The 60948-nt window shown below is 40.2% G+C and overlaps 1 protein-coding gene across 9 annotated transcripts; it reads left to right on the top strand.

The window, feature by feature from the left end:
* Nucleotides 1-208: 208 nt before the first annotated feature.
* On the top strand, nucleotides 209-50270 carry TMEM71 (transmembrane protein 71). 9 transcript variants are annotated; one of them, XM_055287293.1, is made up of 11 exons: nucleotides 235-315; nucleotides 1879-1954; nucleotides 3487-3547; nucleotides 8538-8750; nucleotides 13717-13889; nucleotides 27853-27915; nucleotides 28176-28364; nucleotides 34062-34137; nucleotides 41562-41623; nucleotides 41725-41782; nucleotides 45115-46156. In XM_055287293.1, exons 2-11 carry the CDS (start codon nucleotides 1915-1917, stop codon nucleotides 45128-45130), a joined length of 951 nt encoding a protein of 316 aa, XP_055143268.1. In that variant the 5' UTR covers nucleotides 235-315; nucleotides 1879-1914; the 3' UTR covers nucleotides 45131-46156. The 9 variants fall into 9 exon arrangements, with proteins under 9 accessions (XP_055143267.1, XP_055143275.1, XP_055143274.1 ...); XM_055287292.1 differs by lacking the exons at nucleotides 27853-27915; nucleotides 45115-46156 and adding an exon at nucleotides 49939-50270 and having other exon boundaries at nucleotides 209-315; nucleotides 28179-28364; XM_055287300.1 differs by lacking the exon at nucleotides 27853-27915 and having other exon boundaries at nucleotides 209-315; nucleotides 13774-13889.
* Nucleotides 50271-60948: the final 10678 nt, after the last annotated feature.

Here is a 60948-nt window from a genome sequence, read left to right as displayed (position 1 = left end):
CCAGCTGGCCTGACACACGGGCTGCACATTCCCTGCTGCTGGCCCAGGAAACTCTTTGAAACCTTCAGCACACTCCTCTGTGTGAATGCCACTGATGTGAGCCCAACAGGAAGTGTGACCTCATTCTGCTTCTTTGCCTCTGGTTACGCAGGCTGTTTTCAAAAGAAAACAAGAGAAGTTGTAAGACTGACTTTCCCAAGAACTATACACTCATTTATACCAGGAAACAGACAAGAGAACAAGAGGCTGCTGAAGACAAAACTTCTCTGCAAGCACCTGTGCACAGCAATGTGCGTGGGCATCTGTGAGAAGAAGGTAGGGTGGGATTCCCTTTATTAAGAGACTTCTGCACCTGTTGACATTCAGACATTTTTCAGCTGAGGAACTGCTCTGTCCTCAATTTTTCCACTGTCAACCACAGGAAGCTTCGTATTTCAGTAATAATTTTGTCCTTTGTCAACTGGAAGAAGAGGCTGGGAACTCCCTTTGGAAGGAACATGTATGCACACATTATTTTTCAGAATAGATGTGTTGCTTTGATGGAACTGGCAGATTCTGTTTCTTGAAAAGTTTTAGATCTGTAACTGAAGAGTTTTTTTTTTTCTACTGTTACTAATTTTCTATTGAATGTCAGTGTACTGCCTGTAGATTCTTCTAAGCACTTGTGAGATAGAGCAATAAGACCTTGCTTTTGCTGCAGGATTTATAGGCTTAAAATTAAGCTTAATACTTGGGGAACACTAAAATAAGGTAATTTGGGCCGGGCATATCCATACAATATTGATCAAAAACTAAAAGAACAAGTAACATACTAATATATTACATTACATTGGGATTATTTTATATCCCAAACAAATGAAATTTGTAAATGTGTGCTTTGATTTAGAAATCTTCCAAGGAAGGCCAGAAAGTTCTCTGGACATCTTTACAGGTGTCTATAAACCAGGTTTATATTTTCCTAATAGGTTTTGTATATAATTTATTGAAATATTCAACTTGAAGCTGTAGAATTAGCCTGGTTTGATTGATTGTGTTACAGCTACAAAAACAATCCATTACTAGTTCTCATGTTACAAAATGTGGCCACAGGTGGTGAATCAGAAAAGAATTTACTCCTACCTTATAAAGCAATTAGGATAGTGATACTATATACAAAGTTTCATAGTCAACAGAAGTTGGTTCTATTTGATGAACAGTAAATGATCAAAGTTTGCATAATTTACATACTTTGATATGTTTTTAATTCATAATCGAGAAATTAAATTATGTCTTCATGGGAACTAAGTTCTAAAATCTTCCTAGTGGTATGCTATCTTTAGTGCAATGTTAGTTATGCTGTTTAGAAATGTCCAGGCTGATAAAAACTATTAAAAAACACTCGCTGTGACTACCTGTCCATGGTTCAAGTTGTTGGGCAAAAGACAGACACCAATCTCCAAGCACCGTTTGAAATTTGATAATGAAGTTGATTTGTGTCAGATGATTAAAATACACATAAGTTTGTTTGGGGGCTAAATGACTGTTAGAACCAGTCATTTTATTAAGATTTCTTAATCAAATACCTCACTTTCATTATTTTCTTTGGATTACAAATCAACCTTTTTAAGTCTAGATTTTCCAAATAAAGTGTGGTTCTTATTTACAGAAAAAGGTTATTGAGATGCACTGAGTGAGGCTAATGGAAAACGTTCAAAGTCATAGAGGCAGACAAAACTTTAGAGAAGTTGTGTCTTCAATCTGGTCTCCTACCTTCAATTCTGTATCTCTGTATTATTTCTGTAAACAAATCCGACTAGTGCAATTAGTAGATGCCATCTGTTTTGGCATAATTTTTCTATTTTTAATATATAGTCCACCTTTTTTTAACGTCTTTTGCAGAGAATCTGTGAAGTTTGAGCAAGCGGCCTTCCCAAGATGTACCGAATATCTCAACTGATGTCAACACCAGTAGCAAGTAAATGTAGAAGAACTGTGATACGCAATTATCTTTTGAACGATTAGACTCCTTTTAGCAATTTCCTTGCTTTGATTTTGCTGATACTCAGACCATTAACCATCTGTCAGTAGCTTGTGCTTCTTAAATGCCAGTGTTCACTTTGGCAATGATTTTGACTTCATTTTTTTCCTTGAAAGAAATGTGGTATTTTTCCTTCTAGTAGAAAAAAAAAATCACCGTTTTTTTTTAGATGCCTGTGCATAAATGTGAAAGGAGATTGTTTATCAGCTACTATTAAGATGCAAAACTGTTTGTGTATAAAAAATGCTGAATGATTTTGATAGCTACTTGCAGAAAATAAGGGCGCTGTTAAAACGGTAGTAGTTTCAAGTTTCTTCCTTCCTCTTGTTATTTTCTCCCAAAACCCCACTTCTAACTCTCCCTCACACACCCACAGTTTTCTCCTTACAAATCAACCAACCCAATCTGAAAGTCTAAATTTCTTTCTTTGTCCTAGATACTAATTGTCCATAATGGAATCAAATTTCACTAAGCTTGTCTGTTGGGATTATTGACACCATCTCTGCACACGATAAAATTCTGCTTTAGAGTTTAGAATATTAATCAACTCCAACTTTCCCCAAGTAAAGTCTGTTGCCACGCCTTTGGTTAAACTGGAATGAACGAATGGATGATGTTTCTATAATTAAGAATACTCACAGTCTTTATACATTGGAAAATTTTATATAAAACAAAACAAAACTTTATTTCTTCCCCACTAATGTCTTTTGCTCATTATTTTACAGTAGAAGTGTCTTAATATGCGCTAATGAGGGAGAGTCTAGAACAATGACTGAATTCCTCAGATTACTGAGTAAGCTGCAATAACCAACACATTGGGTAATTGATTTGAGTTTTCTCCCACTTCACACAAGACGTTTTTCCCATCCCTACATGAGCTCAGTTTGATGCGAATGATTTATTATTGCCTCATTCTGCACTAAGGAATTTTTTTTTTTTGAGACAGAGTCTCGCTCTGTCGCCCAGGCTGGAGTGCAGTGGTGCGATCTCAGCTTGCTGCAAGCTCTGCCTCCCAGGTTCACGCCATTCTCCTGCCTCAGCCTCCCGAGTAGCTGGGACTACAGGTGCCCACCACCATGCCCTGCTAATTTTTTGTATATTTTAGTAGAGACGGGGTGTCACCGTGTTAGCCAGGATGGTCTAGATCTCCTGACCTCGTGATCCGCCCTCTCGGCCTCCCAAATTCTGAGATTACAGGAGTGAGCCACTGCGCCCGGAACTTCTAGAGTGTTATGTGGGAGAAGGAACTGAAGATAGAAGCCTCTAGTTTATGTCTTGCCTCCGGTAGAGCCCTGGTGATAAGGGTACCTGCATTAGTGGAGTCTTCCTGCTGAAGCTGGGACATCAGCTATTCGCATCTTGTTACATGCCTCCACTGTTTGCAATTATACATATTGATACATGTATCGAAATATGTAACTGTTGATCTGGTATGATACATTCTACTTCTCTCTCATTTGTTTATGCAGGTTCTTCCAGGTCGGAAAGAGAATATGCTGGAGAGCTGTCTCCCACGTGCATTTTCCCAAGGTATACTATGGGGCTTCTTTTAAAAAATAATCATTCTGGCCGGGCGTGGTGGCTCAGGCCTGTAATCCCAGCACTTTGGGAGGCCGAGGCAGGCAGATCACGAGGTCAAGAGATGGAGACCATCCTGGCTAACACGGTGAAACCCCGTCTCCACTAAAAATACAAAAAAAAAAAAAAAAAAAAAAAAAAAATCAGCGCGGCATGGTGGCAGGCCCCTGTAGTCCCAGCTACTTGAGAGGCTGAGGCGGGAGAATGACGTGAACCTGGGAGGCGGAGCTTGCAGTGAGCGGAGATTGCGCCACCACACACACTCCAACCTGGGCGACAGAACGAGACTTGTCTGAAAAAAAAAAAAATCATTCTTCACTGGGCATGGTGGCTCACGCCTGTAATCCCAGTATTTTCGGAGGCCGAAGTGGGTGGATCACTTGAGGTCAGGAGTTTGAGACCAGCCTGGGTAAAACATGGTGAAACCTTGTCTCTACTAAAAATAGTCGTGGTGTTGTGTGCCTGTAATCCCAGCTACTCGGGAGGCTGAGGTGGGAGAATCACTTGAACCTGGGAGGCAGAGGTTGCAGTGAGCCAAGACTGCACCACTGCACTCCAGCCCGGGCAACAGAGTGAGTCTCAAAATAATAATAATTATTATTATTATTGAATACTGATGAATGGTTACTTTTTCTCAATCTCATGTCTTTTTAAATATGCTTTCCTATCTTATTTTACGAGAGCAACAGAATTCCATACCAATGGCCGAATTTTATGCTCTACCAAAACATGTGGAGTCTACCATTTTCTTGAAGTACTACAAGGGAGTCTTTTTTCTTTCTTTTTTTAATGCCTCTCTGACTGTCTCTTATTCCTCATACAGACATCAGTTGATGTTTCCCCTAGCATCATGAAATGTGCCTATAGCATAAAGAGATCATATATTCATTTTAGGACCTGCTCCTTCTTGTAAATTGTAGGCCTCCTGATACTACCAAACGAATCAATATGAACAGAGGCATATGTGGAAAGAATCCATGTTTTAGAGTCAGATAGACTAGGGTTCATATCATAGCTCTGCCACTTACTAGCTATGTAAAATATCCAAGTAATTGCTGTTTTTGTAAATCATTTTTGCTGCTATATGATGAGGATAATAATGATACTTAGCCTTTAGAGATGTGTGAAGGGTAGATAAAGGGCAAAGTAGGGGGCCAGGCTCCTGCTAAGTGTTCAATAACTCACATTACTTTGAAACAGTATTTTATTACAGGGCTAAGTGCATATATTCATTGTATATAAGCTTTTAAATGTAAAAATATCAGAAATTCAGTAGAGCATGAGGCAGATGTGTAGAAGGATGACAGATGTTTTCTAATCTATCAGTGTGTAATTATCTAACATTTTTTAATAGTGCTAATGATATTTGTCCTTTCACCAACCAGTCTTTGTCCTATCCTAGGAGGCATGATTTAGGCTCTTCTAAGGCCTAGTCAGTAACCTCACAAGAAAAGAAAGGGCTTTGTCTTTGGGCAGTCGGGCTTGTTGCTGGGCTTTGCTGTGGGATGGACTTTAGAAACCAGTTGGAAAGGACCTGCTAAAAACAAATCCGCTACTAAGTTTATTAGAGCAGAATGAAGCAAGAGTCAAGATCTAGAGATAATTTTGTTATCTGCTGTAAAGGTTTGATATTGTTCAGAAGGATTCTTTTTTTTTTTTTAGCTATAATCTAGGTGTTGGAAGAGTGTCTTCATTTTGTTTACAATCAAGAGAGGATAGATAAAGGTAGGGGCATTATAAAGGAAAGATGCCAGGGGATTAGAGAGGCTACAGTAGATAACTGTTGAATGTTGAAGGCTTGGAAATTAGAGTGCGGATAGAAATACAGATCCAGAACTCTGAAACCTCCTAAGTGTCCAGCACCATATAGTTGCCCCATTAATTCTCACGGAGGCAAAAGGATGTAAAAGAAAGAGCACTAGAGTAGGAGAAAAAAAGATCTAGATTTTTACCTTGCCTCTCCCACTTGTAAGCCCTCAGTTATTGAATAATGAACTTAACCTACTGGAGCCTCCATTTTTGCATTTATTAATAGGGGTAACAAGAACCAAAATGTGCTGTTAAAGTGGGTCAGTGCATGTCTGGAAATAGTCCCTTTTGATGTTTCCAAAGTCTCAGATTTCTACCCGTACTATTCAATATTTTTATCAATGATTTGGATTGAGGACATATAGATTCCAGGGATAACATATTTGTATGACATCATGTAAATATATTAAAAGTATTGTGTAACATAATCAGAATCCCTCAAAATTCTAACAGCACAAAATGAACAGCCATTCAAATAGTAGCCAACATATTTAGCTTACCACCCTTAGGCAATGGAAAGCATAGGCATTAACAACCTCCATTAAATTATGACATTAAATATTTATAGAAATCTATGAGATTTATTTTGGGTGATCTTTACTGCACAGATTCACGTTTGTTAAAAAATAAACAAACAAACAAAGAAAAACAACTAAGCCTTGGAAAGAATAATTAGCAAGACGTAGAGCCAGGATTGAAACCAAGGGTATAAACCTAGCTCTATCTGCAAAGTCTTAATTATATATTGGCCTTATAATATAAAATTGATCCAAAAGTCTAAGAGAGGAAAGGTACTTCTAAATATACAGGAAAAAGACTAGAAATTGATAGTTTATTTAGATGAGATCAGGCACGTTCAGGGTGGTATGGCCGTAGACTTGATAGTCTATCTGATAGTGTGATAATATGTTGGTAACTGGAGGGAAAAAAAAAGAATCAAGCTAATGTGACTTAAGCTTCATTGCTAAAGACATGGATTCTATAATGAGGGAGGTGATAGTCCCTATATCCCTTGGGCAGACACACCCGAAGGGCTGGGTTCTATGGTTGGCATGATATTTAAGAGGAACTCTAAAAAGTGGAGAATACTCAGAGAAAAACCATCAAACTATGATAGCTAAGGGATCAAAACTACATCATGTCGTATAAAGATGAATTAAATGAACTGGAGGACTTTTAGTATGAAGAAGCGAGGACCCAGGGAGGACATGGAAACTCTCTTTAAATAGCTGAATAGATCTCAAATGGAAGATAGAAGGAACAGAAAAGGAAGGGAAAGAAAAGAAGGGAGGAAGTGAACATTTATTAAGCCCATACTAGGTGCTAAGCACAGACCATTTATTTCATTATTTAATTATTAAGATAACCCGATAACGGAGATTTTTTTTCTTGTTTTACAGATAAGGAAACAGTCTAAGAGGCTAAGTGACTGGATTAATGTTACTCACCTAAGCAATGACAGAGTTGGAATTATGGGCTTAGAGGGGGATTGACTTCAAATTCTCTGTCTTGTCCACTATGCTACAGTCCATATTTGTTCAGTGAAGGGTTGTGGGGGTGCTTAGTAAGTGTGGGGTCCTTCTTACTGAAGGTGTGCATGCAGAGATGGGACAATGTTTGTCGGAAATACAGCAGATGGGACAAGTAGAATTTGGTGGGGCTGCAGACATGACCGCCAAAACTCCTTCTGATTCTTAGAATCTGCGATTTTCTGGAAGCATATGGTCCCAATTTATGCAATTAAGTGGAATACATAATATGTAGAAATTACTGAAAACATCAAGGTAAAGAGCACACGAGAGCTATTATACTATCAGTGCTGTTAATTGATTAACACAAAACCACCCCAAGAGTTCAAATATATTCAGACAACATATATTTTCATAGATTTTACCAGATTTCCATAGCCTGTCAGGTGATTTCATTCAGTAACTGGCATTGAGTTTATTTACATACCGAATATTTTTTAGGCTCACAGTATCTGCCCTCCAGTAATGTATAAAATAATTACTGAGGTGGACATACATACACAAAAATCACAGTGAGATTAGTTGGGGTTTAGGACAAAGAAAAATAATTTTTAAGGAAGAAAAGAGGGAAAAAAAACAAGCAGTTTTGAAGAAAGAACACATAACATTTTCTTTTCTCCAATATGGCTCTATTAGTGTTGTCACCAGGCTTCCACCAAACCTCACCTCAAGAAATGTTACGTTTATGAAGCATTTTCATAATAATTTGGTTGCCTTTCAATTATAGGGCCATGTGATTCCTTTCTTCCTTCCTTCCTTCCTTCCTTCCTTCCTTCCTTCCTTCCTTCCTTCCTTTCTTCCTTTCCTTCCTTCTCTCTTTCCTTCTTTTTTTCTCTCTCTCTTCTTCCTTCCTTTAGATACAGGGTCTTTGCTGTGGTGCCCAGGCTGGAGTGCAGTGGCTATTCACAGGCATGAATAGCACACTGCAGCTTTGAACTTCCTGGGCTAAAGGGATCCTCCTTCCTTAGCCTTCTGAGTAGCTGGGACTATAGGCACATGCCACCACACCCAACTCAATGTGATTGTTTTTTAAAACTAAGACACATATAGATTTACTCAAGGAATTATGGGGCTTCCCTGGATACCAAATCAGGGAAGGTAACCATGTGCCCATTTGTACAGCCAACCTGGAGGGAAATTTGCAAAGGCCAAAAATGATCATTTTGACTGCATGTTCACCCTGTTTCTGGTGGCTACATAGTTATAATGTCTCTATTACAGTGGCAAGATTAAAGATCTGGCAACTGGAGGGCTATTCAAAGTTAGATAGTACAGGCGATTTTGAGCTTCCAACATCTCACCCAAAAAAATACAATAGACTAACATCAAACGTAGGTTCATCATATGGTGAGGAAAGTGATTAGCCATCGTGTTTTCAATGAAGTTTAAAACAAAAAGTAGCGCTAAAGGTTCTGTAGTTCAGTGCTGTCACAGGTGAGGAGATGAAGCCCAGAAGGTTAAGAGTGACATTCCTAATGGTTGCAGAAGTAATTGACAGTCATGGATTCAAAGATGTTATTTTCCTTCACAGTGATAAGACATGGTTTATTTGGGACTGGATGTACTGAATAGAGATTTAAAGTGCGTTCCCTTTTCCTTCTTAGTTTCACCCGTGATTCCCTGGATGGTGACCATTCTTTTGAATGCAGATCCATAGATCCCCTGACAGGCTCCCACTATACCTGTCGCCGAAGTCCCAGACTCCTCACCAATGGCTACTATATTTGGACCGAAGACAGCTTCCTGTGTGACAAAGATGGCAACATTACTCTGAACCCATCCCAGACCAGTGTTATGTACAAAGAGAACTTAGTTAGGTAAGTAGAGCATATTACAGAAAGAAATCTGAAATCCAATCCATCCATTAATTGTTCATTCATTCATTTATTCACTCAACTATCTTTTATAAGGAGCCCATTACTGCTCCAGACTGTGGAAATACAAAGGGTAAGAGGGGACCTGTCAGCAGGTCAATCCATCCATTAATTGTTCACTCATTCATTTATTCACCCGTCTTTTATAAGAAGCCCATTATTGCTCCAGACTGTGGAAATACAAAGGGTAAGAGAGAATAGGCATAGCCAGCATGGAAACAAATGAAAGCAATGAAATAATACGGATGCCAGGATAGAAACCTGTCAGGGTGCAGTGAAGGGATAAAAGAAAGGAGATCCATTTTAGTTGGGGAATAGGTAAAAATAAACTCACTAGTGGTGGTGATGGCTGATTTAAGTCTTGAAAATGTAGGATGTTAGTTAAAATAAAAGTAGGAAAGAGGACTTCTGGAAAGATGGCACAGGCCTGGGGTTCTGAGAGACCCTGGTAAAACTTGGGGAATAGCAAATAGTTTGGTAGGAATAAACTTAGTGTTGGAAGGGGTGTTTTGTAAGAAAGAAGACTGAGCACAGGATCAGGGGCTGGATGAAAGATGTTAAATTTAAGGCTAAGAAGTTTGGGCAGTACTCTATAGATAAAGAGGGGCCATTGATAAATTATCAGATTTATTCTTAGAAAGATAATAGTGACTGCTATGGAAAGGATGGGTAGTTGGATGTGTGTGAATATGAGTAGACACTGAGTACAATAGGAAAAATGAAGGCAAGGTATCCACAGATTAAAAGCAAGTTGTGGTAGCAATGATGAAAGAGTAAGGATGGGGAAATAGATAAAAAGAATGGTAAATGGTAAAGGGGTGGAATCTGCATCATCCAAAGATGTGGGAGGTCCAACAAAGGAAGAACACTTGCATGAATCTTAGGACTCGGGTTCTGTCAGCTGGATGTATGGTAGGACCATTTACCAAGATCAGAAAGAAAGGATGGACATGTCTGAGGAAAGAAGATGGATGAGTTCACTTTGGATTGGTAAATTCGGATAATCACATTCATTTTCTTTTGCTTCGAAACCACCCATATGCTGACTGTATCAGTTAGCTATTGACACAATAAAGCTGTGTAACAAATAACTATGAAATCTTAATGATATAAAACAAAGAGTCCACACATGTTTGGAAGTCAGTTGGAGTAGGTTGATTTAGTCTGAACTAGGTTGAGGTTGGCTTCAGTTGGAATCAAGTATGCATTATATAGGTCATTCCCTTGAGACCACTGGACTGCAGAAATATGTTCTTTCCATTGTAATTACATAAATGCAAGAGGACATACCCCAACAGCAGATACATTTCAAGCCTCTGTGTGCATCAATCTGCTACCATCTCATTGGTCAATTCAACTTATATGGGCAAGTTGTAATAAGGGTCAGGGAAATACACTCTACCCTTGTTGATGAGGGAGGGAGGGATTTCCTATAGGCATCTCAAACCCAGTATGTCCAAAATAGAAAAGGTCACCTTCCTTTCAAAATGTTTCTCACATGATTTCTATTGCAATGAAAAGAAGCACCATTTATCCTCTGTTGTGAGTCTCTCTAGACTCGACCTTTTTATTCATACATCCCTTTTAGTCAGTCGGTCAGGATAAGATGGTATAGGTAGTAATCTATAGATCTAAATATGTAATGATTCAAACAAACCGGATTTTATTTCTTTTTCTTTTCTTTTTTTTTTTTTTTGAGATGGAGTCTCGCTCTTTCGCCAGGCTGGAGTACAGTGGCGCTATCTCTGCTCACTGCAACCTCCGACTCCCTGGTTCAAGCAACTCTTCTGCCTCAGCCTCCCAAGTAGCTGGGATTACAGGCATGCACCACCATGTCCAGCTAATTTTTGTATTTTTAGTGGAGATGGGGTTTCACCATGTTGGCCAGGATGGTCTCGGTCTCCTGACCTTGTGATCCGCCCGCCTCAAACTCCCAAAGTGCCGAGATTACAGGTGTGAACCGCTGTGACGGGCCCAGATATTTCTTGCTCATGTAATTGTCCAGCATGAGTGTTCTAGCTTAACTGGTGACCCACCTTGAAGCAGAGACTCAGAGACCCAGATTTCTTTCATCATATGCATCTGCTGAACATGCGAGCCTTGTAGAGGCTGTGCCATGGTGGAATTGCCTGGAGCCAACTGGTAAAAGTAGAAAGAATGTGAGCTGAAGGAAGACCTACTTTCCCCAAGTCTCCAGCCCATAAATGGCACAGATCGCTTCCACTCACATTCCACTGAGGAGACCTTAGACTCATGACCACACCTAATGGCAAGGGAGCAGAAAGATGTAGTTCAGTTGTGTGTCTAGGTACAGTGTATTTGGTGAGAAGTTTATTGTTTCCACCACAAATGTGAAAACCAAATGAATCTATTTCCTAAAATTATTTTGAATTGTTCCTCTTGTCTTTCTTCCCATAGCTATTTTCTTCATTCAGGTCATCATCACCTGCTGTTTAGATTTCTACCATGGTTATCTTAGTATTCTGATGCCTCCTGGATTACCTACCTTCCAGTACATTCTCCAGGCCAGGCTACTGCAAGGTGGTTTTCTTACATTGGTTAGGTACCCTCCTTCAGGAAAGTTTTACTCCATTTTCTTTCTTCTCATTTCGCCTTACATGACTGCCAATATTTGTTATAAAAAATAAATTTATTGATTGCTTTCTGTGTGCTAGGGACTATCTCAACTGTTTTGGATATATACTACCATTTGATTCCAAACTCCTGCTCTGGAATCTTATGACATAGATTTTATTACTGTCATTTCCATTTCACAAAGGTGAAACATATTTTAAGAGAGGTTAAGTAATTTTCCTAAGCTCAGAGGGCTATTAGGTGGAAATAGGATTCCAGTTCAGATGGTCTGACTTTAGAGAATCAGTTTTGAAACACCACTTTTAACTCCAGCCCACATTATATAGATATTCTTGATGTTAAAGATGTTTCATCCATACATTTTGTTCTCAAATTTGATGAGTGCCCATCCCACAATAGGTACTCAATAAAGAGTTGTTTAGTGAATTAATGAATATAAGAATAAATGAATAAAAATTTCTGATTCCTGTTTATTCAATTTTAAATGATCTCATCTTAGAACCTACAAGAATCTTTCAAATTTGGTTCATTTTCATAAGAATGTGTTCCATTGTCATGAACTCTACCATTTTTCTCAACTTGCCGTTCCTGAAACCTATGACAGAGAGAGTTCAAATAAAGCAGATTCGCTGGGCGCCGTGGCTCACGCCTGTAATCCCAGCACTTTGGGATGCCGAGGCGGGCGGATCACGAGGTCAGGAGATCGAGACCACGGTGAAACCCCGTCTCTACTAAAACTACAAAAAAATTAGCCGGGCGTGGTGGCGGGCGCCTGTAGTCCCAGCTACTCAGAGAGGCTGAGGCAGGAGAATGGCGTGAATCCGGGAGGCGGAGCCTGCAGTGAGCCGAGATTGCGCCACTGCACTCCAGCCTGGGTGACAGTGGGACTCCGTCTCAAAAAAAAAAAAAAAATAAAATAAATAAATAAATAAATAAAGCAGATTTTCTCAACAGTAGCACTATTCACATTTTGTACCAAATAATTATTTGTTGTGGGCAACTGCCCTGTGCATTGTAGGATGTTTAATGGCATCTCTAGCCTCTTCTCACCATCTGCCAGGAGCACTCCTTCCCTGGTGTAACATTAATAAAATGTCTCCAAAACCTGCTAGATGTTCCCTGCAGCCAAAATCAACCTGGTTGAGAACCACCAGGATAAAGAATGCACAAGGCTTGTTGTAATTCATCCTAACCACCAAGGGAAAGCACAATTCAAAATGCATCTTCTGATAGCAGCTATAGATAAAGAGCAGAATTTTGTGATGGGAAAACTCTTCCATGCCCACCTTGCCTGTGATGGGAAAGCTGTCCCACTCGACCTTGCATTACCTAACTTTGGTTCAGGCCCTCAGTATTTTTCGCCAATACAGTGTGCTCAGCACAGGGCTTGACACATCACAGGCAGATACGCAACAGTGAATCCCCTGTGCACTTCGATTAGCCCCTCTGACCTCAATCTTGCACCTCTGAGCCACCGTCTGTTACCAACAATTTTGGAAATGCAAACCGAATTATGTCATCACTAATCTCTTCCCTGTAGCCATGCTTTAGAGGTCTCCCTTTGTTCTAACACTAAATTCCAACTCCCTTGTATCATGTAAGAAGTTCATCATTACCTACCTTCCTTTTACCTGTCCAGCTTCATTTCTTGGCATGACCTAATCAGACTTACTGGTTCCTCAATGAACAGGTCAGATCATCTGATGCAGCTTAGAACTCACTTCTCCCAGAAAAACTCCCTTGATTATCAATTAGCACTGCCACTCCTGGTGCCCTCAGAGCAGCCTCTAGTTAATCCTTTCAGAACACATATCTCCTATATAGCATAGAGATCAAAAGCAAAGACCATGGAGGCAGACTCTCTGGGTTTGTATCCCAACTATGTTACTTACTAGCTGCATGACCTCAGCCAAGTGACTTAACCTATCTGTGCCTAAGTTTCCTGATCAGAAAAATGGGATAATAATAGTATCTATTTCATAGAGTTGTTCTGAAGATAATGTGAGTTAATCTATGTAAAGCACTAAGAAAGATGCCTGGCACAGAATAAACTCTGGGAAAGCATTACCTATATATGCATTATTATTTTTTTCTTTCTCCCATAATACATTGTGAACTTTTCATACACAAAGTTTTGTCTTTTATCTCAATACTCTTGACATTGAGCCAAGGACCTGGCACACAGTAGAATTTTGAGAAACTTCTGTTTCTCAAGCAGACTTGGGTTGTAGAAATGTACTCTGAGCATCAAATCACAGTTTTGAACTAAAGGTAGCTATTATTCATTGTTCACCATGCTTTCATTTCTCTCTAGGATATTTAGAAAGAAAAAGAGAATCCGCCATCCTTTTTCTTCCCTCTTCAACCTCAGTACCTCCAAATCTTGGCTGCATGGAAGTATCTTTGGTGACATCAACTCTTTTCCAAGTGAAGACAACTGGTTGGAGGGGATCAGGAGGTTGGACACAGACCATTGCAATGGAAATGGTGAGTTTGAGTCTTCCTTTCCATAGTCAAATTTTATCTCCAAGTGGGCAGTGGTAACCCTGTGGTCCTATCAACAATAGGGGAAATTTGAGCATGTGTCACGATATGGTTTGGCTGTGTCCCCACCCAAATCTCATCTTGAATTCCCACATGTTGTGGGACGGGCCTGGTGGGAGGTAATTGAATCATGGGGGCAGGTCTTTCCCGTGCTGTTTTCGTGGTAGTGAATACGTCTCACAAGATCTGATGATTCTATAAGGGGAAGTATCCCTGCACGAGCTCTCTGTTTCCCTGCTGCCATCCATGTAAGACGTGATTTGATCCTCCTTGCCTTCCGCCATGACTGTGAGGCTTTCCCAGCCACGTGGAACTCTAAGTCCATTAAACCTCTTTCTTTTGCAAATTGCCCAGTCTTGGGTATGTCTTTATCAGCAGCCTGAAAACGGACTAATACATGTCACTTCATCAACAAATGGGCCTGAATTAAAAATGGGTTTGCAGGTCTACTTCGATATGTTATATACTCATTTAACAGTCATTCTTTCATTTATTCATTCACTCATCAAACTCACTGAGTATGTGCTATGTGCCAGCCACTGCACTAAACACAACACTATTCCAAGCTAAGTAAGACATGACCCTAACCTTGAGAAATTCCTGGTTTAAAACAGGTAGATAAATACATTTGCAAATAATTTGAGTATAATGCCTGAAACAGCATGAGAGATTTAAGAGTAGTATGTGGAGAGAATGTCAGAGGTTTAAGCAGGGGAGGCAATGTTAGCTGTACCTAGAGGTGGCTGGGAGGGCTTCAGAGGGAGAAAACAACTGAGTGTTTTGTTGTTGTTGTTGTTTTGTTTTGTTTTTTCTAGACAGAGTCTCGCTCTGTCACCCAGGCTGGAGTGCAGTGGCACGATCTCGGCTCACTGCAACCTCCGACTCCCTGGTTCAAGCAATTCTTCTCCCTCAGCTCCCGAGTAGCTGAGATTACAGGCACGTGTCACCACACCTGGCTAATTTTTGTATTTTTAGTAGAGACAGGGTTTCACCATGTTGGCCAGGATGGTCTTGATCTCCTGACCTCGTGATCCACCCACCTCAGCCTCCCAAAGTGCTGGGATTACAGGTGTGAGCCACCATGCCCAGCCCTGAGTGGGTCTTAAAGGATGAGTAGGATGGCTAGGCAGAGATGAGCTGCGGTGATATTCCCAGCTTCCCCATTCTATCTTCCAAACTGCTGCGAGGCTAACCTTTTTAAGGCATAAATGTGGCCTCGTCATCGTTCCTTAACACAGCATACAAGGCCTTTTGAATATTTCCTACTTCTCCAACCCAAACTGGCTGCATAATTTTTAGGCTCAGTGCAGAATAAAATACAGTACCCCCTGTTCAAAAATGCTTAAGAATTTCAAGTGCCAACCAAGAAAAACTGTTAAACCAAGAAAAAGGCCCTCAGGAGCAAGAAGCCCTGTGCAATGGCACTTGTCAAAGGTCTGTGTGGCTGGTCTTGTCTTCAACTCCACCGTTTTCCTTTCCCTTACATGCAATTGACACAGATCACACTGATCTTTCAGTTTCCTGAATGGATCCTGCTCTTCCACACATCTGTGGCTTTACTTATGTCACTCACTCTGCTGTAATTCATTTATGCATTCATTTGGAAGATTTTATTGAGGGCCAACGATGTGCCAAGGCATTATCCTACACAATGGACATAGTGGTGAATAAAATGGACAAAATGACTTGCTCTTGTGGAACTTGCATTTCTATAGGAGGAGATAGACAATAAATAAATTATGTAGCATGTTAGTAAGTGGTGAGTGGTATGGGAAACAAGAAAGGGGGAAGTGATGGGGATTGCAAAGGTAAATAAAATGGTTAGAGAAGGCCTCATTGAGAAGGACTTTTGAGCATTGGCTTAAAAGCAAAAGCAAAACAGCTCTGTAGGTATCTGGGGGAGGAACAATCCAGGCAAGTGACATGCTGGCATACAAGTTCTAGTCTCGGAGCATGTACTGGGCTGAGTGAGTGAGGGGGCATAGTCGGGCAAAAACTGAAAGGTGTGTCAGGAATGCAAGTGGGAAACGACAAGGGGAGCTGTGGGGTCATTTCAAAGGCTTTGCTTTCATACTCTGAGTGGAGGGCAAACCACTGGAGGATTCTGAGCTGAGGAATAACTTGTTTCAATTTACATGTTAAAACAATTATTCCAGCTGCTGGGTTCAGATTAGATGTCAGGTATTAGGAACAGAAGCAAGAAACCTGTGAAGAGGTTGTTGGAGTGATTCAGGTGGGAGATAATGGCAGCTTGAACTAAGATGATAGCAGAATGGTGATGAGAAGTAGGATTCCAGATTCCTTTTACAGGTAGAGGCAACAAGATTTGCCTACGTGGCAGTGAGAGAAAAAGAGAAGTCAAGGGTGCTTACTACATGCTGAACACTTCACATTTTGTCTTTTTAAAATATATTAGCTTGTTTATATACATTATCTTGTTTAAATATCCCCAAAACTCATAGGAAGTAGGTCATATTATCATATTTATTATAATTATGATAAAACTGAAGTTCAGGGTTAAGGAACTCACCCAAGTTAATTTAGCTTATAAACAGCAGAGTTGGGGCCGGGCACAGTGGCTCACTCCTGTAATCCCAGCACTTTGGGAGGCCGAGGCAGGCGGATCACGAGGTCAGGAGATCGAGACCATCCTGGCTAACATGGTGAAACCCCGTCTCTACTAAAAACACAAAAAATTAGCCAGGCCTGGTGGCGGGCGCCTGTAGTCCCAGCTATTCGGGAAGCTGAGGCAGGAGAATGGCGTGAACCTGGGAGGCAGAGCTTCTTGCAGTGAGTGGAGATCGCGCCACTGCACTCCAGCCTGGGTGACAGAGCGAGACTCTGTCTCAAAAAACAAAACAAAACAAAACAAAAAAAAAAAACAAAAAAAAAAACCAGCAGAGTTGGAATTCAACCTAGGTCTATCTGATTTAAAAGTCCAGACTCTGCTCTGCTGCCAGGAAGCACTTTGTTCTCCTTTTCAGAGAGAAATCCATCATGTCCCTCATAGTGCAGGCCCAAAGAGCAAGCTAGAGCAGTCATAGAATGCAATAATCTATTAATTTAAGTGTGTAGCAATTACATGGCTACGATTTTTCTTAATCTGCTTCCTAGATAGAAAGCACACAGAGCATTTTTTTAAAATTTTCAGTAACTTTGATTCACAAAATGTTACAAAAAATAGTACAGAGAGGGTCAGTGTATGTATGCTTCATCCAGCTTTGCCCACTGTTAACTACTTATACAACTGTAGCACATTATCAAAACCAGGAAATGGACATTGGTACAATGCCATGAAGATTCTACCAATTTTTACATATATTCCTCTGTGTGTGTGTGTGTGTGTGCATGTAATACTAGATTAGTTTTAAAACTGCAATAAGTGCTTGTTAAATGAAGAAACAGTTCTTAATATGAGCAAAGGATTACTTAAATTGAGTGATTCTACTTTTCCACAATAACAAGAGTGTATAAGCAGGAAGAGGAGAGGGGAAAGAGCAGGGATGTGGGGGGTGAGGCCAGAAATATTAATCGTAGATATTTGAAGAAACTTTTGTGCCATATTGAGGACTTGGGGTTTTATCTAATCAATCAAGAATATTTTTTGATGGCTCTTAAGCAGGGTGATGATGCAATCAGATTTCGAACTTTCAAGTTATCTTTGCAGTAGCACAATTGAGGATTGGATGGGAGCTCTGAGGCATTAAAATCAACCAGTATCCTAAGGAAGTGGCAGGAAATAGGGAGGAAGGAAGAGACTTAAAGAACATTTTCCAAGGTAGAATTAACAGGTTGGTGATAGATAGAATATAGTAGCGAGAACGTGGGAGAATCAAAGAAAACTGATGTATTTAATTTGGGAGACTGCATAAAAAATTCTGCAAGTCACCAAGGGCTGGAAGATAGTGTGGTAGAGTGATAAGGAAAATGAGCTTTTGAACTGGATGGACCTGAATTCAAATCCTAGAACCAGCTTTTCCCATCTGAGTGTTCTTGGGCAAGTTATTAGCTAACCTCTCTGATCCTCCACTTCTTATATATAAAATAAGAAAAATAATAGCATATAGAATGGGGAGGATGAAATGCAATAATTCATGAAAAATGTCACACCTCTAATATCTCTTATGAATGCCAGGGGCTGGTATTCTGCTTAATACACATTAGCTCTAAAAAGGCAGAAAAGAACAGATGGGGATCATCAAACAGACAACAAATTTTATTTCTTATGGGTTGAATTTGAGATACCTTATGGGAAATAGATAACCAGTAGAGGTTTGGGAACATAAGAAGGGGGTTCAGGAGTAAGGAAGGATCTAGAGACATTGATTCATAAGCCAATCTGAGAAGCAATATAGTTTTTTGGAATAAAGAAGTCTACTTATGGAAAACAAGTGAATGAGAAGAAAGGAGCGGTAAGAAAGGAATTCAGGAGGTTGAACAGAAGACCCAGTAATAATGATCCCTAATTGTGTGAGTGCTAGGGACGAGCACAGTTCCAAGAAAGCCGCATGTCACGTCATCACTTATCTGCAAAGCCTCTGAGTGAGTTATTATTATTTATCCCCATTTTCCAGGGGAAGAAGCTAAGGGAGCTTAGGTACTATATGTGAGGCCACACAGGTAAGAAGTCGCATAGCCAGGATTTGAAGAGAAAAGTCTGAGCGTGGGCTCTTAATCACCGGACTACACTGGGAAAAAGCTCTTTGGGGAAAGTTTCTCAGGCAAGGAAGCAGGAGAATGTGGTGTTATGAAAGAAAAGAATATGAAGAACTGGCTAATGAAGCACAGCTTGATAAGGAGGTCAACTCAAGAATTCTGTAGTCCCTGGTAGATGTGTTATGTGTGGAATCTTCCCTCAGAAGGCAAAGGAGAAGTTATCTCTCTGACTCTTTCTGGCAGAGTGGCACAAGTATCTTAGTACAGAGCTCTCGTTACTTTTTAATTGAGATATAATCCACGTTCCTTAAAACCTACCAACTTAACATATACAGTTCGGTGATTTTTTAGTATAGTCACAGGGAGGTCATGCAATCACGACTGCTTTCCTGTTCCAGAACATTCCATCAGCCTCAAAGAGAAACCTTATACTCACTCGCAGTCACTCCTCCTTCCCCACCAGCCCCTGAAGACCAATATTCATCTACTTTCGATCTCCATGGATATGCCTATTTTGGACTCTCATTATTTTGTTTCATTTTGATAAAATGTTTAATTAAGGTGTTGTTGATAAAGTGGGCAATGTGATGCTTCAATATATGTATACGTTGTGAAATGGTGAAATCAAGTTAATTAACATATCCATCACCTCATATACTTACCGTTTGTTATTGTTGTTGTGAGAACATTTAAGAGCTGCTGTCTTAGCAATTTTATTTTTTGAGACAGAGTCTCACTGTGTTGCCCAGGCTGGGGTGCAGTGGTCCAGTCTCGGCTTACTGCAACCTCCACCTCCCGGGTTCAAGCAATTCTCCTGCCTCAGCCTCCCGAGTATCTGGAACTACAGGCATGAGCCACCACGCCTGGCTAAGTTTTTGTATTTTCAGTTGAGATGGGGTTTCACCATGTTGGCCAGGCTGGTCTCAAACTCCTGAGCTCAAGTAATCTGGCCGCCTCAGCTTCCCAATGTACTGGGATTACAGGCGTGAGCCACCATGCCTGGCCCTCTACTAGCATTTTTCAAGAATACAACACATTATTATTAACTCTAGTCACCATGCTATAGGATAGATTTCCAGAACATTTTTCATCGTGTCTGACTGGAATTTTGTACCCTTTGACCAACCACTCCCCATCCCCTAACCCACCCACTCATGATTTTCTGAGGCTGCCTCTTCCTCTCAGTGGTTACTGCTGCTCCAGGAATGGCTTACTCAGGCTCACCTCTAATGTGCCTTTTGGAGTGTCCATCCATCGATTCTCCCCTGCTTTTTTTTTGAGCAACAAGGCAAGTGTCTTCTCTGTTCTAAAGCAATGTTTTCTAAGGTGTAGGGTAGGGTAGGAAATGCTGCTAGCACATAGCAACAGTGAATGTTGAATCACACGGTAAGAGAGAAGTTGTGGCTCCTCTTCTAATTCCCTTACAATCCTTCTGATAAAACCAAGAAGTCCAAGGCTCACTTTAGAACCTTGGTAGCTGTCAGATTCTCTAACATTTGCTACAATCTCTTTGGTTTTAACAAAGTTCTTCTTAACCAAGAACAGGCTCAAAGCTTTCTGCTACACCAGTATTTCACACATATTAAATAAGGTTACATTTTCCATTGTACTTATTTTTACCTTTATTTTCTGTTTAGGGCATTTACGTGACTGATACAAAGTTTGCTTTAAAGTAAAAATGTAAAATGAGACAATCTTAAGAAAATATTAAATGGCTGAGAGCAAGCAGGTTCTGGGATTTGGCAAAAATCAGGAAAATAATGCCTGGATGACTGAAGTCTGAGAATCACTGTTCTAAAGACAGTATTTCACATATTTAGAAATTAACATCTAGTTTTTCCTTCGTTGTCTCTTTGAAATATGTCCAAACAATTTCAAAGTGATTGGACCACAGCAATGCTGCACGTGCATGAGGTATCTTATTAAAATTCTCATGGTTTCCAAATATCCTCTAAATATAACAAATCAAACTACCTCCATCCAAAATCAGTAATTAGTCAACCTGGGCACACACAGGACTTTGAAATCTTTCATCTCTGCTGTCAAAGTAATCACATCTTTCCCAGACTTCTTGCTTTCCAGATTTACCCAAGGCCCCATGACTTTTATCAGCAATTTATTTTTCTCTGGAAATGCCTAGTTAGAAGACTCCAGAAGAAATCAAAATTAAATTGTTTTGCTGTTTTCTCTCTGAGCAATGGATGCAATCAAACATTACTTCCCCTGATTTTCTTGTGCTTCATTTTTCAGGCAAGAGGATGTTTTTGCCTGTTTTGTTTGTCCTCAGTTCACCCCTTTCCCAGCTGTGTTGACACCTTTCCTCATTAGTTGCAATTCATTCTTGAGCCACAGAATTTTGCAGCTACCCAGGCCCCAATACTGCAATTCGGGATGTGTTCCCAGAGCCTGTGAGTCATACTGAAGGAGAGTAGAGGATTCACGCAGGGAGGACTGAACAGGATGGACTCTATTTCTTCCAGTCCTGGAAAAGGCAGGATGACTCCAGGCAAGTCACCTGAGCTTGAGGTGCATGCCTTTCTCTAGAACTCATGCCTGTCACATAAATATCTTTGGGATGGCAGCATCTGTGTGTGGCTTTGGGCTTTCCTTTATAGCAAATAATGCCCATTTTTATATAAAAGGATATGGAAGATGTGCTTAGAAGACACAGAATCTTCCCAACAGAGGTAAAGTACATCAAATTTAGATATCAAGTTAAACAGAATGAAATAGATATCTTCAACAATAATACAACTAGAGCTATTTGATAAAATATTTTTTGCCTTATAATCCTTTTATTTGTTATTAAGTTTGGAGAAAAAAATTCACTGTCAATTAGGGAAAGTGAGTTTGGGTTAAATCATGTCTTTTCAGAGATGAAAAATCTCCTTGATCATTTTTGAATGTTAAGACTTTTTTGTGGTTTCTCTGTTGAATACCATCTTTTCTTTTAGAAAATTTTGTGTATAATTTCCAGTATTCTACATATTTTTTATTTCATCCAACTCTCAGCAGCAAAGCTTTATGTTCAACTGGGCAGCCCTGGGAAACAGCACATCTTTTTACTGTTGTTACAGTCTCGGCCACATCTACCCAGACTGTAGTTAAGGGGCACTCATGACTACATAATTAGCCGTGGAAGTTCCCATCTCTTTCTCACTTCCACATTGATTCGATCAGCTAGCCTCCTCTTTTTTTTTTTTTTAACAGCTTTGTTGAGATGTAATTGCTATACAGAGAACTGCACATATTTCATGTGTACAATTTTATGACTTTAGACATATGCAGACACCTGTGAATTCCATCACCACAATCAAGGTAATAGACATATCCAACATACCCTAAATGTTCCTGTGTCTCTGTGTGTGTGTGTGTGTGTGTGTGTGTGTGTGTGTGTGTGTAAGAACATAACATGAGAGCTACCTTATTAATAAATACCATATTGTTAACTACAGGTACTATGTTGTAGAGCAGATCCCTATAACTCATCCTTCCAGCATAACTGAGACTGTATTCACATTGAACAATGGCTCCCAATTTTCCCCACCCCAACCCCTAACCCCTGGCCGCCATTATTGTACTCTCTGCTCCTATGAGTTTGACTATTTTGGCTACCTTATAGAAGGAGAATCATGCAAGATTTGTCCTTCTGTCACTGGCTTATTTCACTTGGCATACTGTGCTCCAGGTTTATGCGTGTTCTTGCAAGTGGCAGGATTTCCTTCTTTTTTTTAAGATTGAATAATATTCCATTGGATGCATATACCACATTTTCATCATCCATTCATCTGTGGATGGACACTTAGGCTGCTTCTGCATCTTGGCTACCACGCATGGTGCTGGGATGGGCATGGTCCAGGGTCCTCTCAGGAGCTTGGTCATTATTGGATGATCTGCATGTTTCATTTTCTGTCACTCCTTTCTCTATGGCAACCAGCAGGGATGCATCCACAGACTGCTTTGTCAAGCTTCCAAAGGCTATGTGTGAGGGGGTGCAAGGAAGCCTGCAGGATTAGTAGGAATTCCCCAGTCCGAAACCCCCAGCTCAGTATCCAGGCTGAGTGGGACCACAGGTGAAGCCAGCCCACCAGCTATTCTCCTCTCTTGAAGTCGCAGTCTTAGCTCAGCCGTAGCCTCCGTGGTGGCAAATACCGAACCACTTTCTCTATAGTTACTGTACCCTGTTATGACAGGCCTACGTTAGATTTTGCAAGTAACAACACTACACATCTTAACCTCCCACCCCTTACTGAATTCTCTGTAAAACTTACTGAATGCTAACTATGAGCTGGGTACTAATTGCTGGTGTCTGGGACAGATGAAGTGACCTTTTCTCATGGAGCCTTTTGTCTAATGAGGGAGGCAGACACTAAACAACAACGACAACAAAAACACACAAGTTATGTATTCTATTGTCTGTATTTCTGTAACAATTATAAAATCATAAATTATGATCTGTCCTCTGAAGTCAGAGAACAGAGTGTTTCAACTAGAGTAAGCACGACCAGGGAAATACAGACACGTGATTCCCACTTGAAGCACCTACCAGAGCTGTTGAAGGACTCTAATGATCCAGTTGCCTTAGACGGTTAGGTCAGCTCTCTCAATGACAGGGTTTCTCAGCCTCAGCATCACAGTATTGTGGACAGGTAATACCTTGTTGTGGCACCTGTCCTGTGCACTGTTGGGTGTTTAGTAGCATCCCTGGCCTCTGTTCAGTAGATGCCCGTAACACCCCTCACCTCACTCCAAGTTGTGACTACATAAACTGTCTCAAGATATTGCACCATGTCCCCCAGGGAGGAGAAATCACCCCCTATTGAGAACTACTGTTGCACGAGGACCCCAGTGTCTCTTGGAGCCCCATAGTCACTCAGCTCCTAGAATGGGAGACTGGGAATCTCGCAAATCTCTCACTACTGAGTGAGCATTTTAACACACAAAGCAACTCATGTTACACTCATGCTCAAATTTTTTTAATGACTGTAAATCACCCACAGAATCAATATAACTTGGAGTGTGACATGAGACCCCACACAATGTGACCTCTGCTTAGCAGCCCAGACAGAATCATCTCCTGGGACCGACCTCACTCGCATGCTCTTGTCTAGCTACACAGGAGGACTCACTCTTCTGGGAACCCACCTTGGTCTCTCATAGATTGGTGTGTTGTCATTTCTCCCCATCCCCACTTACTCTCTTCCTCTCTGCCTGGCCTGTCCTCTTCCTGCCGTCTCTCTGGAAGAACTCCTACTCATCCTTCCAGTTTCCACTGAAGCACTGCCTCCTCTGTGAAGCCTCCCTCGATTTCCCTCAGACAGACTCAGACACCCCTTCCTAGACTCCCACTGGATAACTTGTTCCAGCCTTTGTTGTAGCAATTACCTCATTGCATCCTAATTGTTCATTTGCGTATATATCCCTCTCCAGATCATGAGTAGGGAAGAGCAGTATCTAATTTGACTTCCTTTTTCCAGAGCAGCCTTTGCGGTATATACAATAACTGCATTGAATGAATAAATAGATCTGCCTGGCCCATATCCACGCAGATTTTGCCTCCCCTCTTAATTTTGCTCCACTTCCCAACTCCTCTGGCTTCAGGATCTTCTCTGAGGATGTCACCTGGGGGCTGCCTCAGTCTTTCCTCCCAGCTAGTTTGGTATCTTTCCTTAGTCATTTTATGTTCCAGACATTCAATGACAGCAATCAAGGCAGAGAAAGTTTCTATTTGTTAACGGGCTGTTCAGATTCCCCTGCTTGTTCCCTTTGAAGTTCCTACTACGTGGTAAAAATCACCTTCTTAATTCTTTCCTTTCTTCCTCCCTGTTTTTCTTTTGTCCCTGTCTCTAAACCCTTCTTGGGAGCTGTGGCTATTCCCCACCAGGTCAAGGTGCTCTTTCCAAGAGGCCCTCTTGCTATGCCTGTTCAGCTCTGTGATGGGGCGGGGGACAGAGATTACAGTATCTTCCCTCCGCTGGGGCACTTTCTTCTAGAGAGGACCCTGTCCTACGGTGAAGTCAGGGCAAGTAAGCAGCCATATGGGATAAACCCTGTGCCTAGAAATGTCTGGAGCAGGTTTAGGGATCCCTTCATGGTATAGCAAATTCCTGCATATCTAATTCAAAGTAAATATTACCTTTCCCAAGGTCAAGTAATAAGCTTCTTTTGTTATTGAATGATAAATTCTTAAAAATCACTTCCACCTTGAAACATCCTTTGATGACTCATCAGCACCCTTCTATCACCCCCACTCCCCATGAAGTTGATTATCACATTTGGTCACATAACTAGGGACTATATTATAATGTCTATTAGTGACAGAAGTTTCAGTTCTCTCCATCTATACTATATGTTGGGATGTTTACATTTTTATCTTTTCTCCTTCACTTATCACAGCTGTAAAAAAGTAGACATTACTGTCCTATTTTACATGAAGAAACTCAGGATCAGAAAAATTATGCAAATTGCCCTGTTACTAGTATTAGAATGTATGTTTCAGTCTTTCTGATGCCAAAGTCCTTGAAATGTCCATAAAACCACATTTCATCTCTTTTTAGCAAATGATAGTCTGTTTCCCCTGTCCATAAGTGATGCCTTCTTTATTGCCTCCCACTGTTGACTCATGTGTACATGCACACACACAAACACACACTCGTGCACACATGCACACACACACCCTAGATTTAAACTTCTTTTGGGACAGTGTCTTATTCTCCCTTGTTTCCCTCCCATCTAAGTGTCTTACAGTTTATAAGTTTACCAAATATTTGCCCAGTCGATATGCACATTTCCCTTAGTCATGAAATCAAGGCTTAGATGGACCATAGAAGTAATTGTCCTGTTTAGACAAGAAGCAAAAATAAGGACATACTATGGGTATGAAATAACCACAAAAAAACAAAAAAAAACACAAATTTTACAGGTCTTCAGAGTTTCCCCAAGGGAAAATAAATTAGGACAATTTCTCCAAACACCATGCCTCCTGCTCAAAGCTTAAAGCCAGACGGTAACATCCTGGCTACTCCCATCATCTCCCACTGCAGGATTATCTTTTTCTGAAGCACCATATTTATTCTCCTTACCCATGGGAGATTATCTCCCTGCGTAATTTATAATTTTAGATTGTGAGCTCATGTCCTTTGGGCTTTATCTGGGGAAATCTGTGCAGCATGGGCTGAGAGTGTGTTTCCACAGAGAGCTTTTATGTTGGCTTCTGGCAGATGTCACAGGGCTAGTACCAGCCTGAGACTTTTAAAAATATTTACTTCCCAGGTTAGTATAAATTTTAACTTAAGGCCAGGCACGGTGGCTCATGCCTGTAATCCCAGCACTTTGGGAGGCTGAGGTGGGTGGATCACCTGAGGTCGGGAGTTCGAGACTAGTCTGACCAACATGGAGAAACCCTGTCTCTACTAAAAATACAAAATTAGCTGGGTGTGGTGGCACATGCCTGTAATCTCAGCTACTCAGGAGGCTGAGGCAGTAGAATCGCCTGAACCCAGGAAGCGGAGGTTGCTGTGAGCTGAGATGGCGCCATTGTACTCGAGCCTGGGCAAGAAGAGCAAAACTCTGTCTCAAAAAAACAAACAAACAAACAAAAAATTAACTAAAAACCCACTTACTTATAAAATGTTAGCAGGGAGACATTTTCCTCCCACCCACTACACAGGCCAAATAGATAAGCTTTCATGCCTTCTCCTAGAACTAGTGGGCAGATTTTTTTTCCTAGCCATCCTTTCATTGAGGAAATAGCATTCTGAGTCCCTACAGAAACTCGGTTTTAATTTTCTGCCTCTCTTGAGACCAAGGCCTTTTTTCTGTCCCTAATGTCATTTAATCCATAGACCTTTGACTACTATGACTTTTAAGGCCCTCTCTCCACCCCTTTTGGAAGCTTTGTCCACAGTGCATGCTTAGAGTTATAGGTTTCCCTGGCTTGGCCTTTGGGAATATTTCCTTCTTTTGAGTTCAGCTATAAAGAAAAATAACATTTGTTGGGCATGTGCAGTCCCTTTTAGATGTCAGCTTAGAAAACACCTACATCCCAAAGCAGGACTTTGGCTACTCTTTCTGAGTGGCTTTGCTTCCAAGTCAATGAGCTCTAAACTGGCTCGAATTCTTACCCAAGATCATAAGAGTAAACTCAAACCCTGGAATATGACACAGACCACTCGAGACAGAACCAAGAGAATTCCTAGGTACATTTATGCCAGGTGAGCCAAATGGGAGACTTCCAGTGGTTGAGTCAGAGGTGTGGTGCTTAACCCTCCCTGTGGTTGAAAGGCATTCTTAACACATTCATCCTTTCCAAGGAAGCTTTGGCTTAGACAGTTTTGGATCCCTTAATCTCTGACTCAAACTAAGAATCAAGGATTAAAATTCATTCCTTGGTGACCTCACATTGAAGACACCAAGTGTTATGAGCAGTCATCTTAGCATGTTTGAAACTTGATGTTGCATGCATGCTTTTGCAATAAACTTGACTTTTTTGTGAGAATGTCAGGCTAAGTTTAGGGCCAGTAAAATATATTTATGTATGAATCATCATAGGAGAAAATGGGTGCATGTTCTTGAAGCTATGTATGTATGAAATAGCCTCTTTGAATAAGAAAATTTAAACAGATGGTTGCTATATTTTATCTAGGCATTTCAATGTATTTTATAGAGGCAGAATTTCCTTCATGACACTTATCACAAGATATTTTCTCCCCTGCCACTCAGCAATATGTAAGGACAGAGATGTTGTTCTAATTCACCACTGTATCCCAGCAGCTAGGTCAGTTTCTAATATATGGTCACATTCAATAAACGTTGAATGAATAAATGAATCAGAAGTAGAAGGAGTTGACTGCTGTAAAGTGGTCCTATAAAGACGTGAGGTTCATATACTGACTACAGATCCCTTAAATCCATCTATACAAGCCTCAATGTCATTGAAGATGCCGCTGGCCTTTGTTTATCTCTGCACCAAAGATATTTCTCTTCAACCTTCAAGTATGAAGACAAATTGAAATGCCATTTGATATAGTTTGCCTGTGTCCTCACCCAAATCTCATCTTGAATTGTAGCTCCCACAATTCCCACATGTTGTGGGAGGGATCTGGTGGGAGGGAATTGAATCATGGTGATGGGTCTTTCTCATGTTCTTCTCATGATAGTGAATAAGTCTCACGAGATCTGGTGGTTTTATAAGGGATTTCCCTTTTCATTTGGCTCTTATTCTCTCTTTGCCTGCCACCATCCATGTAAGATGTGACTTTGCTCCTCCTTGCCTTCCACCATGATTGTGAGGCCTCCCCAGCCATGTGGAATTGTGAGTCCATTAAATCTCTTTTTCTTTATAAATTACCCAGTCTCAGGAAAGTCTTTATCGGCAGCATGAAAACAGACGAATACATCATCTCATCTCATCCAAAAATCCTTCTCCCATCCCACTATGGCAGTGCAATACTGTATCAATGTTACTATTTTTGTGATTACTAGGAACTAATTGTGCATTGAGCAGTCACTGAACACACACACACACACACACACACACATACACACTCACACTGAACCCCTCTGCTTTTTCAGCAGATGATTTAGACTGTTCTTCTCTGACTGGTGACTGGGAGTCAGGGAAGATGAATGCAGAGTCTGTGATCACCTCCTCTTCCAGCCACATCATATTTCAGCCTTCTGGAGGAAACTCCCACAGCTTGTCTCTTCAGTCCCAGTTGACAGCTTCTGAACGTTTCCAAGAGAATAGTTCGGATCATTCAGGTGAGTTCAGGTGTTTTAAATATTTGCCACACCCAAATAATTATTCCTTTCAGAGCCCGAGAATGACTTGGAGATGACTAATACGCACTTAGCAGCTGGTACCAACCTGTGAGAGGAAGGGAGGACATGGGGCCTCTGCCAAAGCCCAGGTGACCCTTTGCAGAGGATATGACTGTCTTTGGGTGTTATGGTAGGGGCATCAAAATCACTGGATCTGCAGTGTTTTACTTAAAAAACATTCAGAGACCGGCACGGCGGGTCAGGCCTGTAATCCCAGCACTTTGGGAGGCCGAGGCGGGCGGATCACGAGGTCAGGAGATCGAGACCATCCTGGATAACATGGTGAAACCCTGTCTCTACTAAAAATACAAAAAATTAGCTGGGCATGGTGGCGGGCGCCTGTAGTCCCAGCTACTTGGGAGGCTGAGACAGGAGAATGGCATGAACCCAGGAGGCAGAGGTTGCAGTGAGCCGAGATCATGGCACTGCACTCCAGCCTGGGTGACAGAGCAAGACTCCATCTCAAAAAAAAAAAAAAAAAAACTCTGAGTGTATTTTGTAAAATGTTAGGCTTCAATAAAGCAAAGTGGAAGATACACAGTTGTTTGCTATTTTAATTCTTAGCTGTGTATTGGACATACTACATAAGAAGAAAAAAGAGGCCAGGCACAGTGGCTCACATCTGTAATCTCAGTATTTTGGGAGGCTGAGGCGGGTGGAACACCTGAGGTCAGGAGTTCGAGACCAGCCTGGCCAACATGGCAAAAGTCCATCTCTACTAAAAATAGAAAAATTAGCTGGGCATGGTGGCGCATGCCTGTAATCCCAGCTACTCTGGAGGCTGAGACAGGGAGAGTCACTTGAACCTGGGAGGTGGAGGTTGCAGTGAGTCGAGATCACTCGAGATCACACCACTGCATTCCAGGCTGGGTAACAGAGTGAGACTCCAAAAAAAAAAAAAAAAAGAAGAAGAAGAAGAAGAAGAGGAAACAACAAAAAGAACATCCTTTAATGCTATGCTTCTGACAAGTAAAAGCTAAAAGATAATAAAGGCATTGGTATTTTCTGGCAAGAGTAAAGCTGTAATAAATTCAACAAGCATGTCCCTTAATCTCTGGTTTGCTAATGTCAGATTAAGCATGTTTGGACATGGTGCTGCACCAAGGTGAAAGAGCCCACTCTGTCATTGGCTTGCTGAGATTAAAAGCCCAGATCCCTACTCGTTAGTTATAACTCAGAAGCAGTTTACCAAACCCTCTCAAACTTAACATTTTTATCTCTACATGGAGATGATCATAATTCCCACCTTGTCATGACTAAAATAATTCATGTAAAGTACTTAGCATACTATGTCATGTCTATTGAATACTCAGTAAATATGAAGTTATTGTTACATAAAATTGAAGTTAAATGGAAAAAATATTTTCTGTTTATTTGCTTTCACAAAATCGTAAATATTCACTTCACTGGCCATCACTCTTCTATTCCTGAAGATCAATATGCTTTGTACATTTTGTTCCTAGTGCAGCTAGTAGATAAGTGTTCAAGGGTTTTTTTTTGTTTTGGTTTATTTTTTGTTTTTCTATAGTTCCCTTTCCAGGTGTTGGAATGACAGGTTATCAACACCTAAGAAGGCTCAATAGCCACCTCCTCCAGGGAGCTCACCCTTCTTGGTGCTCCCCTAGCTCCCAGGACTTCTCTTTCTCATGCCCATTATTTGCACTGTCACTGCATGTTTGCCTCTGTGAGCTCCCTAAAGATGAGCACTAGGTCATAGTCATCTGTGAATTCCAAAATGCCCGTATATGCACAGAGATGATGCTGGTGGACCAATTAATAAGTGTGCTACCTCCATTTTACACATAAGAATATTCAGATTCAGACAGGTAAAGTTAACCTTTGTACTCTTTGCCAAGAGTTTTCTAAGAACAAATATAAGCTCTTTGCTGTGTCTGGAATCTCTCTCCCACCTGCTATACCTGGGCGGCCCCCTACTCTTCCTCAAGTCTCAAGTTAAATGAGACCACCTCTGTGCACCTTCTCTACCCCCTTCTGGCTGGTGGAGGTAGCACTTCACTTCGCCTTGATTCCCTAGCACTCTATATATCGCTATAGAAACTGTTTATTTTCCTCTTTCTCACTAGGCTATGAAGTCCTGGGTGAACAAGGTCTCCATCTTCCATTAAGCCCTCCACATGTAGGTATTGCATGTGTGTTCTCTTCCAGGTGCTAAAGATATAGGCACATACATCAATTGTATCAGTCGAAGATTTTTGAGTTCCAGTGGATGGAAACCCAACTCAAAGTGGATTAATCAATAGAATTTATTGGCTCATCTTAATGAAAATCCCAGGCTTACAGTGCAGGATCCTGTCATTCTCTGTCTTTTGTTGTCTCTTCTCTTCTGTGTCTGTGTTACTCTTTAAAAGGTTGTACCACACCAGCCTGGGTGACATAGTGAGTCCTCATCTCTACAAAAAATACAAAAATTAGCCAGTCATGGTGGCTCATGCCTGTAGTCCCAGCTACTCAGGAGGCTGAGGTGATAGGATCGTATGAGCCCAGGAGTTAGAGACCAGCCTGGGCAACATGGTGAGACCCCATTTCTACAAAAAATTATCTGGGCATAGTGGTGCATGCCTGAAGTCCCAGCTACCTGGGAAGCTGAGGTGGGAGAATCACTTAAGCCTAAGAAGTCAAGGCTGCAGTAAGCCAAGATCATGCACTGCACTTCAGCCTGGGAAATAGAGTGAGACCCTGTCAAAAAAAAAAAAAAAGAAAAGAAAAAGAAAAGAAAAGAAAAGGAAAAATGGCCCTCCATCCATGGTGGATCCTGGTGGCTCTGTGCCTACACCTTTCCAGTTTCCAGTTCTGCAGAGAGAGATTACATCTGTCTAGGCTAATGACAAGAGGCCAATAATTGAGTTTTATTGGTTTTGGAAGGGCCTGTTTCACATGAACAAAACTTTGTTGATAAGTATGTGTGTTTGCGGGAAGTCAGGGACCCTGAATGGAGGGACTTGCTGGAGCTTCAGCAGAGGAACATAAGTTGTGAAGAGTTCATAGACATTTATCACTTCTCTAATAATGCTTTCATAATTTGTTATGCCTGTCTTTATTTTAATCTCTTAATCCTGTTATCTTCATAGCTGACGATGTACCTCAGGAGCACTGTCATGATTGTGTTAACTGCACAAATTGATTGTAAAATGTGTGTTTGAACAATATGAAATCAGTGCACCTTGAAAACGAAGAGAATAACATCGATTTTAGGGAACAAGGGAAGACAACCATAAAGTCTGACTGACTGTGGGGTCGGGCAAAAAGAGCCATATTTTTCTTCTTGCAGAGAGCCTATAAATGGATGTGCAAGTAGGAGAGACATCACTAAATTCTTTTCCTAGCAAGGAATATTTATATTAAGACCCTAGGAAAAGAATTGCATTCCTTGGGGGAGGTCTATAAACGGCCACTCTGGGAGTGTCTGTCCTATGCGGTTGAGATAAGGACTGAGATACACCCAGGTCTCCTGCAGTACCCTCAGGCTTACTAGGATTGGGAAACCCCAGCCCTGGTAAATTTAAGGTCAGACCAGTTCTCTGCTCTCAAACCCTGTTTTCTGTTAAGATGTTTATCCAGACAGTATGTGCACCCCTGAACTTAGTCCCATATCGGGAGTTTCTGATTTTGCCCTGGCCCTGTTTCCTCAGAAGCATGTGATCTTTGTTCTCCTTTTTGCCCTTTGAAGCATGTGATCTTTGTGACCTACTCCCTGTTCTTGCATCCCCTCCCCTTTTAAAATCCTCAATAAAACTTGCTGGTTTTGCGGCTCAGGTGGGCATCACGGTCCTACCAGTATGTGATGTCACCCCCGGCGGCCCAGCTGTCAAATTCCTCTCTTTGTACTCTTTATTTCTCAAACTGGCTGGCACTTAGGGAAAATAGAAAGAACCTATGTTGAAATCTTGGGGGTGGGTTCCCCCGATATATGTGAAACTCCAAAAAGCTTGAAAGGAATCAAATGCTAGGAGGAAAGTCAGAAAAAATCAGTCACTTCACCTAAACTGTGTACCAAGAGAGGGGGAGAGGTGATTCCTCAAGGGAAATATGGGCACTGTCCTCAGAGAACAGGAAATCAATGCTATTTTCTCAATGAGCTTGCAGTCTAGTGGGGGAATATTGAGAAATATTATAGAATTTTTAATTCAATGTGAAAAGAGAGTTAGCGGAGATATGAACAAGGTATAATGGGAGCACAGGGAGGGAACAGCTAAGGGCCAAGGAGGAGCTAGTAGAATCAAGGTAGGCTTCCTAAAGGAGGTTACACCTGAGCTGAGCTGAAAAAGGTACTCAGCAAATGGCCACTTAAGGAAGGAATCCATGAATAATTCGTCCCAAATCACACAACTCATATCTTTGTAGATCTCAAATTTAAACCCATTCATCCTTCAGTATCCAAGTCTAGTGATCTTTGCAGTTTTTCAAGCTAGATTTGTTTCTGAGGAAATGTTTTCCAAATTCCACATGAAATCAGGGGAGGCTAAGAATAGAAACACACTTTAGAAGGATGGTTGAGTATTCAATTGAACCCACAATAACTGAATTCACAATGTACATGAACGACTGTACATTTGCAGTGACATAATTTACTACTGTGATATTTTGAATTGCCAATCTTCAGCATTCCACCCGCATTATGGGCTAAGTAGGTTTTGTTAGCTGACTCAATCCTCATTCATGGCATAAATAGCAAAAATAAATGCATTCATAACATAAAGTCATTCCAAGTTTTAAACAACTGTTGCAAAATTGAGCTTTCGAAGCATTTGGCAAAAATTAAGTTGAGGTCTGTTTATATTCTCCTTTAGGTTTTTTGTGTGGTAATCCTCAAACCAGCTTTAATTTATTTAAGGTGATTAGAATAATACTGAGGTTCATGATTGAATTAACTCTTATGCTTATAATTGCTGGATGATTTGCAGTTTCTACTGTTGCTTGGTGGTACTGAAATATTGTACTGATTGCAAAGAGTTTTCAAAGACAAATATTTCATAATATGTGTTCTCATTTTTGGTCTTTAGAGACTTCCATTATGCAAAGTCGCAGTTGTCTTTCCCTGCCCACTTCAGACAAAATGTTATGTTCTGTCTAGATGTGGTTTTTAAATCTTGGCTGTGACATCTCATAGCCATGTGACCTTGGACGAGTTCATCATTTCTCTTAGTCTTTTTCTTCTCTTTGCAGAACTAAGATAATGGCATCCACCTCACAGGGTTGTCGTGCTGTTTAAGTGAACTAATGTATACAAGCTCTTTGTGAATTATCAGGCACTTTACAGATTTTAGACATTATTGTTATCACAATCACAGAGTTAGATTTCTTACATTATCATAAACTCTACAAAGCCTTTCCCCAACATTAAATCAAAAGGCAAGCCGTAAACTGTGTAAATAGCATAGTCTTTTATTTTATAGTGATTGAAGAAAGTAATTATTTACAGAAATTTTCTAATGACAGTCCTGTATAACAGTAGGTAATTTTATCTTGTTATTTATGACACATTGCTTGAACTGACATATGTTCCAAAACTTTTTTTTTTTTTTGGTGGGTAGAAGGGAAGTTTGAGATGATTTTTTCTTCCAAGATGATTGAATCAGCAATGATTTCTAATTTATTTATTTTTGTTCTTCCTATTAGAAACCAGTTTGTTGCAAGAGGTCTTCTTTCAGGCAATCCTGCTTGCTGTGTGCTTAATCATTTCTGCATGTGCAAGGTAATTCACATTTTATTTTCATGCAGCGGTATTTCATAATTAGTAAAGCTATAGCTGATTGATGATTTCCTTGCCTTATTCCACAAAACATTTCAGGTAGCTCTGTGGTTGAGATTCGTTCATTTGTCTGTCCATGATAAGTTTCCCTTTATCTCTCATTGCCCACCTCTATCCTCTCACAAAGCATACAAAACCTAGAAAGTGGGCCAGGCATGGTGGCTCATGCCTGTAATCCCAGGACTTTGGGAGGCCGAGGTGGAAGGATCGCATGAGGTCAGCAGTTCAAGACCAGCCCGACCAACATGGTGAAAATTAAAAATATGAAATTAGCCAGGCGTGGTGGCTCATGCCTGTAATGCCAGCTACTCGGGAGGCTGAGGCAGGAGAATTGCTTGAACCTGGGAGGCAGGGGTTGCAGTGAGCCGAGATCTCGCCATTGCACTCCAGCCTTGGCAACAAGAGCAAAGCTCTGCCAAAAAAAAAAAACCCACCTAGAAAGCATACAAAACCTAGGGTACATTGCTTAAAATTGTATTTTACAGTGTATTGCTTTTTGTCCAAAGAGAAGTGGCTCCTGTTATAGATATATTCTAAGTATAGGTGGAGTTTAAAGCCACTTGAAGTTCCCACTATGCGACTTAGGGTCCCTGCAGAGACTCCACCCTTCCCATTGTATTTGTATATCCCCACATAAATTGTCTCTTTATGCCTTCTTATAAGTATGTTTGTTCTCTACCCTCTGACCTGTATGTTGTTCCTCTGCCTTCTTTTCCTTTCCCTATTCAAGTCTCCAGGGCAGTGATCAAATTCCTTGGTGCTAGGCCCACTCCTGTCTCAGGGCCTTTGCACTTGCTTTTCACTCTGCCTCTTAGAATCCTCCAGATAGCCTCGTTACATGTGACCTTACTTCTTTACAAAATCCGTTCAAATGTCACATCATCAGAGAGATCTTCCCTGAAAATCCTTTATAAATAACATGCCACTCTTTGACGCATGCACCTTGCTTTACTTTTCTTTCGAGCACTTATTATCCCCTGACCTGTGACATGATTAGCTGTTGACGTTTTAATGGGATCTGCCTCTCCCTAGAAGAATGTGAGCTGCCTGACAGCAGACACATTGTGCATCTCCCTCACTTCAGTATCCTCAGTGCCAGGAGTTCTTCAGTATTTATTGAATCAATGAAACAAAGGTGAATACAACAGTCTGGGGTCTTTATGGTTCTTGAACTCTGGCCAGCAAGGGCTGCTTGCTCTCGAGTCCCACATTTTGAGGGTCAAATACAGCAGCATCACTTGGAGGAGGTGCTTTTTTAAATACAAAGTCCTAGATCCCATCTCTTGAGATTCTAATTTAGATTTACTGAGAATTGGTAATTTAAAATAAGCTTCCCAGATAATTATGAGGTTTGCAAAACATTTTTAGATCACAATGGGACCACAAGAACAAAAGTGGAGTCTGTGTGTGTCAGAGGGGGTGCTCCTGTGGTTAAAAATAAATTTGCAAAATTCTGCATTCTATATCCCAAATTGGAAGACCATGATGTGCATTAGTATAATAATCAGTGAAATAATGTGGTGAAGGAACACGTCTAGCTTTATTTCACTTTTATTTTCCAAACCTCCAAGTTGATCGCAGAGCCCTTTCTTTTCTTTCACAGGACTGTAAATGATATGTTTCTTAGGTTAATGTTTGTGGATACTCCTCCCTTAAGAGGTGGAGCTTAACTCTTAATCCTTTGAGGGAGGGCTGCATTTAGACGCTTCTTCCAGGGAGTAGAGTAAGGAAGCCGGTAAGAAAGATAATTCTTCAGTGGAGAAACTGGACAAACACTGCTGCAAGTGAACAAGTCAGCATCAACAGGGATAAGTTACACTGATTGCATGTCCGCTTGATACGATGTGGTGAGAATGGCACTTTACCTCTGTGGTCTTCCAAATCCCAGTCTACCAAAAGAAAAATAGCAGAAAAAAATAATTAAGGGACATTCAACACATTTTCTGAGCAGGACTTTCCAAAACTCTCAAGGTCATCAAAACCAGGGAAAGTGACAAACTCTCAGAGCCCAGAGGAGCCTAGCAGACACAATGACTAAACGTATGTGGTGACCTGGATGGGATCCTGGAACGGAAAAAGGAAAAATCCAAATGAAGTGTAGAGTTGAGATCATGGTAATGTACCAGTGTTGGTACATTACCATGTTCCTTCATTGTGACAAACATACCACAGTAATAATAATAGAGGAAGCTGACTGGAGACCACATGAGAACCCTCTGTCCTAATTTTCTGATTTCTCTGCATATCTAAAATTATTCTAATAATGTTTATTTGAATTAAAAATTGACTAAAACCGTATAGATGTGGGCAAGAGCGTGGATGTTTCTCATAGAGATGTAAGTGATAGATGACAGACAGGAAAGCTGATATGTTTGCACATACAGGTTGAGTATGCCTCATACAAAATGCTTGGAACCAGAAGTATTTTGGATTTTGGACTTTTTTTACATTTGGGAATATTTGCATATACATGATGAGATATCTTGAGGATGAGAATCGAATCTAAACAAAATTCATTTATGTTTCATATACACACAGCCTAAAGGTAACTTTACACAATATTTTAAGTAATATTCTGCACCTGTGACATGAAGTCAGTTGTGGAAGTTTCCACTTGTGGCATCATGTAGGCACTCAAAAAGTTTCAAACTTGGGGCATTTCAGATTTTGAATTTTTTATTTAGAGATGCTCAACCTGTATATATAAAATTCAAGAAAAGGCAAGACAAATCAATTATTATAGATGTAAGAATAGTGATTAATTCTGAGGGTATATACTGAAAAGGACAACCAAGGAACCTTAAAGGGTACGGGAAATATTCTATAGCTTGATCTGAGTAGCAATTACAGGTGTTTATACAAAAAATCAAAATCAAGTTGTACACTTTATAGGCTTTGCTGTATTTATGTTAGAGCTCATTTTAGAATAACGGTTTTAAAATGCATATAAAGAGATTACCAAAGGATATTCACCAGATTTTATTAGTAACTTCTTCTGTATGGTGGGATTTTTCTGATGACATTTTCTTTTCTTTTTTGTATTTATTTGTAATCTCTTTCAAATGATTCACATTTTGAAAATAAAAACAATAAAAATACTATTCTTTTTTAAAATAAATCTACTCAGTAACATCATCACCCATCATATTGGCAAACATTCAAATGCTTGGTCACACTTTTTTGACAAGATTGTGAAGTAACAGACATGCTCCATCATTGCTGTGAAATTTTTAACAATTTATTCTTAAAATCCCCAGGTAGGGGGGCTGGGCGCAGTGGCTCATGCCTGTAGTCCCAGCACTTTGAGAGGTTGCGGTGGGTGGATCACGAAGTCAGGAGATGGAGGCCATCCTGGGTAACACGGTGAAACCCCCTCTCTACTAAAAATATAAAAAATTATCCAGGCGTGGAGGCGGGCACCTGTAGTCCCAGATACTCGGGAGGCTGAGGCAGGAGAATGGTGTGAACCCAGGAGGTGGAGCTTGCAGTGAGCCAAGACTGTGCCACTGCACTCCAGGCTGGGCAACAGAGCAAGACTCCATCTCAAAAAAAAAAAGAATATCCCCAGGTAGGGAGATTCGATAATGTCGACCAAGTTTAAAGTCACATGTCTCCTTTGACCTGGCCAGGCCTTTTCAAATAATTTATTGTGTGAAACGACATATGTAAAATGCTATTCATTACATTTTAAAAAATGCTATTCATTGTATTTTTAAACAGTTTTTAAAAATTATTTTTAAGTGCACCTTTAGTGGTTTTAGTATATTCACAAAATTGTGCAACCATCACCACTATAATTCTATAACAATTTCATCACTGAAAAAAGAAACCCTTTAACCATTAGCAGTTACTCTCCTTTCCTTCCTCTTCCACCTCCTGAAAACCACTAATGTACTTTCTGTCTCTGTGAATTTGTCTATTCTGGACATTTCCTATACAGTTATACAATATGTGGACTTCTGTGTCTGGTATGACTTATGTAGCATAATGTTTTCGGAGTTCATCCATGTTGTAGCCTGTATCAGTACTTCATCATTTTCTATGGAAGAATAACATTCCGTTGCATAGATATACTGCATTTTGTTTATCCATTCATCAGTTGATGGGCATTTGAGTTTTCCCCCTGTTTGACCATTATGAATAATGTTGCTATGAACACTGGTGTACAAATTTTGTATGGACATACAGTTTCATTTTTCTTGGTTAAATATCTAGGAATGGAGTTTCTGGGCATATAGTAAGTCTATATTTAATATTTTTAGAAACTGCTGTAACTTTTTCCAATAGGACTGGACCATCTTACACTCCCACCCCCACCAGCAATGTATGAGGAATCCAAATTTTCCTCATCCTCAGCATTTGTTATTGTCTGTCTTTTTGACTAGAGCCATCCTGGTGGGTGTGGTGTGATATCTCACTGTGGTTTTGATTTGCATTTCCCTGATGGATAATGATGTTGACCATCTTTCCATGCACTTATTGGACATTTCTTTGTGTATCTGTTTTAAAGAAATGTCTATTCAAGTACTCTGACACTTTTTAAATCAGGCTGTTTGCTTTTTGTTGTTAAGTTAAAATAATTATTTATATATTCTGCATATTAACCCCTTCTCAGATATGTGATTTGTAAATGTTTTTCCTATTCTGTGGTTTGCCTTTTCACTCTGTCGAATGTATTCTTTGATGCGCAGAAGTTTTAAATTTTGATGTAGCCCAACTTCTCTACTTTTTTTTCTTTTTTTGTGGTCTGTGCTTTTGGTGTCACATTCAATAAATCATTGCCAAATCCAATGTCATGAAGTTTCTCACCTATCTTTTGTTGTGTTTTATAGTTTTAGCTCTTACATTTAGGTTTTTAATTCATTTTGAGTTAATCTTTGTATATGGCATAAAGTAATGCTTCAACTTCATTCTTTTGCATGTAGTGTAGTGAGTTTTGAAGTGGAAAAGCATGAGCCTTCCAACTTCATTTTCCTTCCTCAAGATTGTTTTAGCTATTTTGGGTCCCTTGCACATCATTTTGATAATAGCAAAAAATAGAAACAACTCAAATGTCCATAAATGGAGGACTGAATAAATAAATTCACACCACAGAACAATGTGCAGTTGTGAAGTGCAATAGAGATAGATGTAGTAATAAAGTTAGAGATGGGGTGGGAAAGATAGAGAGACAGAGAGAGAGAGGATAATTTATATCTTTCAAGTTATAAATTATTCATAACTGGAAAGTACAAGCATTGAATACAGTTGTCCCTCAATACCTAAGGGGGTTTGATTCTAGAGCTTCCCTCAGATACCAAAATCCTTGAATACTAAAGCCCCTTATATAAGATGATGTAGTATTTGCATATACCCTATGTATATCCTCCCATATAGTTTAAATCATCTCCAGATTACTTATGTAGATGGGTTATATTACTTATGAAATTTATTTCAGGATAAGAAAAGGCATCACTGTTATTAAATGAAATGCTTGTTTTTAAAAGGGGGTGTTAGGTATGACTGGTCTGAGTAGTTTTTTTACAGACAAAATATGCTATGGAATATACGGTGTGGGTGATCTAGATCTGCATCTCTTCACTGCCATGACTCTGATTCAGATATATATTGAGCCTTTACAAGCAAAGTGTGGAGTAGTGAGGGGTGTGTGAGCAAACAAGTGTGGGGTCTAGTTACTGCTAGGTTGTGATAGCACCGGGCCTAGCCACAACTTTGCTCCAAAATCAGAGCGGGCAACGGGAGCAGGGAGAGGCCAGGGGCAGGAGCAGGCGCTTCCAAGCCTGCAGGGGCAGGGGGGATTCCAAGGCCCCCAAGAGTGCAGGGATACCTGGGTTCAGAGCCATGGCTGAGCGGCTGCAGCTGCACCTGGGAGGGCGGGGCTCCCTCCTGTTCCGGGCTCTCTCCTGTTCCCGGCTCCCTCCGAAGCACACAACCCTGGCCACGCCTCCCCTGCTGCAGCTGGCATCTTTGCAGCAGCCACTCCAGATGCGCTGCTGCTGCCATCACTTATGGGACTTCAGTTTTTCCCACCATTTCTGTCTTCTCTTAATTTCTTATTTTGTCAGAACAAATTATTTCTCCCATGGGATATTTTGCTTGTATATGATTAATATAGAAAACTATTCACCTCCTGTAAGAAAATATACTAACTCATAGCAATAACAAATGTGCTATTCTACAATTAGCTCCTTCCTTTTTGTTGCTGAATCATATTCCATTGTATGGATATACCACAGTTTGTTTATACATTCACCTATTGAAGGGTGTCTTGGTTGCTTCCAGTTTTTGACAATTTTAAATAAAGCTTCTACAAAGAATCATATGCAGATTTTTATACAGACACAGAGTTCAACTCAACTTGGTATTGAATTAATACCAAGGGGTGCAGCTGTTAGGTTATATGGTAAGTCTATGTTTAACTTTGTAAGCAAGGGCCAAAACTATCTTCCAAGCGTTTGCACCCTTTTCATTCTTAACGGCAATGAATGAGAGTTTCTGTTGCTCAGCATCCTCCCAGCATTTTGTATTGCCAGTTTTTTGGGTTTTAGCCATTCTACTAGGTATGCAGTGATATCTCACTGTTTTAATTTGCACTACTCTAATGAAGAATGATGCTGAACATCTGTTTTTGTACTTATTGCCATTTCTGTATATTCTTTGGTGAAGCGTCTGTTCAGATGTTTTGCTCATTTTTTCAAGTGGGTTGCTTATTTTCTTATTATTGAATTTTGAGAGTTCTTTATATATTATGGATAGAAGTCCTTGATTAGATGCATAATTTGCAAGTATTTTCTCACAGACTGTACCTTGTCTTTTCATTCTCTTAGCAGTGTCTTTCACAGTGCAAAGTTTTACATTTTGATAAAGTCCAATTATTCCTTTCTTTTCTTTCATGGATTGTGCATTTGGTATTGCATTTTAAAACTCATTGCGAAATGCAAGGTCATATTGATATTCTCCTATGTTTTCTTCTAGAAGTTTTACACTTTTACAATCTACATTTTTGGTCTATGACCCATTTTGAGTTAAATTTCGTGTAAGGTGTGTTATATATGTGGAGGTTCATTTTTTTGCATGTAAATATCCAATTGTTTCAACACCATTGGTTGAAAAGATGGTATGTTCTCCTTTGAATTGCTTCTGCACCTCAATTAAAATCAGTTTACTCTATCTGCATAAGTCTACTTCTGGGCTGTCTACTCTCTTTCATTGATCTGTATGTCTGTCCATTTTCCAATACCACTGTCTTTATTACTGTAGTTTCATAGTAAACCTTGAAATCATAATTCCATAGTAAGTCTAAAAAAATCACATAGGTTGGAAATGCACAATTAGTATGCTAAATCAGAGTGATCTTGTTGTTTCAGATGGTTTATGGGAGAAATATTAGCCAGTGTCTTCACATGCTCATTGATGATAACTATAGCTTGTAAGTAACTGTTTCCCAGATTACTGTGATGATGCCTGTATTTCATTACAATTTTGGTCACTTTAAAGTGATTTTAAAATATTTTCTCTTTTTCACTCAAGATGTGAAATCATTGTTTCTCCGCCTTGCCAGCTATTTCAAAACCACTGCCTGTGCTCGGTAAGTGTTTCCTGTGTCATCATTATTGTCTGGACCAAGGTGACCATAATTTGATATCTGAGAATGGTTTCTGCTGCATAGTAGATGGCAATGACTATGTACATGAAACATCCTGATCATTTGTCCTGAAGACTGCTTTCTGTTACTGCTAAAATTTAATAGTATTATCATCCTGCCTCCTAAATTTTTATATCAAAATAATTGTTAAGCACAGGACTTAGAAAATAATTTGAAAGGCAATGTCCTTTAAAATAATTTTTAAAGTGATTTTGTAGATTCATAGCACTACACTTTATAAATACCTCATATTAAGAAACCTTTGTGTTAGACGTTCCCAAATAGCTGGCAAACTGCCCATGAAATGATCTCAGTTACAAACTGTGATTTCTGTGCCTTCTCTTATTCATTTAATGATCCCCTTGTGTGTTAACTGCCATGGTTCAGCATATTTCAAAGGGTTATTCTATGGGTCTGGTTGGGATGCCCATAGAATTTCAAACAGTCTGGAAAGCACCATCCTATTACAAGATGAACTATGTTAATTACCTTCACTTCAATATGGCTGCCAGAGGCAAACTCACATGGCTTGGAGACTGAGGTCTGTAATTCACCATGGCACTCTTACAAAATCTGCGCTAATTCTGAAATCACAATGGGGTTTAGTGAAAATTTATTTTGGTTAGGATTCTAGCCAATATTGATTTACTGACATTTTGAGTGATGATTCCCATAATTTCTGGGCATTTCAGGTTTCTGGGGGTGCACATATAGCTAAGTTTTATTCAACCTGATATTTAGAAAATTGAATCTTTGGGTAGCTCAAGAAATCCTTCTAATTTAGCCCTTGAAATTAATGACAAGGCTGGGTGTGGTGGCTCACACCTGTAATCTCAGCACTTTGGGAAGCTGAGGCAGAAGACTTCCTTGAGTCCAGGAGTTCTAGACCAGCTTGAACAACATAGTGAGACCTACAAAAAAATAAACAAAATTAGCTGGGTGTGGTGATGCACACCGGTAGTCCCAGCTACTGGGGAGACTAAGATGGAGGAATTGCTTGAGCCTGGGAGGTTGAGGCTGCAGTGAGCCATGATTGTGTCCACGCCACTGCACTTCAGCCTGGGCTACAGAGAGAGAATTTGTCTTAAAAACAAAAAGAAAAAAAAAAGAAAAAGAAATTAATGACATTTGTTTAAAACAATTATTGATTTCTAAAGTGGCACCACCTAGGTTACCAAATCTTTATTAAGAATTTATGATATGTTCTGTACGGTATGGGGTACCCAGTTTAGCTCAACTGCTGTTAATGAAGTGTCTACCATGGGTTAGACACAGTCACTAGGTACCAGAGTGTGAGTGCCCCAGCATGTGGCTGGCCTTCAGATTTCATCATCTCATTAAAGGACATGTAAAGGGCAAGGTGAAGTTGCCTTTTAATATGGTAAGTGCTAATATCAGGTTAGTACAGGGGCCAGGGGGAGCACAAGGAGGTCAGTTTCCCAGACTAAGAAGAGTGGGGAGTATGTTCAGGGAGGGCCTCCTGGAAGAGCCAATATCCGATCTGCAGGGGTTATATCACCTGCTGTTTTCTCAGAACTTCCCAGTGTTCTGAGCTCATTGTTTGTTCTCTCCTAAAAGAAATTACATCAGGACAATATTTCTATCCTGAGCAAACACTGTTATCTTCTGACTCATTTATGGAATGAGATCCCTTCTTTGATTATTTGTGGACATACTTTGACTTGTCCTTCTCTTGTTCCCAACTCCATTTTTTTCCTGTTTCCTGCCCACCAGCCTCATATACACACACACATTTGCATTTAAGACCTGTGAAAACCAGGACTATTGACTTCATTTTTGTATCTACAACCAAAGCCTTGAAAATAGTATGTAATCCGTACATATTCATTAAATTTAATGTATTTACTGCATCATTTCTTGAAGTACTTCCTTGAAAGCCAAGAGCTCTGCGTGTACATTAAAGACTTTCCAACCCTGCAACCCTCTCCTTCTTTTTTTTTTTCTGAGACGGAATCTTGCTCTGTCGCCCAGGCTGGAGTGCAGTGGCACAGTCTCAGCTCACTGCAAGCTCCGCCTCCTGGGTTCACGCCATTCTCCTGCCTCAGCCTCTCCGAGTAGCTGGGACTACAGGCACCCGCCACCACGCCCGGCTAATTTTTTTTGTATTTTTTAATAGATACGGGGTTTCACCATGGTCTCAATCTCCTGACCTTGTGATCCACCAGCCTCGGCCTCCCAAAGTGCTGGGATTACAAGCGTGAGCCACCGCGCCCGGCCGCAACCCTCTCCTTATATAAACATATCGAGAAACTAATAAACCAAAGACATGGTTATTAATATCAAGAGTCAAGAATGACTCATAAGTCTCCTCTAACAATCAATGATGAGAATCTAAGGAAGTGGAGGGCAAGCACTGAATTCAGTTCAACAAATATTAATGCAGCACCCTCCCCCCAACACACACACCCATCCTGCACTGTGCAAGTTAGATTAGGTTAGGTGCCTCTTTAGCACCTCACACTTCTCACATCATATCCCTTTTCATAACATAAGGAAATTCTTAGTCAACTGCTTTCCTGATTAAATTTAAAGCCTGTGAAGATAGAGACTATCGATCTTGTCCACCATTGGCCTGAGTGTCCCTTGCAAATGAAGGTGAGCACAGGTGTCTCATGTTAGTAATGATGTGTCAGCATCAGCGGTACACGTTTTACACACTTACGATTTCATAGTAACAAAATGGGTCACATCTGTTCTCTCTCAAATGAAGGAATGTATGTTCGTATTCTTAATGAATGAGTGAATAAACTTTAGGGAATAAAAATATGGGGAAAATCCACCTGTTAACCTACAGGCTGTTCTACCGGGCAGGAGAGAGCAATTTTCTGGAAGGTGTATTCTTTTGAGCCACTTTCTTTACCAAGTTTTTAATCTTCTTGAGGCTCATGATTACCTTTCACTTAAAGTGCAATTAAAATACAGATATAATACAGAAAAATGCCATAAGGGCAGGTGGGAAGAGGAAATCATAGGAAATGTTAGTTAACTGAGTACCATGCTGGGCTGAGGGGTCAAAACCTCTATAGCCTTTCAGACAAAAAGGAGAGCACTAAGAACTGCTGGGATAAAAGCAAAGATGAAAAGTATGCTTAGTTGCGGCTGCACTCTTCCTAGTTGTGATTCTTCAGGGCAGTTGTGGGTATGGGTGTGGGTGTGTGCATATATATGCGCAAACGGGTATGCAGTGATTAGATACTGCATTTCCTGTGAATGGGGATGAATTATGCATTTCTTTTTTTATTTCTCCAATCTAGGTTTGTCAAAATTTGACAACCATTTAGGAATGCCTTCGATGAATGTCCTCCATCTGAACATCCGGAAATTGTCCAACTTGCAGTCTACTTGGAATCAAGTGTTTTATTGGAAGGGAGTAAGCGAGTAATTGAGAAAAAGCCATTTTAGTTTGACTATGTGATTTTAAAATGATCTCAGTTTTTCCATCAAAATTATAATATGCTCATGAAAATAATATTAATTTGCCTTCCTTTTGCAAACACCAGCAGTTGAAAGGAAAAGGACGGGGAATGTGATGGAAAAGAGACCGCCTGGAACAAATGTCCCCCTATGATTCTCTAAGGCAGTGGTTCTTGAGCTTGAATTTTCATTAGGAAATTCTGTGAGGAGCTTGTAACCAGATTTTTGGGTCTGCCAAGTGCACCTATCTCTTGCTGAATTGCTTTAATAGAATAATGAGAGCAAGTTTGTCTAACCAATACCAACCTGACAACTTGAATAACAATAAATGCAATTTGTACATAAAATATAATGCTGCAAAAGTTTGTCATTCACCTCAATGGAATGACTTGATATTAGATGGTTACCGTAGATGATGGTTGATATGAAAATGGACAGGAAAGAAGCATTTTCTGAAAGTTATATTTTTTGAACCACTTTCTAAACCAAGTTTTTAATCTTCTTGGGTCTCATAATTACCTTTCACTTTAATTTCACTTAGAGATATAACACAGAAAAATGCCTTGAGGGCAAAATATAGGCAAAACACCAGTGCGCTTTGAAATGCATGAAAATGGTGCAGTTGTACCCTTGAGCCTTGACTCAAGGGCTGTAGAAGACGTTCCCTTTCCACCCCCCACACTTGGTGCATGTTCACAAAGCAAATATGGCCTGCAATTCAAATTTGTTCTATGTGATACTCTGAGTAAAAACTCTTACATGCAGAAAATTGTCTTTGCTCGAAATGGTAATGCCAAAATATAACTATATATATAATTTGCATTTAGTACATTTTTGGTTAAAAAATAAACTAATAAATAAGTGGAGTCATCAGCAAATTTATATTTGTGTGTATATATGTATATATATATATATATATTAAGAAATCATGGAGGAACATCATTAATTGAAGACTGTGTTATTTCCCTATTGCTGCCTTAACAAATTACCCTAAACCAAGTGGCTTACAGCAACACAAAATTATTGTTTTACAGTTCTGGAGCTCAGAAGTCTAAAATAAAGGTCAGCAGAGTTATTTTCCCTCTGGGCGCTTTAGGGAAAAATCTGTTTCCTTGCCTTTCTTAGCTTCCAGTGGCTGTCTGTATTCCTTGGCTTGTGGCCCCCTCCTCCACCTCCAAAGCACAGCGCTCTGATTTCTTACTTCCATCATTACATCAACTTCTCCTCTTCTGCAGTAAAATCTCCCTCCTCCTCCCTCTTTAAAGGACACTTGAGACTACATTTAGGATCCACTCTGATAATCCAAGATAAAATCTTTGACTTGATGACACCTGCAAGGCCCCTCTTTTCATATAAGGTAACATTCATGGGTTCCTATGATTAGAACCTGGCTATTTTGGGGGACCATTAGTAAGCTTACCACAGTTGTATTTGAAATAGGCTTGTGTAATAATTTAGTAGGTCTGGGATATGTCCCATGCATTTGCCATTTTCACAAGTAGGTTAAGTGATCACAAAGTGATCCACAATCCATGTGTATGGAATGCTTTGAAGTGGAATTTAAAATGAATTTAATGGAGAACTAAATGCATATGGACCCTTTCATTTAAGACACTATCAGGAGAGCTTCCATTGAGAATTTCTACGTTTCCTTTTTCTATGTGTAACACACATTTTTCTACAGGGTCATTTGATTTAAATGATAATGTTTTTCAAAGTAAGATACTGAAATAGTACTAATTGTTTACATGCATGTAATGCTTCATTGTTGACAAGGACCTTTTCTCCCAGGCTGTATGAGCTTACTATGGCTACAGTAACAAGTTACCACAGATTTGGTGGCTTAAAACAATGCAAATTTGTTATCTTACAGTTTGGGGGGTCAGTCCAAAATGAGCCTTACAAGGCTAAAACCTAGAGACTGCTTGCATTCCCTGGCCCCTGGCCCCCTCCTCCATCTTCAAACCACTTCACTCTAGCCTCTGCTTCTGTGGTCATATCTCCCTTTCTGACTTTAGACATCTTGCCTCCCTCTTAAAATAATTTTCGTAATTACATAGGGCCCACCCAGATAATCCAGAATAATCTTTCCTTTTTAAAATCCTTAACTTCATCCCATTTACAAAGTCCCTTTGCCACATAAGGTAACCTAGTCATATGTTCTAGAGTTCTGGAATGCAGACATCTTCCAGGACCCAATGGCTAAGGCCTTCCCTAGTGAAAGCTTCAGATGAGAGGCCTGCACAGGACAACACCTTCTTTGCAACCTTGCAGAGGATGCAGTTAAAGCTGTGGTTCTGACCTACAGAAAGTGTGAGATAATAAATGTGTGTTCTAAGCTGCTAAGCTTGTGCTAACGTCACTACATGGTGATAGATAATGAACACAGCATCCACTGATTCTCCCCCAAGTTTATAAAGTGTGTTGCTGTGCAAAATGATTTTAGGACATGTCCCTTAGCAGTGGGTTCTAGCCAGATGGTTGGTCTTGAGTCCCACTACTTGGAGTGGCGAGTATAACCTTAATGCCCTGCAGATCCATCTGTGACAGAGGTGCAGGGCCTGACTAGTGATGTGTGTGCCACCAGAAAGACTTGTACATCACTGGATGTCAGCTCTCTGCCAATGGCCAGCCTCAATCCTCTTCAGGTCCTATTTGTTATTGTAGTCTAGCAGCGGGCAACTTTGTTATAAAGAACCATGTCTGCTGTACACAAAAAATTCTCAGTGATCTGGAATCCACTCCTTGGGAATTTGTAACTTTGCTGAAGTTAATAGTCATCATCAGAATGTGATTTTATGTATATATTTGATTTTACAGTTTCATTTATTAATTCATTCAGTAAATATATATTTAGTCCAACCATGTGCCAAGAGCCAGTCTAGCCCCTGGGAATATGACAATGAAGAATACAGATGAGGTTCCTGTACTTATTAAATGTCATGTTTATGTAGGCATCATTCATTCTGTGAAATAGGCAGAACAGCTGTTTTTAAAAACTTGTATTGTTCAAATACCAGAAAAACAGAAAATGGTATAAAAATTATTATAAGGCAAATGCCCTGTTTTAGTCTGTTTTGTGTTGCTATACCAGAATATCACAGACTGTGTAATTTATTTTTAAAAAGAAACGTATTTCTCACAGTTCTGGCAGCTGTGAAACCTAGTATCAAGGTGCTGGCATCTGGCAAGAGCCTTCTTGCTGCGTCATCTCATGGCTGAAGGTGAGGAGGTAAGAGAAGGCCAAAGGGAGGAAAGGGGCCAAACTCATCTGTCTATCAGGAACCTACTCCGTAGATAACTAATCCATTCTCATAGTAATAACATTAATTCATTCATGAGGGCTGAGCCCTCATGACCTAACCCCTCTTAAAAGGTCCCATGTCTCAACACTGTTGCATTGGGGATTAAGTTTCCAACATACGAAATTTTCAGGTCACATTCAAACCATAGCATGCCCTTTTAAGAGCCAAAGAATAAAAAGAGACAAAGTCTTGCTAGCTATATCAGGAGCCCTCCAGCTGCCCCTTCCAACACTCTCACCTTCCGAATAACCACTATGCTGAGTTTATGATAATCACCTCTGTATCTTGCTTTATAGTTTTTATTACCAATGTACATTTCTAAATACTATCGTATAGCTCTACCTGGTTTTATTTGTTTGTTTAATATGCCTTTTGGGTCTCTTTTAATGCATAGGTTCTTCCTCCCTGACCTTTGAAATTTGTTTCTTTGAAAACTGCATCATTTGTCTTGTAGACTTTACGCCATTGGAATTTTGCTGACTGCATGTCTTTAGTAAAGTTTAATGTCTTCCTTAGTCTTCTGTATTTCTTGCCAACTGAAAGTTGATTACAGAGGCTTAATCATTTTTTGTTTTGAATTTTGTGGGGAACAATTACTTCCTAGGTGGTGTCATATTTGTCAAGAGTGACATTATGTCATTTTGTGTTGTCAGCAGCCATTTCTGATCAGTGGTTAGATATCTAATTAATTAGAAATTGAAAATGATGATATTCTAGTTTGATCACATCTTCTTTATTTATTATTGGGAATATGTCTGTGCAAGGAAACATCTACCATCTGATTGCCCAGTGGTTCAGATTTTATAGGAAAGGAGAGATGAATGCTTGAGTCTTTTCCTTTATTTGCTAATTTTCAAAACAAAAAGTTTATTTCTTAATATCTTTTAAAGGTGGCCAGGATGCTATGTGTAATCAACATTTATATATATGAAGGAACTCTGTTTAATATATAAAATTTCCCAGAAGGCATGCCTTCCAACTTCCAAACTCTATGTACTTTGTACCTCATCAAGATGTTAAAAAGATTGAGAAAGTAAATTAAAGTGTGGGAGATATATAGATAATAACTCAACTTTAAAAATTCAACCACTATGTGTTTTTTTGAGAGCCTGCTACCTGCAAGAACTGAGTCAGGTACAGATGTTTTAAAATATGGTTCCTGCCCTCAACAAACTTGCTCTCTAATAGGGGAAACAAGGCATTGCATGAAACAAGAAGGGTAAGACCACAGGGCCAATACTGATGGAAGATGCTAAAGGACTGTAGAGGATTTCCACTCACCCACTGTCATAGCTCAGACTGCTATAACAAAATACTATAGACTCAGTGTCTTACACAACAAACATGTACTTTTTTCAGATTTCTAAAGGCTGCAAAGTTCAAGATCGAGGTGCCAGCTGATTTAGTGTCTGGTGAGGGCTTACTTCCTGGTTTGCAGATGGCTGTCTTCTTGTTTCAGCTTCACGTGTTGGAAAGAAAGACCCAGTGTCTCCTCCTCTTTTTATAAGAAAACAAACCCCATTCATGGAGGACCCATTATCATGACCAGATCATCTTCCAAAGTCCCCACCTCCAAATACCATAGTATTGGGGATTAGAACTTCAACATATGAATCTTATAGGGACAAAAACATTCGGTACGTAATACTCAGTTACCAAAAATGTATACCTAATAAATTTTAGAGATTCAATACTTCTGTCTGAATTGAACATCACTGTTTTGACTTACAGGTCTTTTAACGCCTTTTACTAGAGATATTATTTTGCTGCTCTAGAAAGTATAAATGGTTTGTAGTTGTTCTAGCTCATTCATCCATGAGTTCAATCAATCCAATCAATCATTATTATAATTGATCACCTGATAATTACCTGGCAACTTCCTAGGAACCAAGGACTTTTTAAATGAAGGAAATACAATTCTGATCTCAAGGAGCAGATGTCATGGCAGACTGAGAACCAGCTAAGCATGTAATTACAAGTGTCAAATATACTCTAGAGCCAAAAAATGCATTTCTTTGAAAACATTTACAAGGTCAGATTCTCTGGTAATTTAGATGAATTCTTCCTTTGGATTAATGGGGATTAAGGTATCGTGTTCTCTTTTTGAGAGCAGAGAGGGATGAGACGTGAAAGGAGAACCAAAGTATCAGAAACAGGTAGTGAGGAAAAGAAAATAAAAGAAATGATTACAGTGGCAATAAGTTAACAGTAATAGGAAATATGATCACTGGGAAATTTTATTCTGTGCCTGATCCTGCCCCTGGCAAGTTCACGTTGCATGTTCTATTAAATCTCATAACAACCACTTTAGCTAGGCAGGTGTGATGGTTAATTTTATGTGTCAACTTGGATATATCATGACGAGCAGTCGCTTGGTCAAAAACTGGTCTAGATGTTCCTGTGAAGGTATTTTGTGGATGTGATTAATGTTTGCAATCAGTTGACATTAAATAAAGCAGATTATCCTCCATCATGTGGGTGGGCCTTGTTCAACACATTGAAAGCCTTAAGAGCAAAGACAGATGTTTACCAAAGAAGAAGGAAGTCTGCCTCCAAATTGCAATATAAACATTCTGCCTGAGTTTCCAGCCTGTAGAGTCAAGACAGTAACATTATCTCTCACCTGAATTTCCAGACTGCCATCTTGCCCTATGGATTCTGGACGTGTCAGCTCACTACAATTGTGTAAGCCAATTCCTTAAAATCTCTCTCTCTCTTTCCATATATATAGTGTATATATACTGTATTAGTTAAGGTTCTCCAGAGAAACAGAACCAATACGATGTGTAATATAGATATACATGTATTACATATAATATACAAAAAATGTATATTTATAATTCATCACATTATAACCAATAGGACATATAATATATGTGATTATGTATAATACATGTGACATATGTAATATATATGTTTATAATATATCATATATCCTATTGTTTCTGTATCTCTGGACAACCCTGTCTAATATAGCAGGTATGATAATTGCCATTTTATACATTTAATAACCTTAGACAGGTTGAATAACTTTCCCAAGGGTTTCCCAAGACGGAAAGTAAGTGGGAGATCTAGATTTCAAAGCCAAACCTATCTGACCCACAGCCCTTACTTCCCCTACTACTGATTGCTGATGAGAAGGTTACATGAGAGGGGCCTGGTGCCTTGGTGATCAAAGGCTGTGTGAGTCACTCTCACCAGGAATGTTAACTCAGGAGAAAGTTTTCCATGAGGCGAAACATTAAATGAAAAGAGTCATCTTTCAAAGACAATAATGACCTTCACCTTTTTTCTTGTATCTCAGGGTTCTCAAATCTAGTTTCTTGGAGAATTGGCATGAATGAGATGCAATATAAAGAGAGGAATTATCTAACATTGTCTGGTCTGCTTTAGAGCCTCTGTTCATAGAGGCTGATGTAGCTACAGAGCTCATAAAAAGAGTTGCTGTTTTGTTGGCGCATCTACTATATGCCAGGTGATTTATCTTTGTCTGTAATCATTGCCACCATCCTGCTGAGGACTACTCTTGGTTTGGTCAGCTTCCACAGTATGTAAACCCACATCATATCTGATGGGGTCAGCCAGCCATCCTTCATCTTGTAACCATGCTGTATGGCCTCCAAGCTTGCCTGGCATATTCTGTCTTAATGGTCTCTGACTGAGAAGTGTCCTTTCATTTATAGGATTGGCCATATGACCCACTTATGCAAGGTGGTGGAGAAAGCAGGGAAGTACACAGATCTTTGACAAGCTTTAGCAGCTCTGCCACCCACTCTCATTTAAAAGTGAGGAAGGCAAACTTCAAGGAGGATGTATTGCTCACCCTGAGTCATATACCGCAGGTCTCTAAGGCGCCTGTGCCACTCACCTCCACCCCCTCCCCAACACCCTCACTGCGATGCTCCTCCAAGCACATATCTACTGTAGTTACTTCAAAACAACTCAGTTGCAAAATGATCTGCTTGTGCTGCAGGAGAGGCCAACCACCACCCCCAAAAGGAATCCCACTACTGCAAACACAATGCAGCAGACACAGACACCTGCCAACTTGGCATGCTTTGCATCAATGCCACATTTGCCTACCAGGCTTTGATGAAGATCTGATCATGTATTTCAAAAAAAAAATCTACCCTACTGTGCAGGCTGTATCCCCTCCATCTGTCCCATTCCGGATAAAATCTGCTACAGCTGCAAGCTACACCTGCTAAGAGCCAGACAGGGTACCTTGGGAGTGGAGGGCAATTTAGCAGGTGGATGCTAAAAGCTGGAAACTATTTTGCAAAAATTTTCTTATCCTTTTGTAGCCTTAAAGGAAACTTTTTAAAAAAGAAAATAAGATGCAAAGGGTAAAACAAAGGCTGGTGAATAAGGACTTGTACTTTCAATGCAAAATAAAATTTTGCATTTGCATTGTAGAGAGAGAAGGTAGCCCCTCCTCCAGCCCAGGCCAAATTGAAACAACATACCTTTGTGTGGGTGAAGCTCATCTTCAGGCTGCAAGGGATCTGCTGTGGGGGAGACAGCTGAAACTCACTGCCAGCAGTTCCATTTTATTCTCATTTTCTTTTCTCTTTTTCAGTAAAAGAAAAGGTCAAGAAACACATTCTAGAGCCTTCCACCTTCCTAATCTTCCTTGTTTCTTCTCTTGCTTCGTCCTTCAAAGAGTAGCATCGCAGTATGGCATGATACTTCAGCTCTGGAGTTAGAGGAGACCTGGGACTAGACTGTGACCCAGCTACTTAACTGCTTTCACTTTGGACAAGCGATTTCACCTTTCTAAGCTTTAATTTCCTAGTCTTTAAAATGAGATAAAAATATTACCTAAATCATCTAACTTGTATGAGATTAAACAAGTTCATGCAGGCAAAATGCTTAACACTTAAAACAGTGCTAGATCATAAGCTTTTCTGAAGTGGGAGCTGCAATTATTATCATTATCATTATTATTGTATACTAATAGTAGTGGTGACAGTAGTAGTAGTTTTTATGACTTCTGGGACAATGGAAATTTTTCAGCTATTGGGTGAGATGATAGAAATGAGAGACTAACTGTGGGCTGAGGCTTAGCTACAGCCATGTTAATCTAGCTGAATAAATACTTCTTCCAATATTTAACACAAGTTAGAATAGTATGAAGGCAAAAATACAGATTTTGAGTCAGATAGACATATATGTAGACTTAGACACAGACATAGACTCTGACTGTTCCACCATTTCTAGCTTTGTGATATTGGACCTATTAGTCAACTTTGTTGACCCTCACTTTGCTCATTTATAAAACAGGCCTAATTTCATGACTTGTGGCCTTCTCTGAAGTGCTTGCTGCAGTAAGGAGTGATCGTATGGTTTATTGTCATAGAGAAGACCAAGTAAGAGAAAGTAAGCTTATATAGTGGCATGAGAAAAGATTGGCTTTAAAAATAACTTCTTTAATTCAATTTTCTTTATTTTGAAAGTGACTCACCATCATTTTATTTAAATAGGAAGGAAAGAATTCAAATAAGCAAAAGAGAAGAAATTACACATCATCCCTCAACTCAAGAATAGCCAAGGCCAACATCTTGATGTTTATCCAAGAAAATTATCTTGGCTGCAAGGTTGATGAGATATGAAAGCAGGCCACCTAGAGAGGGGGACTTTGGGCCTAGGAGCTGCCACCATCTGGGGTCAATCATGTGGCCATTGCTCTGTTGGAAGCAGAGGGCTCTACCAGATGACAGGCTCAACCCCCTGCTATGATTTATTGTAAGGGAAGTGCCATCAGCTGTCACACTGCACCAGTGTTGTCCCACTTCCCATCCCCAACCTGGGGGCAAGATGGCCACACAATAAGTTAGTTTTAAAGACACTTTATCCAAAGGGAAGCAGGACATAAACTAAAATCTAGTGCATTTGGCGTGTCTTCCCACCTCCCTTTTCTCCCTCCCTTATTTTTTGTTTCAACTCTCAGGCCTTTGTTAGTTCTGGGGTCCACGCAGCTCAGGAGCTCACAGTCAAGACGGAGACAACTCCAGGTAGCCCTTCCCACCTCTGCCTGAATAACAGAAAGACAGACAGAAAAGCTTCCCAGGCATCCTCTGTACTTCCCTGCACAGTGCTCAGCACACTGATCTAAGTCCAGTGTCCGTCTTTCCTCATAACTACAAGCTCCAAGAGGGAAAAGATCATTTCCTCTGTGGTCATTACTTTATTCCCAGTGCCTCTGGGGAGGCACTCAGTAACTGTTGATCAGACTGCTGCTATTGAAAGAATATATGAGCCGGGTGGTATTTGTAGTGAACATTTGTTGTCCTGTTCTGTATCCCAGTGCTATGGTTTGAATGTTTATCCCCTCCAAAACTCAAGTTGAAATTTAATTGCCATTGTAACAGTGCTAAGAGGTGGGACCCTTAAAAAAGGTGATTAGGCCATGAGGGCTCCCTTTTCATAGACAAGGTTGGTGCCATTATAAAAGAGCAAGCCCCCTCTTGTTCGTTCTTGCCCTTCCATCTTCCTCCACGGATACCACAGCAAGAAAGTTCTTGCAAGATACCAACCCCTCGATCTTGAACTTCTAACATTCCAGAACTGTGAGCGGATAAATTTCTGTTCATTTTAAATTATCAAGTATGTGGTATTCTGTCATGGCAGCATAATAATGAGGAAGACACTCTATCACTTTGTTTTCTATTCTGATTCCTATAACACCCTTTTCTTTGGGCAATCACTCCTCCTCAGTCCATAAATTTTGGTAAGGCTACTGATCTCAAACCCAGACCACAAGCCTTGGGGACGATGGATGTATAAGACACAAGCTTGGGCAATCAGATTCTGTTTCTATTTCTTTTTTTACAGACAGGATCTCCCTCTGTCACCTAGGCTGGAGTGCAAGTGCAGAGGCACAATCACAGTTCATTGCAGCCTAGAACCCCTGGGCTCAAGCAATCCTCCTGCCTCAGCCTCCCAAGTAGCTGGGACTACAGGCATACACCACTGCATCTGGCTAATTTTTTTTTTTTTTTTTTTTTGTAGAGGCAGGGGTCTTACTTTTTTCCCCAGGCTGGTCTTCAATGCCTGGCCACAAGTAATGCTACCACTTCAACCTCCCAAAATGTTGGGATTACACGTTATTCATTAACATGAACTGCTGCATCCAGCTATCAATCAGGCTCTTTTTCTCCCAGAGCCAGATGGTGATGAGAGGAAGGCCATGACCAAGTCCAGGGGATTGAGGGCTGCTCACATTCCTGCTGGCTTCTCCCAAAACCTGGTTGATTGGGTCCGTCAAGGAGTCTCTGAGGAACCTCACTGCCTTTCCCATCAATCTCTCCTTTTAAGTTAGTCAGAACACATTTATCTTGCTTGCTACAAAAAAGAAAATAATATATATCTAATATGCACTTTTCGCCTTTACGAAGTTCAATTGAGGTGAAGTTCATATGACATAACATTTACCACTTAAAGGTGTACAATTCAGTGTCATTTAGTACAGTTTCAGTGTTGTGAACCACAACACTGTGGTTCCAGAACACAATCTATCAATTTCCAAAACATTTTTGTAACCTGAAGAGAAAATCCTGTACTTGTTAAGAAGTCACTCTCCATTCCGTCCTTCCCTGGCCCCTGGCAACCACTAGTCTTGTATCTATGGATTTATTCTGGCTATTTCATATAATTGGAATTATATGGTATGTGACCTATTGCATTTGGTTTGTTTCACTTAACATAATGTTTGCATGTTTATCCTACTCACATCTTAGCATGTATTAGCACTTCTTTCCTTTCCATGGCTGAATAATATTTTGTTTATTCATTCATCCACTGGTGGATTTTGTTTATTCATTCATCCACTGGTGGATTTTGTTTATTCATTCATCCACTGGTGGATGTTTGGGTTATTACCACTTTTGGGGCTACTGTGAATGGTTGGGAAGTGCTCTTGAAAACAAAGAGTGAGTGAGTGAGTTTGGCAGGTAAGGAAAATGGGAAAGGATATATGAAGGGAAGGGAGCAACTTATTCCAGGGCAGAGAAAGTTTCCTACCTGGCCTTCCCTCTTTTCACTCTTCCAGGCTGCAGTCTCCACGCGGCAATCACAGTGATCTCTCTAAAGCTGACATCAGGCCACATGGCTTCCTTGTTAATTACCCTCAATCCCACCTTACATTTCCTCTTGCTTACTACCCCACGGCGCCTACCACTGCTCCCCTTTCTGTTCTATAACGTCACCAAGCTCAGCTCTACCTCAAGGCTTTGGCACTTGTAGGACACTCAGGCAGAAACACTCTTCTTTCTGAACTTCTCAGGGCCAACTCCCTGTCATCATGCAAATACTTCCCCCACAGAGAGGACATCCCTAGCATCTTACGGATGTTCTCCCTATTCATGCACGCCACTCCTGGTCACTCCACTATCTCATTATCAGAAATTATCATTCTTTTTTTTTTTCTTTTTGAGACGGAATTTCACTCTGTTGCCCAGGCTGGAGTGCAGTGGTGTGATCTCAGCTCACTGCAACTTCTGCCTCCTGGACTCAAACAATTCTTCTGCCTCAGCTTCCCAAATAGCTGGGATTACAGGCATCTGCCATGGTGCCCGGCTAGTTTTTTTTTTTGTATATATATATATATATTTTAAGTAGAAACAGGGTTCTCCATGTTCACCAGGCTGGCCTTGAACTCCTGACCTCAGGTGATCAGCCTGCCTCGGCCTCCCAAAGTGCTGGGATTACAGGTGTGCACCATCACGCCCAGTCAGAAATTATCATTCTTATTCATTTGTGGTGTGTGATTTTTGTTGGTTTGGTTTGGTTCTTGGTTCCTCTCTGTTCTGCCCTATTTTTTTCACCAGAACAGAAGCTCCAAAAGTAAGTGATTGCTTAAGGAGTAGATGGCTGGATATGACCCATTAGTGAACAGGCAAGGAATATATTGTGTCTGGTGCAGAGAAAGAGAGCTTCGGATGGCACAGCGTGTGGTAGAAATATTGACTGTGCCCAGATTATTCAAGATGCCCTCTTTATACCAGGCACATTCTAATTGAGCTTTAGAAATTCTCTGGTGTGATGATTTCACAGTACCAAAGGGAACTGAATTCTTGTCTATTATTTCTGTTTCAGAGTCAGCATAGAAACCCTGGAAGAGTTGTCCCTGAGAAGCAGCTTTGCAAGGGGTGGGCAGCATGGTGGCTGGGAGGGGTCAGAAGATCTATGTTCTCTTTTAGTGCTGTGTGGCTTTGGGAAAATCATCTAACCTCTCTGAAATTCAAGAGATTCTCCTTCCTCAGCCTCCCAAGCAGCAGGGATTACAGGTGCATACCACCACACCCAGCTAATTTTTGTAATTTTAGTAGAGATGGGGTTTTGCCATCTTGGCCAGGCTGGTCTCGAATTCCTGACCTCAAGTGATCTGCCCACCTCGGCCTGCCAAAGTGCTGGGATTATGTTGGATATTTTTAAAAACTGCTTTATTGAGTTACAATTTATACAAGATAACATTCGCTTGTTTCAAGTATACAGTTTAATGATTTTTAGTTTTACAGTTATGCAGGCGTCACTGCAGTCCAATTTTAGAAAACTTATATCACCCCCAAAAAGATCCCTCTGCCATTTGCAGTCATTTGTCATTCCCATCCCTCAGCCCCAGGCTACTAACCACTAATTTACTAACAGTCTATAAAATTGCCTATTCTGGACATTTCATGTAAATGGAATCATACAATATGCCGTCTTTGTGTTTTTAACTTTTTTAACTTTTATTCTAGGCTCAGGGGTACATGTGCAGGTTTGTTATATAGGTAAACTCATGCCATGTCATGGGGCTTTGTTGTACAGATTATTTCATGTCCAGGTACTAAGCCTAGTACCCAATACTTATTTTTTCTGCTCCTCTCCCTCCTCCCACCCTCCACCCTCAAGTGGCCTCAGTGTCTGTTGTTCCTCTCATTGGGTCCATGCATTCTCGTCATTTAGTTCCCACTTATAGGTGAGAACATGTGTTATTTGGTGTTCTGTTTCTGCATTCATTTGCTAAGAATAATGGCCTCCAGCTCCATTCAAGTTCTTGCAAAATACATGATCTCATTCGTTTTTATGGCTGCATAGTATTCCATGGTGTATATGCACCACATTTTCTTTACCCAATCTTGTCATTGATTTCATGTGGCATAATGTTTTCAAGGCATACCCATGCTGCAACATGAATCTCTACTTCGTTCCTTTTTATAGTAGAATAATATTCTACTGTGTTAATATATCACTTTTTTTATCCATTCACCAATTGATGGACATTTTGGCTGTTTCTACCCTTCGGTTATGAAAAATGCTGCTATGAAATTCACATACATGACTTTGTGGAGACATGTACTTTAATTTCTTTGGAGTAGATACCTAGGAATGAAATTGCTGGGTCATATGGTCAATTTGTGCTTAACTTAAAAAAATAATGCCAACTGCTTTTCAAAGTGGGTGTACTATTATGTATTCTCAGCCACAGTGTGTGATTGTTCCAATTTCTCCACATCCTCTCCAATGCTTCATAATGTCTATCTTTTCTATTCTAGCCAACTCCGAGTGGATGTGAAGTAGTATATTACTGTGGTTTTGATTTGTATTTCCCTGATGGCTAATGATGTTGATTATCTTTTCATGTGCATTTTTCCTGGCCACTCACTTGCTCTGTTTCTTTCCTGCTTATAATTTTGTCTCCTAACCCTAAATTAGGCATATGCACTCACAGTCAAGCCCTGGACCTTGTCATTCCCATAACTGCACGTCCCCCATGCTATCAATATTGAACATTCCACTTTTAACCATCACCATCTGTCCAGCTCATTCTTTCTCCCAATAAATTTTCAATGACTGGGATCAAATTCCACTGGTCCTGACACCTTTTCACTTATCCTCAATCATATATTCCTTCGTGTTCTTATTCAGCTTAAATTCCATGTGCTGTCAATAAAATCATTCCCTTGTATCTCTCTTCATTCATTGTACTTTCCGATTTAAACTCTAATTCTGGTTGAATCGAATACTCTATTATTCGGCTACACACACATGCTAAACATGCCTTGTGAAAAAAACACACAGCCGAGCCTTTCTTTGAATTCATAACCATAGCCTCCTGGTGTGTTTGGTGGTGCCTCGCAATCATCTTACCAAGTCCTATTAATTCACTCTCCCATTCCCCGGGTGATTATTTCATACTTATCCTCTCTCCTCAAAGCTTCAGTACCTCCTCGCCCAGTCTCATTCTTAGATGATGTCTTTCGTTTCTATTTTACTGAGAAAATAGAAACAATTATGAAGATACAGCTAGCTATTGCCACCTCATATATCCCACCTACGGGCATCTGTTCCTACTCTTCCTTCCTTCCTGTTTCTATAGAAGGAAAGTTCTTGCTGCTGTCTAAGGCCAATTTACCACTCATGCATTGCAGCCCACCCTCTCTTATCTACTTATAAAAATTGCTCCAGGAATTGTCCCCTCCCTCCTACAGCAGCAGCATGCCAGCGTGTTGTTATAATACCTGTCTTAAATAAGACCTCTTTTGATTCTTCATTGCTTAGAACAATTCCCCTCCTCCATTCCTCTGCTTACAGTAGCAGCAAAATTCCTTGGTAGATTTGAGTTCTGTGCTTATTTGTCTCCAATTCTTCTCTTTCAAGTCTTTCTCAAACCCACCCCAATCAGGATTTGACTCCTACCGTCCATGCAGTTAGCCCATGTTAAAGATGTCGACAACCTTCAATGTTGTTAAATCCAATGGTCAGTTCTTAGTCCACATTTGACTTGACCTAGCAGTATTTGATGTAATGACTCCCTCCTTCTTAAAGCACTTTTCCCACTTGGCTTCTCAATTTACCAAACTGGTTTTATATCTCTTTTGGTAATTCTTCCACATGCTTTCAGCATTTAAATTTTGGGGTATGCCAGACCTCTTCTCTGCCTAAACTCACTTCTAGAGTGGTGTCATCCATACTCACGACTATAAACACCTCTGTAAACCATGACTTCTCCAACTAGATTTCCAGCCTGGACCTCTGTTTCTCATGCATATGCCAAAGTTAATTCTCAAAATTTCTATCTGGATGGCTAAGACATATCTCAAACTTGACATGTCCAAAATAGAGTTTGCAGTTCCCACTTCCTCCTAACCTGTCCCCCTACTGTCTTCACTATCTTACTTAATGGCAATGGCATCATTCAATTTTACAAATTAAAAATTTAGGATTCATCTTTGCCTTGTATTAGTTTGCTAGGATTGCTGTAATAAAGTATTATAAACTGAGTGGCTTAAACAACAAAGCTGTATTTTCTCACAGTTATGGAGGCTAGAAGCCTGAGATCAAGGTGTCGGTAGGGTTGGTTTCTTCTGAGGCCTCCCCTCTTGG

The sequence above is a fragment of the Symphalangus syndactylus genome, chromosome 7 (genome assembly GCF_028878055.3).
Source record: "Symphalangus syndactylus isolate Jambi chromosome 7, NHGRI_mSymSyn1-v2.1_pri, whole genome shotgun sequence".
Classification (NCBI taxonomy): Eukaryota; Metazoa; Chordata; class Mammalia; order Primates; family Hylobatidae; genus Symphalangus; species Symphalangus syndactylus.
The sequence above is the reverse complement of the archived record's forward strand: the minus strand, read 5'-3'. Positions and strand labels throughout refer to the sequence as shown.

Coding starts and splice junctions, on each gene's coding strand:
- TMEM71 (XM_055287292.1), top strand. CDS start 1,915: ATGTACCGAATATCTCAACTGATGTCAACACCAGTAGCAA. Junction 8,751..13,716: donor TACAAAGAGAACTTAGTTAG/GTAAGTAGAGCA, acceptor ATTTCTCTCTAG/GATATTTAGAAAGAAAAAGA. Junction 41,783..49,938: donor AAAACCACTGCCTGTGCTCG/GTAAGTGTTTCC, acceptor TACTTTTTTCAG/ATTTCTAAAGGCTGCAAAGT.